This window comes from Mastigoproctus giganteus, chromosome 5 (assembly GCF_048544385.1).
Source record: "Mastigoproctus giganteus isolate SK-2022 chromosome 5, ASM4854438v1, whole genome shotgun sequence".
Lineage (NCBI taxonomy): Eukaryota > Metazoa > Arthropoda > Arachnida > Uropygi > Thelyphonidae > Mastigoproctus > Mastigoproctus giganteus.
Window position 1 is genome coordinate 38,405,393 of NC_143579.1, and position 72,089 is coordinate 38,477,481.

Genomic DNA, 72,089 nt, shown 5'->3' on the forward strand with positions numbered 1-72,089 from the left:
AGTTCCTTACGGCTAATTATACATTTTTTGAAGCAGAATTTAATTTTTGTTATATAAAAGTATTTGCAATTTTTAAACATTAATAATTAAATACGAAAGTCCACCAATTATTACGCAATAAGTAAGGCCTCATAATGTTTAATATAGTAAGGACTCATAATGTTATGACTGTATAATGATACTTCTATTTATTTAAAATATATGTTATTATTCATATACCGATTTCGACCTTTTAATTTAAAGTAGTACAATACCGCGGCAACTCCTGATAGGAGATAATTTTGAAAAACTTTTGTTTAGGATCCTTAAATCGAAGACTCCGTGTCAAACCCGGAGAGGTAGCAATTCTTTCATCTGCCCATCCTATATTGGGGATAAAATAATAATTAAATATGGAAATAGATAAATTAAAACAAATAATAATAATAATTTAAATAAAAAAATACATATGATCCATTATAAATTGCCATGTGCAACATACATAAATGGAGTTTTACATAACAGACCGAATATGTTTGAAATATCGTTTATAAAATAATTTGAAAAACGTAATTTTTATTTATATTCTTAAATTTATTGCTAAGATTTTAAATAACTTTAGTTGATAACTATAAAAAAATTATACACCGATTATTTTCGAAGATTCACATGCTGGCCAAAAAATTAGAAGCTTGTTGCAATTAACTATAATTATAAGGCGATCTTTTCGATTTTCAGAAAGGTGTTATTGTTGGAACACCTAGCTAAGGATCAGTTGTTTAACGCCTTGATCATAGAAGTGTGCACTTTTTGCCTGATACCACCATTCCACTTCATTTATGAATTCCTGAGATGAATCGAAGCGGAGCCCACGCAATGGTTTCTTCATTTCTCGAAACAACAAGCATGATGATGCTTTGTCAGAAGAATAAGGTGGGTGCTATTAGCAGTTCGAATCCGCACTGGGCAAAAAATTTGGTGGTGGAAACGGCCGTGTGACCCGGTTCTTTGTTTGACAGAAGACGGACATTTCACTTGTTAGTTATTGAATAAGTAGACAACCTATATTAAAAACGGCACCTTCCTACTGATGTTTTATCTAGGCCAGGGTACGAACTTTTTGGTACTCATTCGTACATGTTTCTACTGTTTTGCCACGTTCACTGATTTGCCCAATTATAAAAAATAATCTGTTTTCCACTGCTTAAAAGAAGTGCGTATTCGAGTGGCGCAAATTGTGGCGAACAGGGACCTCAAGGTGAGAGCAAGCATGATGTAGAATAAAAAAATAAAAATAAAATAATTATCGATCAGTCACATGACCTGTAACCAGAAGTCTAAACATCACAACTATAGAATTTTAAGGAAAGCTATTACGCGGATCAGAAATAACCATTTCGATCCAAAAAACTATGCAAATTAGCAATTTGGTATTTGCTAGATCAACTTTTAATTAATCGGAATAATAATATTGAATATTCAAGGAATTTCGATATTCAAATAAAGTCATCGTAACAAGCAATTCCCCAAATTTGATTACTAATGCAAGAGCGATAAATGCCCATCAGAGAACCATGCATTAGGAAAGTAAATAATTCCTTTTAAAAAGCTGTTAAAATTCCAGTAATTACTACAGCTTAGTGAGGCTACATACAAATTTTGTACAGTGGCGGACAAAACAAATGCATCACCTTAAAAACAGTAACAGTTCTAGTGAAACGTATAAGATATTGTTTGATTACAGTCATTTTTTTGTTGCAAAGCAAAGGTATTGCGTCAGTAATTCTTCTATTGCATCAGACCGTAATTACAAGGTATTGCATCAGCCGTTTCTATAAATATGGCGGTGGAAGGGTATACACGCTCATTAGTATCCTGTTTTGGGGAGGTGTAAGTATGGCTCCATATGTTCAGTTGACACCAAGAAAAAAAAGTGTAGCTGTTGCTCTCAGGAAGGGCTTTCTACGCGTGCTATCGCTGATTAAATAGGCTACCACCAGTCAACAGGATCCCAGGTGCTGATATTAAAGCGTGAAACTGGTGATGTGAAGAGAAGACCTGGATCAGGCCGTAAGAGTGTGACTACGCCTTCCCAAGATATATATGCCTTCGTGCTAGTGCTCCTGATCTAAATGGTGTCTTGTCAATGATATACAGGAATTTTTATAGCAGAGATAAGGAGGTGGTTATCCCCTTGTATAAGGCAATGGTCAGGCCACACCTTGAGTACTGTATACAGGTCTGGAGGCCTCATTTTAAGAAGGATGTAGAGCTGTTGGAACGAGTACAGAGAAGGGCAACAAGATCAGTGAATGGAACAAAGGGGTGCTCTTACGAAGAGAGGCTTAAGTTTTGCAATTTACAGTGTCTGGAGACTAGTCACCTGCCAGGTGATCTGACTGAGGTGTATAAAGCCTTGAATGGTTTGAGCATGCTCAATGCGGATGGGATTCTTCCTCTTGCTCAGAATAATCGCCTGAGAGGGCACAAATTCAAATTGAGGAAAGACGGTTGTAGGATAGGTGTGCGGAAGTTTGCCTTTAGCCTGCGGGTGGTTCATTGTTGGAACAAACTTCCATCTGTCGCTGTAGAAGTTGATATATTAAATAGATTCAAGGCAGAACTTGACAAACATTTGGAGCAAGTGGATGGGTGAAATAAGAGGTTTTTTTTTTTGGCTAATGCTATATAAGCTTGCTTTCTTGCATTCTTGCATCATGTGCCTTTGCTAATGCTAATGCTAAAACTGGACTTTGAGATGGCCTCTGGTATTGAAACAAGTGCGCGAACTGTCCAAAGACGGCTTTCGGAATGTGGTCTGCTTGCCTATCGGCCCATTTTTTGCTCCAACAAAAGAGGAAAAAGCGCTTGGGCTAAAACATATATTTCATGGACAAAAGAGCAATGGGACACCGTCATCTTTTCTGACGAATCAAAATTCAACCTGCATGGCTCGAATGGGAAGCTATAAGTGAGAAGACGAAAATCGGAGCCATAACATCCTGACTGCATAACACCGACTGTAAAGTTCCCCGCCGGTCAAATTGTCTTGGCATGCATAACAAGCAAATGGGTGGGGTGGCGAATTAAGCTATCTTGGGGGAGTGCCTGGAAGCTGTTATTAGGGGTCAACCACACAGACGTCCAAAACTGCATTTTTCAACAGGACTCAGCCTTGCCACACAGCAAAATTGATACGTTTTATGCTATTTAGATTTAATAATGAGTTTGTCTTGTCTCACAAGGCTTAAAACATGCTTACACCAATGTTTTCCCTCGATATTATCCTTTAAGGTGCAGTCATATCTCAGAAATCTTGGCATTACAGTGTTGGATTGGCCTGCATTTGAACCCTATTGAAAATTGCTGGTACATAATGTCGTCCTGATCTAACACTGGACTTTGAGATGGCCTCTGGTATTGAAACAAGTGCACGAACTATCCAAAGACGGCTTTCGGAAGAAGCCAACAAATTAAGATTCAGCTGCAACAGATCATTGTAAGGGTGAGGTACCACGAAATTGGGCAACCGTATATCCAGAAGTTGATTAGCTCTATGCTAGATCGTTGCAAGGCTGTAATTGCAGCACGAGGAGCAAGAACAAAATATTTAGGCCTTATTTTGCTGATTTACATAATACTATTACGTTACCTTGTGATTTCAGTTTGTACACGTGTGTAAATGCAATGAAATGTATGTTTGGTTGTGATTATTACCATTTGCATGATTTCTCATTTTTCCATTAATTACGCATTTTACCCTTTGGGAAGCGAAGTCTTTTTATTGAATTTCATTAACAGAAATCACAGGTAACAAATGCATTTCGAGAAATCACTGGTAACAAATTCATTGCTGCAACCCACAATGCAGCGCAAAACACATTATAAATAAAGGATTTTAGACTAACGTTAACCATTTTATTATGAGAGAATATCTTATACTAAATTATATGGTGTTTTAAGTAGTTTGTATTTGTTAACTGAATATTTAAAATCAATAGCGTACATTTTAAAATTTTAAACATGATTTGATTAAATAAATCATTCTATAAACATTATGAAAATTTAATTGTAAAAAACCTGCTTCCGAATACAAACCAGACGTGCATATTCCAGTGGTGGATGGCGAACAAGCGCGCCACCTGAAGGCGAAAGTAAAAATGATGTAGAATAAAAATAAAATAAAATAATTACGGATGAGCCACGTGATCTGTTACTAGAAGTGTAAACTTCACCACTACAGAATTTTACGGATAGCTATTACGCGGATCAGAAAGTTATTTGAGTGAAACAAACTATGCAAATTAGTAATTTGGTATTTTCTAAATCAACTATTAATTAATCTGAATAATAATATTGAATATTCAAGGAATTCCGATGTTAAAATAAAGCCATCGAAACATGCAATTCCCTCCAGTTGATTACTGATTCAAGGGCGATGAATGCCCAGCAGGGAAACATGCATTAGGAAGATAAATAATTCCTTTTTAAAAAGCTGTGAAAATTCTAGTCATTACTACAGTTTAGTGAGGCTACATATGTAGTGTGATGGATCTGGTGTGTTGGCTACATATGTAGCCAACACACCAGATCCATAACGGATTATCACAGAACTTATTACTCCACTATCACCAGCGTTCGCTCTACTTTGTGAGGAAAATTTCTCCGCTTGTAATGATAACTAAGAAATGCATCCAACCCATTGCTAACAATCACTACTCCAGATAACTGAATGTTCAACATTCGTTATAAAGGTCCTTCATTTATAATGGAACGATATTTTTGAAGCTTTTTACGATGGAGGCGGGCTATAAGAGGGTCTACACTGCTCGACAAAAATTAACACAATAATGAGGAGATAGCGAGAAAATTCGAACAGATATAAGGGACATTTATAGGGGTTGTGTAAGAATTACCAATCGCCGTCATCTCTACAGTGGGTGGAAAAACCCAGAGTTCGAGTTCCGTTGATCAGGTGAGGAATTTTTTTGTACCCTTTTCAGAACCTGGCTTTGTTAGCCAGTTTCAGGTGAGTGTGCCATGGTTGTTTCTCCCAGAAACATGGGTTGTTCACGACAACAGAACGCACGCAAAGTTGTTGTTGATGCAATAGAGTTTTGTCGCTGATGCTTCTAAAACCCTATCACATTAAGAACAGGTACACTTTTTCATGGTTACTGTCTTTCTGGATGGCAGAGGTGTGTTTAAACAGGATAATGCACCCTGCCACGTTTCCGAAATTGTTCGAATGTGGTTCACCCAACAAGAAAGTGATCCCTGGCTGCTGAATTCGCCGGATATGAGTCCCATAAAATAGAGGCGCGTCCAACATTTTTTTTTTGTTAGGAGTAAAAAAGGAAATAAAATGCTGGAAGTCGCTTCATGTGGGATGCAGGCCCCAAGACCAGTTCCTTACCACTAATTATGCAGTTATTATTATTATTATTATTATTAATAGCCATATGGTGCAAGGAAGCCTGAGGCTTATGCTGCACCTGGCAAAAAAAAAAAAAAAAATTCCCGAGTTACCCTGAGAGAGAGAGAGAGAGAGAGAGAGAGAGAGAGAGAGAGAGAGAGAGAGAGAGAGAGATAAAAGTAGAAAGGAATCACCAAGAAAGAGAAGAATGATGACATCCAGCTCAGGATATGCATAAGTCATCTGGTCTTCCTCCCCTCCTTCATACCAAAAACGCTTCTTCGAATGTGAATATTGGCTGATGAGGTGGATTAACCGGAAATCTAATAACCTCATTACAATATCCAGATATCGTCTTTATACCACTTTGCATGTAAATCTGTGGAACCTCATCATTATATCAATGAACATCAAAATCCTTGATGTTGTGCCAACTCCTTTCATATAGAATCGATGCCCCTTCGATCGCCACAAATATCTCCTTAGATTCTAATGAAAGCTTACTTCAAAAGGATCTAGTATTAACACGTTTCCATATAATACCATAAATAAATAATAAATAAATTTTCTGTTTATACTCCGGGACGACCAAACGGTCAGAGGAGTTTACAAGATACACAGAATACAAGAAACAGCACCGTATTCAGTAGTCACGGGCTTGAACCCCGGTCACTCAAGGCACGTGTACTTATGCACCCGCGCGCCTGACCACTAGGCTACGGCGACCATAAATATATTTAATATCCTGCAAATCGACCCACTCGCTGCACTAAAATAAACGCGTTTTCAGATTTCAAACAAAAAACGTGACCATTTCTGTGGTGAGACAGGAGTCTAACCTCCACATGATATGCCAGAGCAGCGATAGATAGTTCTACCTTTCTTTCTCTTTCTCTCTCTCTCTCTCTCTCTCTCTCTCTCTCTCTCTCTCTCTATCTATCTATTATCGCAAAACCTCTGAAATGTGAAACAAGGGTAAATTGGTGCTTTTTAAATTGTCAAGAGCAAAAATAAATTTAAAGAAACATTTTATAATAAATGTTATTTTTTATTTACATAAAATACAGCAAATTTTCGTTTATAGCTCCACTCAATTTCGTTAACAAAAGTACTGCAAGCACCATATACACTGCACGTAAGTAAAAAGTGAATAACCTGGTATTTACAAATAAAACTACAAAACAGATTGCAAAGATTTACAAAAATAGTTTTTGAAGCAGAATTTAATTTTTGTTATATAAAGGTATTTACAATTTTTAATAATGATAATTTTTGATATCTCTTTTCTAAACTAATTTGCTGATGATGGAAAGTTCCTTAACACAACCCTTTCCTTTTTTTAAATCAATTACCGCTTATCACCTTACTCCAGTAGTACTTATTACAAATCATCTTTTTCTATCAAATCACCCATCAAATCAATTACTATTTATCACTTTACATCAGCAATCCACCCACATGCATCTTTGTTGTTTCCCTTTTCTGATACACTTTCCTTTTCTCTCAAGGTTCTCAATAAAATTATTTTTTCCCACACATTACCTAGCATCTTATGTGTTATATTATCATCTGTTAACACATTGTCTAGAATAATCATACAGATTACCACATTCTCTTCCTACTATACTTACGATTAATTCTATTATTAATTCCCTTATATACTTTTCTTTCTCTTTTTTAACCCTTTAGTTCCCTTACATCATTTCATGGTCATTAACTTAATCTATAATGTAACGCAACTTAATTGTACATTACAAAAAAGAAATCCTTTGAAAGAAACTATCAAACAATTTCTCTCAGACTTTAGCTTGTGAGTCTATGAACTCGGGGTTCAATAAAACTGGAACACACGTTCCGAAATGGGCTTCTACTTCAATTCCTTTTCAATCTGGTTTTCCTCTGTGGTAGACAGGCTTCTCACATCTGATGTTGTAAATCTTTCTGGCTATCTATCACTCCTTCGGCGCACTTGGACTGGATTCTCTCTTTCCACCTAGATTTTTCTCAATTCACACATCTGCATGCCTGGCTCTTTTTCGATGGGATCCTACACGATTTAAATTCAGACAAACAGCATGCGATTTCGTTCTAGACACGCCGATCAACCGACTAATGGCCAACTCCGCTTTGACTTTATACTTTACAACACGTTTCCCACTCATCCTCACTTAACCAAAGAAAAAAACACTGTGGTTTACTGTGGCCAGGCGACTCCACAAAGGTGGACTGTTTGCCCGACGGCCAGTACGCTGTGTCCCTTTAACACCTGTTCATCGGAGACACCGTTTACAGTGGTGCATCAAACACAAGGACTGGACAGCAGCGCAATGGGGTAAGGTACTCTTTACTGATGAGAGTAGATTCAATCTCAGCAGCGATTCTGGACGTCAGCTAATCTGGCGAGAGGTTGGCACACGGTATTACCCCACAAATATCACTTAAAGGGATCGATATGGCGGTCGAGGTTTTCTCGTCTGGGGAGGCGCTATCATGGATGGACGTACACAACTCCAGATACTGGAAGGCGGTACTGTAACCGGTGCACGCTAATGTACTGAGGTAATTCTTCCCCATGTGCGTCTGTTCCGAGGTGCCATTGGCTCCGAGTTCGTGTTTATGGATGATAACGCCACAACCCATCGCACTGCAGCTGTTGATATGCTTTGGGAAAGGGAGGACACTGTTCGTATGAATTGGCCTGCCCGTTCTGTCGATCTAAATCCCATCGAACACATATGGGACGCTCTGGGGAGACGCTTAGAGGCACGTCCACACCCACCAGAAAATGTTCACCAGCTCAGCTGAAGATGGCGCTGACAGAGGAATGGACGATGTTACCGCAAGAACTTATCAACAACATTGTTCTAAGTATGGACAGGCGGTGCAAAGCCTACATCGACATTAGGGGTGGCCATATCTCCTACTGAAGACCACCTCTTTCTTTTGTTCCATCTTTGGCAGTGATGCATCTGTATCATGGCAGCCAGTGCTAGGTTGCCATTTTTGAATAAAGTCCGTCTGTACCGTTTTGTTTCCGTTGTTCTGTCGGTGTTGTTTCCTTCATCATTTCTGTACCTCACGAGATTCCTTTGGTATGCTTTTCCCATATCCAGGCCACTCCTATGAGAAGCTACAGGTTAAAACCTGACTGGTCCTTAAATTTTGCACACCAGTGTAATTATTAATACTGTTTCAGCCTCCAATGAAAGGTATGTCCTCGGCGTCCTTGCGGACTTCAAAGTGGCCTTTGACACTGTTTGGTGGCAAAGTGTTCCGAGAGGACAGGGTCTCCGTGCCTATTTATTGTCTCATCACGGATTTTTTCCAGAATCGCTCACTTGTGGTCTCCAGTGGATCCTGCTCTATTGCGAGACCTGTGACTCGCGGTTGCCCTCAACCGCGATCAGTTCTCGGACCAGTATGCTGGAATGTGGTCCTTGATGAATGGCTGGCTACCGAACATCATTGCACTACTAAGATCGCTTACACAAAGAAAATTATCCTTTTTTCCTGGAAACTCCAGACTACAACTTAAAACCCGTGCTAATGAAGTCCTATCAGACCTAGATGAGTGGTGTACACATAAATTAACTATTTCTGTTCCCAAAACAAAATAAATTCTTCTCAAAGGAAAATGAGACCCAATTAGACCTCCAAATATTAAGATTAAAGAACAATCAATAAAATTAGTGAACTTGTACAAATACCTAGGAATTATTTTAGATAACAAACTTCAATTCAATACCCATGATAAATATGTACTAAGCAAAATCAAGACTTTGACAGGCAAAATAATCAGAATTACCACAGGTTCTTGGGGACTGAAATCCTCCACTCTCAAGCTGTACTACAAATGCATATTTATTTCTACTGTCTGCTATGCTAGGGGCTCTTGTGGCCCCAGTATACGCAGAGACATGGTGGAAAAAATCTTGACTTATGCCCTGCGCTTCTTCCTGTTGTAACTCAGGAGGTATTTCGAAAATGTTTGTTTAGAATTCTTAAATTCGAACACTCCATGTCAAATCCAGAGAGGTGGCAATTTTTTTCTCTGCCCATTCTATATTATCTAGGCCTGACGTAGCCGAGTGGTCAGGAGCGAGAATGCATAGCACGCGTTCCTTGAGTGGATCGGTGTTCAAGTCCGTGACTACTGAATACGACAAATATTTGTATTGACGATTTATTGTAAACTCTACTGACTTGGTTGTCGTGCCGGAGTATAAACATAAAATTTATTTATTGGGTGAAAAATAATAAATAGATAAGTAAACACATAAATTGAAACAAAATAAACATAAAAAATTATTTAAATAAAAAACACAGTACATGCGATCCATTATAATTTACCATGTACCACATACATAAATGAGTTCTACATAACAAAACGATAATTTTTATATTTGTTTTATAAAATAATTTGAAAAATGTAAGTTTTATTTATTATATGAAACTCATAGATATATTCTTAAATAATTTTAGTAGTTAATTATAAATTTATTATACACCAATTCGTTTTGGAAGGTTGAAAGCTGAGTATAGTAGTAGTGGCACGTGATACAAGAAAGCAAGCGTATCAGCCAAAAAAAAAAAAAAAAAAATTACAAAACAATCCCCTCTAAATATTTATCCAGTTCCTCCTTAAATTTATTTAACCTATCAACTTCCACAACGACAGATGGAAGTTTGTTCCAGAAATTAACCACCCGCTGGCTAAAGGCAAATTTCCGCACATCTATTCTACATCTGTCTTTTCTTAATTTGAATTTATGCCCCCGCTGGTTCGTATTCTGAACAAGTGGAAGGATCCCATCAGAATTCAGCGTGCTCAACCCATTCAAGGCCTTGTACACCTCAATCAGATCACCTCGCAGGTGCCTAGTCTCCAGCTGCTGCAATTTGCAGAACTTAAGCCTCTCTTGGTAAGAGGATCCCTTCATTCCCCTCACCAATCTTGTTGCCCTTCTCTGTCCACGCTCAAGCAAATCTACATCCTTCCTGAAATGGGGCCTCCAGATCTGTACGTACGGAGCAATATGGCCTTAGTTGCTAATGCTCCTAAAAACCAAATAACAAACAAACAAACCTGTACGCAGTACTCAAGGCGTGGCCTGACCATTGCCTTATTACAGAGGGATAATCACCTCCTTTTCCCTGGTAGCAAAATTCCTATATATCATTGACAAAACCCCATGACCTGCTCTGGCAGCCTGTCTGCATTGCTCAGAAAACTTCATATCTGACTGCACAATTACTCCCAGGTCTTTTTCATTTTCTACCACCTTAAGTGTGGTACCACACAGTTGGTACGTTTCTCTGGGGTTACTTTTACCCATATGCAGTACTTTGCATTTGTCAAGGTTAAACTTCAGTTGCCATTTCTCAGCCCATCTGCCCAAATTTTCTAGATCCTGTTGCAGTAACACACTGCCATTACTGTCATTAACAAACCTTCCAACCTTTGTATCATCTGCAAACTTCGACATTAAGCCTGATATACCTTCATCAATATCATTGATAAATACACAAAACAACAGTGGACCCAACACCGAACCCTGTGGGACTCCACTAATAACATTAGTCCAAGAAGAGCAGCACCCATTGATTACCACCCTCTGTCTTCTCGCACTTAACCATCCTTTTATCCATTGTAGCAACTTACCCTTAATACCATTCTGCTCCAATTTGTACAATAGTCTTCCATGCGCAACAGTGTCAAAAGCTTTTTGACACTGTTGCGCATTTTTCCAGTTCCTTTGTAACCACATCATAATATCCTATCAAATTTGTCAGAGAAGACTTTCCCTTAACAAACCCATGCTGTGTCTGAATTATTGCTGCAGTCTTGTCTAGATGATTCTGCAATGCATCTTTAACCAGTGACTCCATTATTTTACCTGGAACAGAAGTTAAACTAACTGGTCTGTAATTACTCGTGTCACCCTTCGATCCCCCTTTGTGAATTGGGGATACATTTGCACATCTCCAGTCCGTGGGAACCTCCCCTGAGTCCAAGGATGCTCTCATAATTATGGCTAAGGGTTTGCTTAGTTGCTCTGCTCCCTCCTTTAATATAACTGGATAGATCCCATCCACCCAAGGCGCCTTTCTTATGTTTAGCTTCAACAATTTCTCCTCCACTTTGTTCTAAGTTATTACAAAATAATTAAGCACCCTGTTACAATTTGATAATCTTGTGGCATTTTCAAGCCTTAATAACTCCTCATGTGTGAATGAAGATGCAAAATACTCATTCAGTTTGTTTGCTATCTCAGCAGGATCATCAACAGTCGAACCATCGAAGTCAAGTGGATCAATCAGATTCATCCCCTTCCTTTTAGAGTTTATATAAGTAAAGAAATCTTTGTTCTTTTTCTTTCCATCCTTTGCTAAGGATTTCTCATAATCTGCCTTTGCCTGCCGAACCTCCTTTGTGACCTGATTACAGACCAGCTTATATCTGCCATAGGCTTCTGTGTCACGTGTTAATTTATATGCATCCCATGCATTTTTCTTCTCTGCCACGAGTCTCATTAGTTCATTTGACAACCATTTAGGCCTAAACCTTGAACAATATTTCTTAATAGGTATGAAACGTTTAGTAGCTTCCACTATTAATTCCTTGAATGCTTCCCACTTAGAATTTGCTGTTGGTAACATCATCAGTTGATCCCACTGTACAGAATTTAAAAACGTCTGAGACCATTGTACTCACCTTTACGGAGGCAAAAAACCCTTTCCTTTATCCCTGATGGTAATTATATCTTTAAGTAAATCCCACATCAGTACACTGTGATCACTGCCACCTAATGGTTCCATTAGGAACCATTAGGTGGCAGTGATCACAGTGTACGGCAGTGATAAATATTTAAATATACAGAAAGCATTCTTAATTTACTAATATACTCACTCACTGGACAAAAAAAACAAAAAAACAAAATAGAATCCTTTTGATTTGCGCCAACAGTTAAAATTACACGTAAAATAAATTGAGATAATTACACGTAAATAGAAGTTATAATATGGTATGATCACAAGGTCCTTGGTATCAGATAAAAAACAATAACACCCTTCTGGCATTATATAATCTGTATTGTAGCTCCTGCTAATTGTTCTGTTGAAACAATTGGCAGGAGCTACAATTAAGAAAGAGAAGTAAATCACTGGTGTGCTGAAAGCATTCCTGTCAAACATATACAAAATGAGTGCAAGATGACAGGAGAATACAGCTCAAAAATTCTATAGTACTTTAGGAACGAGACTGCAGTAATTTAAGCGAGTTGCAAGTCTGAACAGAAGGTGCAGTGTGCAGCAAATGACTGAAAATTCCAACTTAGGCAAAAGTAATGACAATTTTCAACCGAACTATGCTGTGGGAGTTGCAAAATCTGGGATTCAAATTAATTAGTCTATATTTTAAGAAATTATAGTTAATTTCAGTTTACAAATCATTCTATAATCTGTATAAGGATTTAACTGAAAAAAAAAAAAAAGAATCCGTTTTCAAATGTGAACAAGACGTGCGAATTCCAGTAGCACAACGCGTGTGGTGAAACAAGCAGGCCACATCAAGGTGAGAGCAATTTTGATGTTGAATTAAAAATAAAAATAAAATAAAATAATTACCGAGCAGCCACGTGACCTGTTATCAAAAGTTTAAACATCACCATAATTTTGGGTAAGCCATTACGTGGATCAGAAAGTAACCGTTTCGATTAAACAAATTATGCAAATTAGCAATTTGGTGTTTTCTAGATCAACTTTTAATTAATCGGAATGATAACATTGAATATTCAAGGAATTTTGATATTAAAAATAAAGCCATCGAAAGAAGCAATTCCATCAAGTTGATCGCTAATGCAATAGCCCTGCTGGGAAGAATGCATTAGGGTGGTAGGCAATTCGTTTTGAAAAGCTGTTTGAATCCCAGTCATTACTACAGCTTAGTGAGGCTACGTATGTAGCCAACACACCAGATCCATAACGGATTATCACAGAACTCATTATTCCACTATCACCAGCTTTCGCTCTATTTTGTAAGGAAAATCTCTTCGCTTGTGATGATAACACACACACACACACACACACACACACACACACACAGCAAAGCCACTGAAAAGAATCATCACTCCAGGTAATTGAATGTTCAACATTTGTCATACATTCGTTATAAACACCCTGTATTTATAATGGAACGATATTTTGCAGAACCGGGCTGAGTTAATCAGTTTCTTTAATTAGAAAATGGAATATTATTAAAAACGGATATTTTCAAAAATCAATATGAAACTTTATTTTGTGACCCACTTGTTTTAAACTCGGGAAACGCATAACACTTGAGGGCTACATGGCCAGAGGCGTGGATTGAATAACCCTTCTGTAGACTACCTATGGAATTACATGGATGGACAGATCTGGTGTTAGGATTGTCCACCACTGACTATAGCAGATCTAAGGGACACAATCATGGCAACATTGCACAATATGCCTCCTGCAACGTTCGCGGATCTTACAGCATTTATGGCGAGAGGAGGGTCTACTCCCTGTTGTAAGCCTTTGGCTTGCTAACTTGGGTAATCTATGGAATGCGTTGCAAAGCTTAATTAACGAAGTTCAAGGGTTATCATTGTCCTTGGAAAGGACCATATTAAAATTTAAATTCATATTCCGATTTCGACCCTTTAATTTAAAGTAGTACAATACTGAGGTAACTCCTGACGGGGATAAGTTTGAAAATGTTTGTTTCGAATTCTTAAATTCGCAGACTCCGCGTCAATTCTGGAGAGGTAGAAATTCTTTTCTCTGCGCATCCTATATAGGGAAAAAAATAATAAATAAATACTGTACATAAATTAAAACAAAATAAAAGTAAAAAATAATTTAAATATATATGATCCGTTATAAATTAGTATGTGCCACATATAAGAGAACGATTATTTAGATATTTTTTAAAAAATAATTTGAAAAATGTAATATCTATTTAAGTTCTTAAATTTTTTAATATGTACTAAAATAATTTTAGTTGTTAATTATAAATTTATAATACACAAATTTTGTCAATTATAAATTTATAATACACAAATTATTTTCGAAGATTGCACATTGAGTATATAATGAAATCATTAATAGTTTTTTAATTTACTATACACTGAGTGGACAGAAATAATTGGGTGCCTACCTAGTAAAGGGCCGGAGCACCTTTGGCCGAATTAGGGCAGTCACACGGCGAGGCATTCAGTTCACGAGAGCATTCCACAGGTATTTCCATCCATGCTTCCTGCACTGCTGTCCATAATTCCGTCGCATTCCTGGGTGGAGGATTCAAAGCTCGGACCTTTCGACAGGGTTCGCGAATGGGAGCCATTCCATGGTGGTAAAATCTGCGGACATCTTCGACCATGTTCTAGTCATCACGGCTCTGTGGGAAGGCGCATTGTCCATTGCGCTGTGGGTGCAGGATGACCATGAAGGAGTGCAGGTAGTTGCAAGGACGGACACGTATCCTGGACCTTTCAGCAATGCGTCTAGACGTACCAGAGGTCCCAACGTATGCCAGCTGAACACGCCCCAGACCATTACCAACCGTCCACCTGTCTGAACAGTTCCTTATTGACATGACGGGTGCATAGCTTCGTGCGGTTTCCATCAGTTACGCACCCTCCCGTCCGTTCGAAATAACTGGAAACGGGACTCATGGGACCCATCTCCAATCATCCAAGGTCCAGTGCCGACGTTCTTTCGCCCATTTGAGGCGTAATGCTGTGTCGTGCTGTTAGCATTGCAAATGACGTCAACAGATAATTACACGTAAATGATAGTTATAATATGGTATGATTACAAGTTCCTTGGTAAAAGTAAACTGCAGCCATTATCAACCCACTGCAGGATGGAGGCCTCCTGCTGTAATTTAAAGCAAATTCTAAGTCAGATTAGAAGGTCCGGTGTGCAGCAGATGACTAAAAATTGCAATTTAAGCAAAGAAATACCCATTTCTAAAGGAAATGTGAGGTGGGAGTTGAAAAATCTGCGATTTGGTATACCTGTGCGTATACGAACGCCACTTCCTTCTGTAAAAAATCAAAATATTCGCTGGAAGGGCCCCAATACTGGACTTTGGAACAATGGATAAAGAAAATGTGGCCTGACGAGTCTCGATTTGCATTTTATTGCATCAATGAAATAAAAGTAGAAAGTGGTACAGCTGTCATCAGATATGGGGGGGGGAACCTATTTAGATAATGGTCAAATACAGGTAAGGCAAATGTGCTTGATCTGATGTCACCTGAAACAAATATTGATATATGATGACAGCTGTACCACTTTCTACTTTTATTTTTTATTTCATTGGTATTTTGCTGTACTAATTTTACTTTACAGTTCTCCCATCGGCTTAGTAATTCAGCCCGTAATTTTCTTAATTCACCATAACTTTTAGTATACTAATATTCTTTCATCTTTCACATATCTACTGCACTTCTTTTTCAACTATCCTCTCCCTACTAGTTACTGGCACTTTGCGTAACTTTCACATCCATTTATGCATACTTTATTCAATATGTTAATACAAACTTAGATATACGTATATAAAGGCATGTTGATTAAAATTAGAAGGAAGCCTAAAAAAGAAACAAAACAATTTCACAGTCTTCTATCAAAAAATATGCCCCTGCCGAGAAATTCAGCAGTAAAGACAAAGGGAACGAAAAGTGTTTTACTACTGCTCATTAAGAAAAATGTTATGTTATATAAACATCATTTTAGAATAAATTAGGAGTTTTAATAATTTCATATTTACTAACTTAATATTTAAAATAATTAGACTATAATTTAAAAATTTTTAGATAATTTCATTCTACAAATAATTCTATAAATTTTGTGAGAATTTAATTGTTATAAAATAAAGTAGATTAAATATATATAATGTATAATAAAAAATAATAATGAAAAATAAATTAAATTGCCGATGATCCACGTGACCAGAAGAGTAACATCGTCACCTAAGAGTTTTACGGAAAGCTATTACGCGGAGAAGAAAATAACCATTTCTATCAAACAAGCTATGCAAATTAGCAATTTGTTATTTTATAGATCAACTTTTAATTAATCGAAATAATAATGCTGAATATTCAAAATAAAGCCATCGAAAGAAGCAATTCCCTCAAGTTGATCGCTACAGCAATAGAACTGCAGGGAAGAATTCATTAACTTGGTAGTCAATTCCTTTTAAAATGCTGTTGAATTCCAGTCATTGCTACAGCTTAGTGAGGCTATGTATGTAGCCAACACACCAGATCCATAAAGGATTATCACAGAACTCATTGTTCTATTATCACCAGCGTTCAATCTACTTTGTAAGGAAATTCTCTTCGCTTGTGATGATAACTGAGTAATGCATCCCAGACACAGAGAGACCAGCCACTTGCAAGAATCATCACTGCAGATAATTAAATGTTCAACATTTTTCATACATTCGTTATAAACATCCTCTATTTTTAATGGAACGATATTAGACCCGAGACGTATTAGACGTATTTAGTCCCGGGCAGCTTGCAATGAAGCGGGACAAAATTTGGTATTTTGGTGTACCATAGAATAACGATGAAATGAGTAGAGAGCGGGAAAATTCGAATAAGGGACATTTATAAGTGTGTATAATTATCAGTCTTCGTCCTCTCTACAGTGGGTGGAAAAGCCCTCAGTTCGAGTTCCGTTGATGCCGTGAGGAATTTTTATGGACACTTTGTGCGCTGAGTTAGACGGTTTCAGGCGAGGGTGGCATGGTCTTTCTCCCAGAAACTTGGGTTTTTCATCCAGAAAACAAAAAAAAAAAAAAAAAAAGACCACAGAACGCACACAGTGCTTGTTGTTGACGTAATAGGGTTTTAGGAGCATCAGCGAATAAAACCGTATTACTCAACAGCAACAGGTACACTCTTTAAATGTTTACTGTTTTCCTGGTTGGCAGAGGTGTGTTCCAGAAGGATAATGCGCCAAGGCACATTTCCGGTATTGTTCGAATGTGGTTCGCCGAACAAAAAAGTGACTTCCAGGTGCTTCACTGGCTGCTGAATTCGCCAGATATGAATCCCGTAGAACAGGCGCGCTTACAACCATTTTTGAACTAGGATACAAATGAGATGAAATGGTGAAGATCATATCAAGTGGGTTACAGGCCGCAAGACCATTTCTTTACTGCCAATTATGCATTTTTCGAAGTAGAATTTAATTTTTGTTATATACGTATTTGCAATTTGTTTTACGTTTAATAATTAAAAACGAAAATCCACCAATTATTACTCAATAGTAATGACAATCCTATGACATGGTTAGAATAATATTTCTTAATTTTAAGCAAAATGCATAAAACATGATAAATCAATGTAGAAAATGAAATATTATTAAAAATGGATATTTTGAAAAATCAGTATAAAACTTTAATAGGTGACCCACTAATTTTAAATTCTGGAGACGCATAACACTTGAGGGCTGCCTACATGGCCACAGCCGTTGGTTGAACAACCCTGCTGTAGACTATCTCTAAAATTCCATGGATCTTACAGCATCTATGCCAGCTCTGTGGTGGCGAGAGGAGGGCCTATTAGGTATTTAGAAAGTGCTCATAATGTTTTGACTGGATAATGATGCTCTGAAAATGTAGATGAATCTTCTCCGGCTTCGTTGTTCAACTCCATCGCATGCTGTAATTCCTTGCATTGTCAAAATAGCCCAGATCTCTCCTTTGTACTCAATGGATGTACTTTCGGTGGTCGCATTGCACGTGTACGTGCTCTATACGTCGTACGACACTCATTACACTGAACCCCCGCTATCAAATCACTTTATGATGGACACTCCATAACAAAATACTGTTCACTATACGATATGTAGTTGGGACCGATCATTGTGATCACGTTTACGAATTGAATTTTAATTCTATTAACGGCGATTCTAATAAGCGAAAATAGGAGGAATATATTCCACAGGTTAACAAAAGAAAAAAAAAGGAAGGAAGGAAGGCAAAAAGCTAACTACATCGTGTATTCCTGGGTGGGATATCGATCCATCCTTTTTCATGATAGTGAAGCTGGAGGTCTTGGGCTGGTGAACGTGAAAACACTAATAAATAAAGCCAAGATTGCAGAGAAGGTGCACAGGTGTGATATTCATCCCCCTCGGAAGAAATACCTGCTTCTTTCCATTCTTCAGGCGTTATGGCTCTCATGCAAATAGTGTCCTTAATGGTTTCCTCACCAATAATTTTGGTGTCTAATTCTTCTGCATCCGTTCTTCCGTACGTGTTGTCACATCTGTGTGTCCAGGTTGCGTACATGGTAACAATTATTATCTCAGTTCTTTTCAGCTTTCCATCATTTAACCAAAAGACGATTTTTTCGTTGATCATTGATGTGAAGGGGATTATGGAAGCAACTGCCTTCCAGATTTCTGAAGCGATGCTGCATTATATCACTGAATGGTGAATGGTTTCAGACATTCTGAAGAAGTTACATTTTGCAGGTTCATTTATTGGTATTCCTTTGGCAACAAGGATTATTGTGGTAGGTGGACTTTTTAGAAGAAGGTCTTATATTTTGGATTAATCGGTAGTTTGAATACTTTTTGTAGTATGGGTGATAATGTTATGTTCCCTTTTTGAATTTCCCTGTGTTGTGGTGGAGGGATGGTGCTCTTGATTGGTGGATCTTGGTTTCGTTTCCAATTCTTTTTCTAGTCCTATCCTCTCTTTTACGTATTCGTATCCTTCTACTATTTCACGGAACATTGAAGGTATTCTATTAATCTTTGCTTCTAGGGAATAGACAAATTTATGGTGTAGCAGTTTTCGTAGGAATAATAATACATATGGACTTCACTCTTTTCACACCTGTGGGCCTTCTCTGCAATCTTGGCTTTATTTATTAGTGTTGTCACGTGTATATTCACGAGCCAAAGACCTCCAGCTTCAATATCATGAAAAAGGATGGCTCTTCGCATTGGTTCATAACATGAATATGATAGTTTGCTGCTCCGAGTGCCTGTAATGCCTTTACTTAAGGCTACTGTCGCATTTTCGTTGCTTTTTTTTGTCGATCCACGAACACAAGTTACTCCCATCTGAAAAATCTGTTTTCGAATGCGAATAAGACGTGCGACTTCCAGTGGAGCAACGTGTGTCGCGAACAAGCACGCCAACTCAAGGTGAGATGGCCTGCTTGTTCGCCATTTCACCTTGGTATTTTGGTGTACCATAGAATACCGATGAAACCAGTATAGAGCGAACAGATACAAGGGACATTTATAGGGGTTGTATAAGATTTACCAAGAAACACTTAATTAGTCAAAAAATTAGTCAAGAAACACTTGTCATGATGAACCAAAGACGACAAATGAAGAGCAAGAAAAACACTGACAGGGAGAAAATTGAGTATACTGAGTTATGCAAAGCCATTAGAAAGAGACTCAGAGAGGACATAAGAAGATTTAACACAAGAAAAGTAGAACAAGCATTAAGGGAAAACAAAGGATTTAAATCAGCAGCCATGAGCAGTAATACAGAAAGACAAAAGATACTGAAACTGAAGAATAGCGATGGTGTACTTATAAACAGCCGAGAAGGCATAATTCAAATAGCAGAAGACTACTATAGAGAATTATACAAGGAGCGAGGGAATGATACCAGCAGTGGGGAACATGGATTGCAAAGTAGCAACACATACGACATACCCGATATTCTTCCTGATGAGGTAGAACATGCATTGAAGAAAATGAAGAATCGGAAAGCCCCGGGGGAAGATGAAGTTACTGTAGAGTTGTTAAAATTGGGAGGAAGAGACATAACACAAAAACTGGCAAGGCTCTTCACAAAGTGCATTAGAAAAGGTGTGATGCCTAAGCAGTGGAATAATGCAATCATAGTTTTGCTGCATAAGAAAGGAGATAAATCAGAAATTGGAAATTATAGACCAATTAGCTTGTTATCCCATATCTACAAGTTGTTCACAAGGGTCATTACTAACAGATTAGAAAGAATACTTGATGAGAATCAACCAAAAGAGCAAGCTGGCTTTAGGACAGGATTCTCAACTATGGATCACCTTCATGTAATATCACAGCTAATGGAGAAAGCAAATGAATATAAAACACCATTATGCCTGGCATTTGTGGATTATGAAAAGGCATTTGACTCCATACAGCATAAGGCAATGTTTCGGGCACTGGAAAGACAAGGCATAGATACTCCATATATTATGATTTTGAAGAAAATATATGAGAGTGCTACATCCTTTATTAGACTAGACAAAGACAGTAGCAAATTTAAAATCGAGAAAGGAGTTCGACAAGGAGACACAATATCTCCAAAGCTGTTTACTGCTGCCCTTGAGGAAGCTTTCAGAAGATTAGACTGGTCGCAGAAAGGAGTCAATGTGAACGGAGAGTACCTAAACCATTTACGATTTGCAGATGACATTGTGGTCATAAGCCACGATCCCAAAGAATTAGAGGAAAATCTTAATCAGTTATGCACAGTTAGTAAGGATTTTGGACTAAAGATGAATATGGCTAAAACAAAAGTAATGATGAACAAGTATGCCACGGAAAGGAAAATAATGATTGAAGGAGCAGTAATTGAAAAGGTGGAGTCATATACTTATCTGGGACAAGTTATTAGCTGTAATAATGATAAATGGCTGGAAGTCAAGAGAAGAATAAATTTTGGATGGATAGCATTCAGGAAATATAGTCACATACTGAAGAGCAATATCCCAGTTTGTCTGAAACGTAAAATAATGAACCAATGTATACTCCCCACCATGACTTATGGAAGTGAAACTTGGGCACTCACCAAAAGAATGGAAGAGAAGCTAAGAACTACACAGCGAAGAATGGAACGAATTATATTGGGAATCAGACTGTTAGATAAGAAGAGAAACACATGGATTAGGCAGCAAACTCAAATAAAGGACATTCTTATCAAAACTAAAGAACTAAAATGGTCTTGGGCAGGACACATAGCTCGAAGACATGATGACAGATGGACTAAGAAAATAACAGAATGGTACCCAAGAGGAGCTAGAAGAAATCCTGGAAGACAAAGGCGGAGATGGATAGATGAAATTCATGAGTTTTTGAGTAGTAAATGGATGGCCAGTGCTCAAAACAGAAGGAACTGGAAAGTTGCTGGAGAGGCCTTCATCCTGCAGTGGATTGAAAATGGCTGATGATGATGATGATGATGATGATAAGATTTACCAATCGCCGTGCTCCCTACAGCGGGTGGAAAAGCCCTGAGTTCGAGTCCTGTTGATGACGTGGGAAATTTTTATGGACACGTTGCAGAACGTGAGCTGAGTTAGTCGGTTTCAGCCGAGTGTAGGGTAGGATGGTTTTTCACCAGAAAATTGGGTTTTTCATCTAGAAAACTGAAAAACGACCACAGGACGCACACAATGCTTATCGTTGAACGCACGCAATGTTGTTGTTGATGTAATAGGGTTTTAGTTGCTGATGCACCGAATATAGCAAATCTATGGGACACGATCCTGGCAATATTGCACAATATACCACTTGCAACGTTCAGGGGGTCTTACAGTGTCCATGCCAGCGACAGGAAGGCCCGCTCCCTATTTAGTAATTACTCATAACGTTTTGACTGAATAATGATGTTTCTATTTATTTAAAATATACCCTATTATCTATATTCAGATTTTGACCCTTTAATTTAAAGTAATGTAGTAGCGTACATTAATTTAAAGTAGTATAATAGTGTTGTTTAATTGAAAATAATACTATACCAAGGCAACTCGTGACAGGAGATAATTTTGAAAATGTTTGTTTAGAATTATTAAATTCGAAGACTCTGTGTGTCATCGGAAAGGTGGGAATTCTGCTTTCAGCCCCCACCAAAAATTAATTAAAAGTAAAAATTAAAAGTAAAAATTTTTAAATCGGACTACATTTATATAATCTTACAATAAATTAGAAGGTGTTTTAAAATATTAGTATTTACGAAGTAAAAATTCAAAATAATAATTTTAAAAAAAAAATAATTTATAGATAATTTCAGTTTACAAATTATTCTATAAGAATTAAAATATTTTATTTGAAAAGTAATGTGTTTTCAAATGCGAACAAGACTTGCGAATTCTAGTGTAACAAAGTGTGTGGCGAACAAGCACGCTACCTGATCTGTTACCAGTTTGCGTGTGTAGCAAAATGGCATAGTCACCGTCCTCCCCACACCCGGTGGAAAAAACCCGGGTTCGAATCCCTTCGATGACGTGAGGAACTTTAGTGGGCTTTTTTCATTCCGTGGCTCAGTTACTCGATCGCAGGAGTGGATAGCAAGGTTTCCCCAAGAGTCTCCCCTGGGGTTTTTCGTTCAGCAAAAGAGGCAAATCGAGCAGAGAACACGCCAATTTACAGGCAAATACACATATGGGTAGATGTAATCATTTACGTTAATATAATTAACGTTAATAAAAACCTTAATATAATAATTTTGTGATTTGTTACCAGAACTGTTATCATCACCACTGCAGAATTTTAGTATTTGAAATCAACCAAGCAGAATTGTTGAGCACAATCCACAGTATGAAAAAGGACCTCACACGAGGCCCGGACGGTATCGCTACTGTCTTATGGAAAAAATGTGGAACCACACTTGTAAAGCCATTACTTCACTTAATAAAATTGGCATTTGAGAGTGGAATCTATCCAGCTCAACTGAAAAAGGCCTTTGTTACCCCTCTTTACAAAAAATGAGACCCACCCTCACCCAACAATTACAGACCAGTTTGTCAAATGAATACACTCTCAAAGATAATTGAATCCATTGTAATGAAGCAGCTATTTAACTTTATGAAACTTAATTTGTTAGATTACTTTCACGGATTTATCAAGGGTCGTTCCACCTGAACAGATATGATTTCGTTTGTCTCGATTTTGGTGTACCATAGAATACCGATGAAACCAGTATAGAGCGAACAGATACAAGGGACATTTATAGGGGTTGTATAAGATTTACCAATCGCCGTGCTCCCTACAGCGGGTGGAAAAGCCCTGAGTTCGAGTCCTGTTGATGACGTGGGAAATTTTTATGGACACTTTGCAGAACGTGACGCTTGACGAAGGAAAACAAGTCGACTCCATCTTCCTTGATTTAAGCAAACTACTTAGAAGGTAGAGAAATGTCCGTGACATTTAAAGGTAAAACCTCATATCCTTTCAAGCCTGAAATTGGTGTCCCACAGGGTTCATCTTTAGGCCCGCTATTATTTCTTATCTACATCAACGACCTGCCAAGCACCCTTGGAGACTGCCAAATCAAAATCAACATATTTGCACACGACATAAAAATCTATAAAGCAATTCGCAGTACCAATGACTCCATCATCCTAAACGAAGCTCTTCAACGAGTTATTCAGTGGCTGAAGGAGAACAAAATGACAGTCAATGAAAATAAGTGTGAGCTGATGACCTTTGCTAATGCACACAAGAAAAACAAACTTAATTTTTCTTATTGTATCAACAACAAGGCAATCAAAAAAGTTAGTACAGCCAAAAATTTAGGTATCTTTATTAAAGAATCATTTTCCTTTGATGTCCATGTCTCTAACATTGTGAAGGCAGCTAGAAAAAAACTAGGTTTCCTGAAAAGAATTAACCGAGACTTCAATCAGTTAGCACTTTTCATCTTTCTTTACAAAATCTATGTTAGGCCAGCCCTAGAATTTGCCTCACAGGTCTGGTCCCCACATGTTGCTTACCAAAAATTATAAATTTAAAATATTCAAAAAAGAGCAATCCAATACGTTTGCTTTAAAAGTGGCCTTGAATACAATGAGAAATCCTACCAAGAGTGGTGTGTATTCTTTGGAATCGAAACGCTGGAAAAAAGAAGAGATAAAGCCGACTTACTCCTTAACAAGCTGTTAAATGGTACCCTGAATTGCCCTCATCTGGTCTCACAAATAAATTTCAAGGCTCCGACAAGAGCGTTAAGAAACCATCCACTGCTGAAACCATCCTATGCGAGAACAAATTATGGATACTACAACTTCTACAACAGGACTGCAAGATCAATGAACAAAGCAAATATGGAGATATTTGACACCCCCGGACACTTTAAGAGTCAACTGAAATTGCTAACCTCATCCGTTACCTGACTTAAAATGGACTCTTCTTGCAAGTTCTAAGACTCTGATTGTGAACAGGTATGTGAACTTACCTGTTCACTTAAATAGGACGGATGAGTCCTACTTTTATTTATTTTATCTGTACATTTCAATTCACTATCTTCTTATGTACATTCACTTTTCTCTTTACTTTGGGAAATGTATACTCCAAGCTTCTGCTTTGAAGCTGTGTAATAAAGCTTTGTAGCTGCACCCTCAGGCACGTTTGTTTGCTGTTTTTGCAGCTGTTAAAAATAATAATAATAATTAGGGTAAGCCATAACGCTGATCGGAAAGTAACCATTTCGATCAAACAAACTATGCAGATTAGCAATTTGGTATTTTCTACATCAACTTTTAATTAATCGGAATGATAGTATTGAATATTCAAGGAATTTTGATATTAAAAAAAAAGCCATCGAAAGAAGCAATTCCATCAAGTTGATCGCTAATGTTATAGCCCTTCAGGGAAGAATGCATTAGGGTGGTAGGCAATTCGTTTTAAAAAGCTGTTTGAATCCCAGTCATTACTACAACTTAGTGAGGTTACGTATGTAGCCAACACACCAGATCCATAACGGATTATCACACAACTCATTATTCCACTATCACCAGCGTTTGCTCTACTTTGTAAGGAAAATCTCTTCGCTTGTAATGCATCCCACACAGCCAAGCCAATGATAAGAATCATCACTACAGGTAATCGAATGTTTAAAATTTGCCACACATTCGTTATAAACGCCCTTTATTTATAATGGACCGATATTTTGAAGCTATTTATGATGAAGGTGGGCTATAAGAGGTTCTCCATTACTCGACAAAAATTAACAGAACACGTAGAAAACGTGGTGTAGCTTGCGATGAAGAGGGACAAAATTTGGCATTTTGGTGTACCATGGAAAACGATGAAATGAGTAGCGAGCGAGAAAATTCGAACAGATATAAGGGAAATTTATAGAGGTTGTATAAGAAATCGCCATCTTCCCTACTGCGGGTGGAAAAGCCCTGAGTTCGAGTCCCGTTGATGACGTGAGGAATTTTTATGGACACGTTGCAGAACGTGAGCTGAGTTAGTCGGTTTCAGGCGAGGTTAGAATGGTTTTTCCCCAGAAAATCGGGTTATTCATCCAGCAAAACCGAAAAACGATCACAGGACGCACACAATGCTTATCGTTGAACGCACGCAATGTTGTTGTTGATGTAATAGGGTTTTAGTTGCTGATGCACCGAAAATAGCAAATCTATTGCACACAATCCTGGAAATATTGCACAATATACCACCTGCAATGTTCAGGGGGTCTTACAGTGTCCATTCCAGCGACAGGAAGGCCCGCTCCCTATTTAGTAATTACTCATAACGTTTTGACTGAATAATGATGTTTCTATTTATTAAAAATATACCCTATTATCTATATCCCGATTTTGACCCTTTAATTTAAAGTAATGTAGTAGCGTACATAAATTTAAAGTAGTATAATAGCGTTCTTTAATTGAAAATAGTACTATACCAAGGCAACTCGTGACAGGAGATAATTTTGAAAATGTTTGTTTAGAATTATTAAATTCGAAGACTCTGTGTCAAACTCTGAAAGGTGAGAATTCTGTTTTCAGCTCCCCCCCCCAAATTAATAAGTAAATACATAAATTAAAACAAAATAACATTAAAAAAAATGCACGATCCATTATAAATTGCCATGTTCCACATACATAAATGCAGTTCTACATAAGAGTATGACAAATTTGGTAGTGTCTAAATTATTTTTATAAAATAATTTAGAAACTGTAATTTTTATGTATATTTCCTAAAACTTATATCTATTTTCTTTTTATTATTTTAGTTTTTACTTAAAAATCAATTATACACCAGTTATTTTCGAAGGTTGCACATTGAATATCCACAGAGACCATTAATAGCTTATTGAATATACTCGCTGACCAAAAAATTAGAAACATTTTTCAATTTTGTGATTCCGTCTCTGGGTAGACAGGCGATTTTTAGAAAGGTGTTATTTTTGGAACGCTTAGGAGGATCCACAATTAAGAAAGAGAAGTAAATGAGCGGTGTGTTGAAAGCATCCGTGGCAAACGTATATATAACGAGTTGAAGACGACGGGAGAATACAGTTCAACAATTTAAATGGAATTGCAAGTCAGAAGAGAAGATCCATGTGCAGCAAATGACTGAAAATTCCAACTAAGGCAAAAGAAATACCAATTTCCAACTGAAGTGTGTGGTGGGGGTTGCAAAATATAGGATTTGGTATTCCTGTACGTATTTCTTTATGTAAAAAATAGAAATATTCCTTGGAGTGGTGCTGAAAAACACCAAGACTGTACTGTGGATAAAGATAATATGGTCAAACGAGTATGGATTAAGAATTACCTTCTCTGAATATTTTGCTGTAGTATTCGGCCAACTTCATCCCATTTTTTCTGGATTGTGATGAATCCTTCAAGACGACTATCCACCGTACATAAATTGTATCTGAAAAAATTCCCGAAGGTTTCCAATGTCTACCCTGACCACTTAAACCAAATCTGAACTCAATCCAGGATATTGGGATATTGCGGCTTCTTAGTTCTTGACGGACCACAACACAGCAACTGAAAATTATCGTTTAGGATGGATGATCAAATCTTGTGTTTATGACAGAATCTACAGACACGTATGTGTAATTTGAAAAAAAAAAAAAAAAAAAAATTGGTTCTGACTTGTTGTACAGTAACTTGAAAAAAAATATGGCCCTAATGCGCTTGTTCTAATACTCGGGCCCCTTAAACATGCGACTAAGATCACATTTCACGGTTTTCCTCCTACCGGGAGAGAAAATCCTGTTTTGAAAATAGTATTGGATAAAGATGTCTGTTATCCTCAATATCCCTATTAGACTGAGCAAAGAAAAAAAGAGGTAGGAAAGTGACAGTGAGAGAAGGAGAGGAAAAACATGCCGTCGAAGAATGAAAGGGATTTTTAGTTGTGATTCACCTGAACTCAAAACTCCTTGCCCCGAATGGGCAATGCGTCCACCTGACGGGGATATTTATTACCCAATCGGAGTCCTACAAGTATGGTTAAATTGATCCCCCGGTGCCGTTTCTGGCTATTTGGCCTTCATCAGTGGGTGGGTGGGTAGGCTTGTTGGTTAGACCAGACATGTTTTCCAGTGCCCAACATTCATATGGTATTCACCATCAAGGTAAACTCCACATAAACATCCGGAAACCGGAAAACACTCCTTCTTTGGGAATACCTGGCGGCCTGTATGGCTGGAGAAAAAAAAAAAACTCCCTGTAATGAGCAGACAGGGACAGACACCCTTGTCCGCTCATTTCTTTCCACCTCAACCCGATTGGGCTGCTCAATCTCCCACTGACACACTCCGAGGAAGGCCCAGTCCATGTGACCACCTGGTTGGCGGCCGCCTGGAGTTGGCTTGCCCTACATGGGTTCTTGGGTCATCCCCCTTTTCCACACTCCTGTTACTTCATGCAGCCTTCAGAGCTCGGCTGCCGTTCATCTGGGAGAGAGACCAAATGCCTGCAGCTGACTTGGTCCCTTTCCTCTAATTACTAAACTAATCTGTTTGGCACATACGCTTCCCTAGCCTAGACTGACCATTACCATCTAGTAGTAGTAGTAGTAGTAGTAGTAGTAGTAGTAGTAGTGGCACTTGATGCAAGAAAGCAAGTGTAGGAGCTTATGCAGCATCAGCCAAAAAAAAAAAAAAAAAAAAAAAATCACACCATACCCTCCAATTGCCTGTCCAGTTCCTCCTTAAATTTATTTAACCTATCAACTTCCACAACGACAGATGGAAGTTTGTTCCAGCAATTAACCACCCGCTGGCTAAAGGCAAATTTCCGCACATCTATTCTACATCTATCCTTTCTTAATTTGAACTTATGTCCCCGTAGGTTCGTATTCTGAACAAGTGGGAGGATCCCATCAGAATTCAGCGTGCTCAACCCATTCAAGGCCTTATAGACCTCAATCAGATCACCGCGCAGGTGCCTAGTCTCCAGCCACTGCAATTTGCAGAACTTAAGCCTCTCTTGGTAAGAGGATCCCTTCATTCCCCTCACCAATCGTGTTGCTCTTCTCTGTACACGCTCAAGCAAATCTACATCCTTCCTAAAATGAGGCCTCCAGTCCTGTACGCAGTACTCAAGGCGTGGCCTGACCATTGCCTTATACAGAGGGACAATCACCTCCTTTTCCCTGCTAGCAAAATTCCTATATATCATTGACAAAACCCCATGACCTGCCCTAGCAGCCTGTCTACATTGCTCAGAAAACTTCATATCTGACTGCACAATTACTCCCAGGTCTTTTTCATTTTCTACCACCTTAAGTGTAGTACCACACAGTTGGTACGTTTCTCTGGGGTTACTTCTACCCATATGCAGTACTTTGCATTTGTCAAGGTTAAACTTCAGTTGCCACTTCTTAGCCCATCTGCCCAAATTATCTAGATCCTGTTGCAGTAGCACACTGCTATTACTGTCATTAACAACCCTGCCTACCTTCGTGTCATCTGCAAACTTCGACATTAAGCCTGATATACCTTCATCAATATCATTGATAAATATACAAAACAACAGTGGACCCAACACCGAACCCTGTGGGACTCCACTAATAACATTAGTCCACGAAGAGCAGCACCCATTGATTACCACCCTCTGTCTTCTCCCACTTAACCATCCTTTTATCCATTGTAGCAACTTACCCTTAATACCATTCTGCTCCAATTTGTACAGTAGTCTTCCATGCGCAACAGTGTCAAAAGCTTTCCTGAAATCCAAGTATATGATATCAAAATTATTTTTTGCATCCAGTTCCTTTGTGACCACATCATAATAACCAATCAAATTTGTCAGACAAGACTTTCCCTTAACAAACCCATGCTGTGTCTGAATTATTGCTGCAGTCTTGTCTAGATGATCCTGCACTGCATCTTTAACCAGTGACTCCATTATTTTACCCGGAACAGAAGTTAAACTAACTGGTCTGTAATTATTCGTGTCACCCTTCGAACCTCCTTTGTGAATTGGGGATACATTTGCACATCTCCAGTCCGTGGGAACCTCCCCTGAATCCAAGGATGCTCTCATAATTATGGCTAAGGGTTTGCTTAGTTGCTTTGCCGCCTCCTTTAATATAACTGGATAGATCCCATCCGCCCCAGGTGCCTTTCTTATGTTTAACTTCAACAATTTCTTCTCCACTTTGCTCTCAGTTATTACAAAATCATTAAGCACACTGCTACAATTTGATAACCTTCTTCCATTTTCAAACTGTAATGATTCCTCACGTGTGAATGTAGATGCAAAATACTCATTCAGTTTGTTTGCTATCTGAGCAGGATCATCAACAGTCGAACCATCGATGTCAAGTGGACCAATCATATTTAGCCCCTTCCTTTTAGAGTTTATATAAGTAAAGAAATCCTTGCTGTTTTTCTTAGCATCTTTTGCCAAAGATTTCTCGTAATCCGCCTTTGCCTGCCGAACCTCCTTTGTGACCTGATTACAGACTAGCTTATATCTGCTACAGGCTTCTGCGTCGCCTGATAATTTATATGCATCCCATGCATTTTTCTTCTCTGTCACGAGTCTCATTAGTTCATTTGATAACCATTTAGGCCTAAACCTTGAACAATATTTCTTCATCGGTATGAAAAGTCTAGTAGCTTCCACGATTAATTCCTTGAATGCTTCCCACTTAGAATTTACTCTTTGTAACATCGTCAGTCGATCCCACTGTACAGAATTTAAAAACTGTCTGAGACCACTGTACTCCCCTTTACGGAAGCAAAAACCCTTTCCTTTACCCCTGACGGTAGTTACCTCTTTGAGTAAATCCCACTTCAGCACACTGTGATCACTGCCTCCTAGTGGTTCCTTTATCTGCAAATTCTTAATACACGAATGATCACTGCTGATAACCAGATCAAGAGTATTACTTTCTCTGGTTGCCTCTCGAACATGCTGCTGCAGAAAACAATCATCCAATAAATCCACAAAAGTCTGACTAGTGTGTGAGTGACCAACCCACAAGTTCCAGTCAATATCTGGGAAGTTAAAATCCCCCATTATAAGACATTCTGATTTACTGGCCCACTCTATTTCTCTGTACAATTGTTCATTGTACTCATTCGAGTCATTAGGCCTATAACACACTCCTACTCTTATTTTTGCTTTTGCAGTGCTTATGTCACACCAAACTGACTCAACAGTGCACTGTCCATCTATATCAACTGGATGCACTTCTTTTGATTTTATGTTTTTCTTAATTAACAGCATAACACCTCCTCCCTTTCTGTCCTGTCTATCCTTTCTGTACACATTGTACTCCCCAAATTCCAGTTCTGCATTCCTTATATCTTTGTGACACCACGTCTCTGCTATCCCAACAATATCCGCCTTTGATGTCTTGACCAACACTTCAAATTCATCAAATTTATTTACTATACTTCTAGCATTGGTATACATGCAAGCATACATGCTCCTATGCCTATTCCTTGTTACCCTAACACATCCCATATACCCAACTATTCCAGGATGACTGCCATCCGTCCCTGAAACCCCCAACACCCCTCGCTCCAGGTCGCTACTTATTCTAATAGAAGTTGTGCAAGAATCACCTTCACCTCTGCCTGCGGTTACTGTTAAACTATTAGTCTTTGTATCCCCCCAAGCTAGCAGTTTTCTGACCCACCTAACACTGCCTCGATAGCATCAGCAAATATTCTTGCACCCTTTCTATTTAAGTGTATCCCATCCCTGTAGAAGCAATCTCTCCTGTTAACAAGTACAGTCCAGGCTGAAAAAAATTCTACCCCTTGAGCCTTGCACAATCTTTCCAGGGCCGAATTGATCGACAAGGCTCTCATCATATACTCCCTCCTATCGTGTCTGGGCAGAATTGCAGACACTTTTAAATTCAACCCTAATTCTCGGCTTTTTTTCAACAGTGACCTGTACTTGTTGAGTAATTCTGCCGGTCTCCTACTCTTAATATAATTAGTGCCAACGTGTACAACTATATCACCTTTTGTGCCCTTGAAAGATGATATCCGCTCTACAACGTCATCAACCTTTGCCCCTGGCAGACATACCCTGGTCCTGTTCCACCTATCCTTTTTACATAGCATGTTCCCCGTTTCCCTGACAATAGAGTCACCAACAACTACTAGTTCCTGTGGGACCAGCGCATTCTGCCTTAGGGGTTGCCGCTGTGTTGCGTGATGACCAAGTGCAAGCTCTGGCGTTGATGTGGGCAGCTGAGAGCTTGATGGGCCCCTCAATTTATTTCCTTCGAGGGCATCCACCCTGTCCTTCAAACTCTCATATAGGCCCATAACAACGCTGAGTTGTCGCCTGATTTCCTTAAACTCCTTACATCGCGCACACACAAAGACATCCCCCATGGCAATATCATGTTCCGTTCCAGAGAGTTCGGCAAACATTTCACAAGTTGCACATTTTTTTAGGCTGTGACGCGTTGGAGAATCGCCCCCCCCCCTCAGTTCTCCCCCGAGTCACAACACTCCTGCCACTTTGTGCCCGTTGCTTTGCTGCTCTAGTTCGGGGCATGGTAGTTTAAATTAATAAAATCAATAAATTAAATGTCAGTAGTATTTGAATAGAAACTATGAAATAGAAACAGTGAAGCGTATTACTATATAATTATGCGTTAGAGCTACCTCAATTAAAAAATTTGAATTCCCTACAAAAACTTGGAATTCCCTATATACAAAAACAATGGCTACAAAAATCGAACAAAAATAACGGTTTTACCTATCGTAAGTAAAATCCACAAAAACTCTTTATCTAAATTAAAATAAAAAATAACCAGCGTAACTATAACTATATGACTACGTATTAAGTACAATATAAAACAACAATCATGTAAATAAAAGGCAAACACTTATCGTTTTTGCGGAGCCTGTAACTGTCAGCTGTAACTTTTAAATAGAGTCAGCGCCTTCTCCCTCATCTACTAGCCGACATAAAGGTGTGGGGAAACACCATAATTGTAAGAATTACCAAGTTGTTGTAATTCTAGTAGCAAAAATCTTCTTATTGCACCATTCGAAGGGTGCATTTTGACACCTCCTGCGCAGAACCGCCTTTTTTCCTTTTCCAAGCCTGATATTTACCTTTACCTTCATCAATGATATTGTAGCGATATTGGCCCGATAGTTATAAGAACCAAACACACAAATCTTAGAAATCGGACTACATTTATATAATATTACAATAAATTAGAAGGTGTCTTACAATATTTGTATTTACAAAGTAAAATTTCAAAATAATCAATATTCTTTTTAAAATAATTTATAGATAATTTCAGTTTACAAATTATTCTATAACAATTAAAATGTTTCATTTTAAAAGTAATGTGTTTTCAAATGCGAACAAGATTTGCGAATTCCAGTGGAGTAAAGTGTGTGGCGAAGAAGCACGCCACCTGACCTGTTATCAGTCTGCGCGTGAAGCACAGACGGCATAGTCACCGTCCTCCCCACACCCGGTGGAAAAAACCCGGGTTCGAATCCCTTCGATGATGTGAGGAACTTTAGTGGGCTTTTTTCATTCCGTGGCTCAGTTAGTCTGTCGCAGGCGTAGATAGCGAGGTTTCCCCAAGAGTCTCCCCTGGGGTTTTTCGTCCAGCAAAAGAAGCAAATTGAGCAGAGAACACGCCAATTTACAGGCAAATACATATATGGGTAGATGTAATCATTTACCGGTGACCTTAATATAATAATCTGGTGATTTGTTAAACCAGGCTGCTGAATTCGCCGAATAAGAATCGCATAGAACAGAGATCCTACGGTACGAGCCAAATGAAAAGAAATGCAGAAGGTCGCTTCATGTGGACAAGTTCCTTACAGCAAGACCAGTTCTTAACCGACAACTATGCAGTTTTGAAAGTAGAATTTCATTTTTATTATATACGGATTTGCAATTTTTTTTTTTTTTTTTACATTTCATAATTAAATACGTAATAAATAAATCCACCAATCCTATAGCATGGCTACAACAATATTTCTAAATTCCGAGGGATATAAAAAAAAAAATATATGAGAAAGCAATACAGAAAATGGAATATTATTAAAAGCGGATATGTTCAAAAATCAATATAAAACTTTATTTTGTGACGTACTAGATTTAGGCAACATTTCATAATATATCTCTTGAACTTAACTTAATGCAATCCTCTTTTGCACATATGATTTTAATGTTTGAATCTATATCAATGTTTATCTTCCTGTTGGATCTCTTATTATTGTTATTATGTTTATTGTTCTGATCTCAGATACACTGTTAATGGTTACCTGTTGTGTATCTTGTTATTAATAAAAATAAATAAAAATAAAACGTTCAGGGGTCTTACAGCGTCCATGCCAATTCTGTGGTGGCTAGAGGTTGGCCTACTTCCTATTTAATAAGTGCTCATAATGTTTTAACTGAATAAAGATATTTATGTTTATTTAAAATACATGCTATTAGTCAAATCCCGATTTCGACCCTTAATTTGAAGTAGTACCATAGTGTACATTAATTTAAAGTGGTAAAATGGTATTCTTTAATTTAAAGTAGTACAATATCGAGGCAACTCCCGATAGGATAATAAATAAATAAAGGAATAATAAATAAATAAGTAAATAGATAAATAAAAAAAATACATATGATCAGTTATAAATGTCACTGTGCCACTTACATAAATGGAGTTCTACTTAAGAGAACAATAATATTATTTTTATAAAATAATTTTTATATTTATTTTTTAAGATATATTTGTAGTTTTTTAAATAATTTTTGTTGTTAATTATAAATTTATTATACACCAATTATTTTCAAAGATTGCACATTGAGGTTCACAGAAAGCATTAATGGCTTCTTAATTTACTGTATATACTCACTGGCCAAAAAATTAGAAACATTTTCCAACTGACGTCAACAGGTAATTACACGTAGACAGTTATAATATGGTATGATCACAAGTTCCTTGGTATCAGATAAAAACTTTATTCTTTCGTAAGGCTTTTTTGTCTATCCGGTCTTTGGGAAGGCAAGCAATCATTGATTTTCAGAAAAGTGTCATTGTTGGAACACTTAGCATGAGTCACAATTGAGAAAACGAAGGAAATCACTGGTATCTTGAAAGCAACATTGTCAAATGTATGTACAATAAGGGAAGAGACGACAGGAGCTTAAAAAGGATGGAATTCTGCAAAAATTTGGTGGTACTTCAAGAACAAGACTGTAGCAATTGTAAATCAGAAGAGGAGATCCACTGTGTAGCAAATGAATGAAAATTTCAGTTTAAGCAAAGAAGTACCCATTTCCAACCGAACCGTGTGGTAGGAATCGAAAAATCTATGATTTTGTATACCTGTGCCACTTCTTTCTGTAAAAATCTAAATATTCGCTGAGTGTCGATACAAAATGCCAAGACTGGACCGTGGAACAATGGATAAAGTTCATGTGGTCTGACGAGTCTCTATTTGCATTTTATTGCACTACTGGTAGGGTCAAGGTGTAGCGTTAGCTTCGTGAAGACTATCTCGTGTTTACCACTCAAGAGGCTGTAGATGGTATCGTGGTATGGGATACATTCTGTTGGTACGGACGGAATCTGCTCATACCGTTGGATGGACCAATGAATATTTTTCTGTCGTATTGGACCCACTTCACCCTACAATGCTTTTTGTTTTTATCGGGACTGTGTGCAGATTATTTCAAGATGACAACGGATAAAGATAATATGGTTCGACGAGTATGGATTTACGATTATCTTCACTGAATATTTGTGGTATTGGACGAACTTCATCCTATAGGGTTTCATTTTTACACGGATTGTGATGGATCACAATGAGACGACTATCCACCGTGCAAAAATTATATCTGAATATACATTCCTAAGATTTCCAACATTAGTCGCCTAATTAACCAAATCTTTATCCAATTGAAATATCTGTCATATTCTGGCTGCTCAGTTCCTCAGGCCCAACAAACAGAAAATGAAAAATATAGATATGGCAGAACGATCAAATCAGATTTTATAGCAAAATTGGCCCTAGCCTAACAAATATTGAATAAAGATTCTTAACTTACTGGCCCGTGCACTCAAGTGCCAGATATACTCCAAAACAAGCTCTCAGATCACATAAATATCACCTTAGAATAAACTAGAAAGTGCTTTAACAAAATGGGTGTTTTTTATTAACTTACTATTAAAACGAATTAATCTATAATTTAAACAGTTACTGATAATTCCATTGTACAAATAATTCTATAAATTTTATGAGGATTTAATTGTTAAAAAATGTGTTTTCAAATGCGAACAATTGTGCGAATTCTAGTGGCGCTTGTGTGGTGAACAAGCGCGCCACCTCATGGTAAGAGCAAGTATAATGTAGATTTAACAAAAATAATAATAATAAAATAAATTACCGATGAGCCACGTGACCTGTCACCAGAAGTATAAACATCAGCACTACGGAAAGCTATTACGCGGATCAAAAAATAACCATTTCGATCAAACAAACTATACAAATTAGCAATTTGGTATTTTATAGTTCAACTTTTAACTAATCGAAATAATAATACTGAATATTCAAGGAATTTCGATATTAAAAATAGAGCCATCGAAACAAACAATTCCCTCAAGTTGATCGCAAATGCAATAGCCCTGCAGGGAACCATGGATTAGCGAGTTAGGTAATTCCTTTTAAAAAGCTGTTAAAATTCCAGTCATTACTACAGCTTAGTGAGGTTACGTATGTAGCCAACACACCAGATCCATAACGGATTATCACAGAACTCATTATTTTACTATCACCAGCGTTCTCTCTATTTTGTAAGGAAATTCTCTTCGCTTGTAATGATAACCGAGAAATGCATCCCACACACAGCCAAGCCACTGAAAAGAATCATTAGTCTAGGTAATTGAATGTTCAACATTTGTCATACATTTATTATTAACGCCCTTTATTTCTAATGGAATATTTGAAGCTATTTACGATGGAGGCAGGCTTTAAGAGCTTCTACACTTCTCGACAAAATTAACAAAACACGTAGAAAACGTGGTGTATCTCGTGCAGATTGCGATGAACAAGGACATAATTTGGTATGGTTGCGTACTATAATATAAGGATAAAATGAGGAGTCAGCGAGAAACTTCGGACAGGTATAAGGAACATTTATAGGGATTGTGTAAGAATTGCCAAACAGGTCACATTACAGCAGGCCATACAAAGGCAGAAGTCGATTCTCGGTATGCCTATCAAAAACATGAAGGATTATTATTATTATTATTATTATTATTATTAATCTGTTTATTTGTTTTAAGGATGGTGTGGCCGTTGATCATTATTCCGCCCCACACGAGAACACTGCCTTTTATAGGCTAAAATGGGACTCATAAGAGAACAGAACTGACTGTACCCCATTTGTCAGGGCTCCAAGTCACATGTTCATAGCAGCAGTTTCGACGAGCTCTGGGGTGGTTTGGGATTAATGGAATACAAACCACTGGCCTACTTGAGCAGAATCCACTGAATTAAGCATTCTTAACACATTCCGGTTAGAAATGAGGTGGCCGCAGCAACCTCAAGAAACAGTTGATGACAGGACATAGTAGGGTTTCGTCCTGCTGTTAGATACAGATAGTAGTCTGTTCTGATTGACGTAGACCTCGGAAATCTTGGCCGCTCTTCTTGTAATGGTTTCTGTCTCCTGAAACTGCTTCCATAGTGCCAAGAAGACATTAAGCCAACGTGACACCTTCGGCTGTGACTGCCCGGCTTCAAGGCATCCAACGGCTGCCATCTCAAAGAATCATCTAAACGACGATGACCTGCCATACTTGAATACTGGAGATGTGGCCAATACGCGATTTCCGGAATAACATCTCAACATGGACAGCGGTGTGGGCGTGTGTGTATACTGTGTCGGGGTGGTCCCTAGGCATTCATCCATCTCCACCTTGTTCTCCTTTATTTGACAGATCAACTGTACATTAGGCCTGACGTGATAGAAGGAATTAGAGATTTCAAAAACAAGAAAATTTTGACTAAACAATTTATATTAATTTAATAATCATAATTTGGAATAGGAAAGCATAAAGAATGTGTAAAAGAAGTGTTTGTGAGCGTAGTTAGTGTCAGGTCACTTTGCCACCAGGGAGCAGCTGACACCAGGACAGCTGCTACCTGATGCTCGTCCCCCGCCCGAGGAGCCGGACCTGTTTCTACTATTAAAATCTTTCGTGCAAAAGCACAAATCCTGCACCCACCAGAGGAAGTGCAATACTGGTGGGTGCCTGTAATCCCGTTCCCAGGTTGAAAAAAAAAAAAAAAAAGTTGCAGAATTGTTGTGCTATTGTGTTGACGTCTATCTCGCATTGTTTCAGCCAACCGGAGAGCGACAGTGGCACAAATCACCGCCGACTTCAACGAGGGAGGTACCAGAAACGTCTGCACGAAGACTATCGGGCATCATTAGTTGAATTGGTTATTGGAGCCGCCGACCCACACAGTCCCATTGCTAAAGCAACGACATAGGACTCTACGCCTCAACTGGACGAAAGGAAATCGCACTGGACCTTGGATGATTAGAGGCAGATCTCCTGGTCTGATAAGTCCCGTTTCTAGTTATTTCGAGCGGACAGGAGGGTGCGTATCTAGCTGAAACCGCACGAAGCTATGCACCCGTCATGTCAACAAGGAACTGTTCAGGCAGATGGACAGTCGGTAAAAGTCTGGGTTGTTTTCAACTGGCACACGTTGGGACCTCTGGTACGTCTAGACGCATCTCTGAACGGTTTAGATTACGTGTCCATCCTTGCGGACCATCTGCATCCCTTCATGATCATCGTGCACCCATAGGGCAACTGACTCTTCTAGCAGAACAATGAGCCTCCCCAAATAGCCGTGGTGACCAGAACATAGTTCGAAGAGCATTTCGCAGATTTTACTACCATGAAATGGCCTCTCCGTTCACTGGACATGAACCCTGTGGAGCATCTTTGGGATGCTGTGGAAAGGTCCGTTCGTGCTTTGGATCCTCCACCCAGGAACGCGACGGAATTATGGACAGCGAGCCCACATTTCCTATATCAGCAACAATTGGATGATTTAGTGAGGGACTTGAGTCTAACCAAATCTAGTGCTGACTAGCTGACATTTCGTTTAAAAGAGTGGAACCAATTGGATCTCAGCTGCAAGGTTTCCACATAAGGGGAAAAAAGAAAATAAAAATAGAATAAAAAAAGTTGCAGAATTGTTGTGCTATTGTGTTGAGTTCATTGATCTTTGTGGCCAAGTCCTAAGCATTTGAAATTCATGGTAACCAGGAAGAAATTCTGAAACCTATAACCCATCCACAGGATAAAAACAAGCTGCGTATGAACAGTTTTACTCTTGAAGAGTAAAAGTCACTCTTCAGCTGTGCTCTGTTCAATGTCTTGAAGGAGCGAATCGTTCTACCATTACCGAATAGTCCTAACCGGTAACAGTAACACGAGGAAATTTTTATAGGCATTTTTCTGAGTGAGTTGGTCTCAGGTGAGGACAGTAAGGCTTTTTCTCCCAGAAACTCAGATTTGGCACAACAAAACAAACAATAACAGCGACCAGAAAATACATGCAATTTATGGACATAATACACATGGATGGATGAAGTGTTCTGGGGTAACCTTATTATGACAGTTTTTATTTTTTTTTTACCACTTCCGAATTATATACTTCCCGCTTTAATCCCATTTTTTAAAACATTTTTCTCGTAATGCTATCAAGAAATTCCTCCTTGGTCACTTTTCTGTCTAATAACTTTCGGACTATTCATTTTTAATCCCAAAGATTTGATTGGTTGTTGTAAGCACATCAGCGACTTAGGCCATATTGCACCGTATATAATATGTTTGTAAATTGCGTGTGTTCTGTAGTCGATCTCCTGTTTAAAGGATGTAAAACCAGAGTTTCGGAGAGACCAGATCTTTGAGTTCTGCACTCTTCTCTACCATTTCTGGTCTGCAAGGTACTCCCAATGAGTTCACCTTTCTCACGAATATCGTGAAAGATTCTAATTTGCACTGTTTTCAGGAGGCCACGTAGTTCCTTAACCACATCATCCTTCACCCTTCACAGCATCCTTCACACACTGACCATTGTCTTCTTCATCCGAGAAATTTTATATAAAAATTTCTCCAATGAAAGACAACTCAGGACTACCCGGATCACCCACTTATACCTTCTATTCACACTCCCTCTTTTGCAACAAGATACACTATCTAAGACGTTTCCCCTCCGATTAGCAGTAAGTTCATTTGTGATAACTGTGTCTAAGTATATCCCAGTTTATCTTGAATTATGTGCCTTAATTTCATGATCTGTATATCAAAGACTGGCCAGCTATAAACATATACACAACTGGCCAAAAAAATACGAATCTTTGCATTAGGACAGTAACAGACAGAAGAAATGCAAATAAGTGAATATATGCAGAAAAAATTGTGACGTGGGGTGATAACGTGTTGCCTCGTTGGGTATAAAGACTACACAGGCTGTTCGATTGCGGTAATCGGAAGCCAGGTTGCTATCGGAAAACGTTTCATCTATCAGACTTTGAAAGGTCTTATAGTAGGTGCACGTTTAGCAGGACCCACGATTCAAGAAACGAGAAAGCTAACTGGTTTCTCTAAACCATCCACCTAAAAGGTTTTTAATGACTAGAAAGCAAGCGGTTCTTCCTCATCTACAGGCGCAGATGCGACAGAAAAACAGTACTTCAACAACGAAGCCGCCATACTCTAAGAAGGGTTGTGTGGAAGAATAGGACATCCTGTGTGCAGTAGAACAACTGAAGAACGTCATGTGGTCAGATGAATCACGATGTACTTTGTTTTACACTGATGGTAGGCACAAACTGTGGCGAGAACCTCAGAAGCGATGGACCCTTGCCTTGTTAAGACAATTCAAGCAACTGGAGGTGGAATCATTGCATTAAGAATATTGTATTGGCACCGACTGGGTCCGTTGATATCGGTTGAATGTTGAATTTCAGTTAAGACACAGCTTTGAATTCTCCTAGCAGCATAGCGGCCAGTTACACTGGAATAGCGTAACTGTCAAAATACTCTTGCTGCCTGAAGATCCCAAAATACACGAAACTACTCACCCTAAACGAAATTCGTCTTGCTCATCTTCGCGATGATTTGCACACGACCTCGACGTATCTGCCCATGTTACGAACAAGTGTTGTATTTCATGAAAAGGTAGGTGTACTTAATCAAGTTGCCCCTCGGTGTATAATAATTTCTAAAGAAATCTTCGATATAAGATGGAGGTTAGTTAAGAAAAACCACTGCTTGTACACTGGTGATCATCAGTAAAACGGCCCCTTCGTAACTGCGGCTGTTTAGAGAGCAATAAAGTCTAGAAATTTCCAGTCACGTAAGACGTCTTGGAAGGAATCGATCTTTATAGAGTACGTACAGATCTGACGTTGTATAATAGGCGCTGGATGTGTGTGTGTGTGTATCTAAACTATCGTGCCCTGGTTAGTTAATCACGCTATTACTTCTTTTGTGATAGATGCATTGCAAGGACTTTGGCTCAATTTGTTGCTGCTTCTTTTGTCAAATTGCCTTAAAATGTTTCTCCGAAATTTGCTGGATTTGGCAGCATGCCAGGATTGCGTTGAAGCAGCGTGACTCGAATGCCTTGCAAAGTGGATAAATGGTGCGCTCTTGGGAATTCTAACTGTCCTGCTTTAAGGAAATTTCCTTACTCTTGTTTCTTTCTGGTTTCTCAAATTTCCGCTTTGGTTTATCTTTTTCTCTCCCTCCCCTGCTCTTTCTTCCTTTCCATCTTTTCTCTTCCTTCCTCTCTTTTTCTCTTTCCTCTTTCTCTCTCTTTCCTCCTTTCTCTCTCTCTCCTCCCTCTTTCTCTCGCTCATATTTTCTCTCTCCCATCTTTCTCCCCCTCCTTCCTCCTTTACCCTCTCTCTCCCTCCTATCTCTTTTTCCCTTTTATCTTTATCTTTCTACTTCCTCTTTTCTCTCTCTTCCCTTCTTTCTTCCCTCCTTTTTTCTCTGTTTTCCCTTCTTTCTCTCCCTCCTCTTTCTCATTTTCCCTCTTCTCTCATTCCCTTCTATTTTTCTCTTTCTCTTTCTGCGTCATCTTGTCTCTCTCTCTCTCTTAGCTCGTTTCTTCCTCTCTTCCTTCATTCTCTCTCTCTTTTTCCTTCTTTCTTTCTCTCCTCTTTCTTCCTTTTCCCCACTTCTTCACCACCCTTCTTTTTCCCTTCTATCTTTTTCTTTTCTCTTTTTCACTTTCCTCTATTTTCTCTCTCTCTTTCTTCTTCCTCTGTTCTTTCTCTCTTGTCTTCTTCCTCTCTCTCTCTCTCTCTCTCTCTCTCTCTCCATTTTCCCCATTTCCCCCTTTCATTTTATTTTTTCTTTATCCCTTATTTATCTGTTCCTCGTGTTCTCTTCCTGATCTTCATCTTTTTCTGTTTATATTTTTAGTCTTCTCTTTCTTTCTCTATATTTACGTTTTCTGTTTGTTTCCCTTTCTGTTTATCTCTTTCCTCTTCTGTTTCAACCATTTTCATTGGTTTTCTTTCCTTTCATTCATTTCATTCCTTCTTCACTCAGTATCAATGTTTCTCATTTGATCATTTTTCTTTCTCACATATTTTTTATATTTTATCTATTTGTTTCTTTTCTTTATTTCTCCGATTTTTTGATATTTATTTTAACATCTTATTTTTCATTTCGTTTTCTTTCTTCCCTCAAAATCAGTTTTATCACATTATCTCTCTCTCTCTCTCTCTCTCTCTCTCTCTCTCTCTCTTTCCTCCTTTCTCTCTCTCTCCTCCCTCTTTCTCTCGCTCATATTTTCTCTCTCCCATCTTTCTCCCCCTCCTTCCTCCTTTACCCTCTCTCTCCCTCCTATCTCTTTTTCCCTTTTATCTTTATCTTTCTACTTCCTCTTTTCTCTCTCTTCCCTTCTTTCTTCCCTCCTTTTTTCTCTGTTTTCCCTTCTTTCTCTCCCTCCTCTTTCTCATTTTCCCTCTTCTCTCATTCCCTTCTATTTTTCTCTTTCTCTTTCTGCGTCATCTTGTCTCTCTCTCTCTCTTAGCTCGTTTCTTCCTCTCTTCCTTCATTCTCTCTCTCTTTTTCCTTCTTTCTTTCTCTCCTCTTTCTTCCTTTTCCCCACTTCTTCACCACCCTTCTTTTTCCCTTCTATCTTTTTCTTTTCTCTTTTTCACTTTCCTCTATTTTCTCTCTCTCTTTCTTCTTCCTCTGTTCTTTCTCTCTTGTCTTCTTCCTCTCTCTCTCTCTCTCTCTCTCTCTCTCCATTTTCCCCATTTCCCCCTTTCATTTTATTTTTTCTTTATCCCTTATTTATCTGTTCCTCGTGTTCTCTTCCTGATCTTCATCTTTTTCTGTTTATATTTTTAGTCTTCTCTTTCTTTCTCTATATTTACGTTTTCTGTTTGTTTCCCTTTCTGTTTATCTCTTTCCTCTTCTGTTTCAACCATTTTCATTGGTTTTCTTTCCTTTCATTCATTTCATTCCTTCTTCACTCAGTATCAATGTTTCTCATTTGATCATTTTTCTTTCTCACATATTTTTTATATTTTATCTATTTGTTTCTTTTCTTTATTTCTCCGATTTTTTGATATTTATTTTAACATCTTATTTTTCATTTCGTTTTCTTTCTTCCCTCAAAATCAGTTTTATCACATTATCTCTCTCTCTCTCTCTCTCTCTCTCTCTCTCTCTCTCTCTCTCTCTCTCTCTCTCTCTCTCTCTCTTTCTTTCTTGCCGTTTAAATAAGGAAATAATTAATTCCCTAAAAATTTCCTTAATAAATTAAGGATATTTTATTTTTCTTTTGTCATTTCTGTCTTATTCTCATTTTCTTTTCCATTTCTCGGTTTTTTTTATATATATATTTTCATCCTCCTTCTACTGGTTGTTTTTTCAGTCAACATTAGGTTTCCTGCATTCTGTGCATTTCTCTTTCTGATATTTTTCATGTTTTCTCATCTAGTATCTTTATTTCTCTTTTTCTTTCGTTCTATCTTGTATATTTCCAACATTCATTTGTGTATTGGCAGACCCCAGGGTTTCATCAGGAAAACATCAAAATTACAAATAATCATTTAAAATTCCATGTCTAAAACAAAATAAAACAGCCAATAACAAGAGGGAAGGGGCGACGCTCTTTTACTATTTGTAATTCAAGCAGCTCTTAAATTAAAAAAATATATAAATAATAATAATAAAAAAACTAAATGGGAAAATTCTGCACTTTTCGGTTGGAAGAATAAGCGTGTGTCGTTGACAACTATAAGGGCAGCTGACCACTCTCGTCCTCATTAGAAATATCGGTTCCACTGGGTCACCCGGGATCGATCGGTCTTTGTTAAAGGTTCTAGTAAGACTCCAATTTGATTGCCTCGTAAGAGAATGATGATTATCCAGAGAGTCGATGCGATACCTTAGTCGATAAAAAGACTGTAAGAGGGTGGTTATCATTGGCACTTGTGCCTCGAGAATGCCGAGAGAAAGAGGATGACAAGAACAGATGTTTAATACATGGCACTAATTTGCTCCTATACTTAGCAGAAGCTTTCTCGCAAGTCTTCCTGCACTGTAGAAGAGAGAAAGGCGAAACTCTTCAATAAAACTTTGCTGTTTTATCTCTCTCTCTTTCTCTGACAATTCTAAGAATCGGTTGTTGAAAATTATAGGAGATCCCCTGATGAAAGAAAATTACGTTTCCAATAATTATCCTACTAATGCGGGTTTGAATATTAGAATTCGCTAACCCCCGTCTGTTTATCTGACAGCCATATGACGACTTAATTCAGTCGTGTAGGCCATTTCTATCTATTATCACATAGAAAACCAAAACATTTCTTTGTAATACCAGAATCTTATCACATAACCAATTAAATACTGATTTCAGTACAGGAGGACGTGAGTGAGAGCTTTACTGCTCAGTAATATACTGTAGGTTTGAGAGTACATAAAAGAGAGCTATATTGTTCCTCAATCATCGAGCGTGGACATCAGAGTTTCATTGGCTGTTCCTTTCTTTCATTAAACTGAACTGTCTATAGCAAAAACAATACATTTATTTATTTTCATTTAATTTTTAATATTTTAAAATTTCATAATATCTTAATTTTTTCCGTATGTACACCGCAAAGAGACTTATCATTCTTCTAATCTTAATAATATTTATATAAAAAAATCTCCCATTGGTCACCACTTGAATTAACGTAGCTGTCAGACACTGTTCATTATGACTGCAACTATTGCCATAGTGCTTGACATAGCTCACTTGGAATCTTTTAATAAAAATTGACTTGCTGTAATAACGTCACAGTACCGGATACAGAATTTTTTCATATAATATCCGTTTTTATTTATTTATTTTTATTTTATATTTTTTCATGTTACAACGGTTATTTTTAGCAACTCTTTTGGCTTTACTGTAATCTCCCTATTATTGCTTCACGTCAATCTGCCCAGTGCGCCGACTCGGCCACATGGTGCCTAAGACGAAATGCGCACGCGCAATGTTTCCTCTCCCCCCCCCCCCCTTCATACTACCGCCTTTACTGTATTGTTAACAAAAATGTACCGAAGCCAATATTGTTCCTATTATGTTATGCTCACTCCAGGAAGTAAGAGAAACGAATTTGAAATTTAAATAGTATGTTTTTTTTTTTTTTTTGCCATCTGAAATAGAGTTAGGTAATTACAAACCTAAAAAAAACCTTCCTGTTTACTCACACGCAAGCCCAGTGCTATTTATCTGATACGCTCGGATATTGTGCCAAGCTGAAATTCTAGATGGAATTCATTACAGAACTAACTGCAAGTTTATGAATGCCAAATGTGGGGAGGCTCAACGATCCCAGTTGTTTGAAGCCTGGATTTCTTTCTGTGTCTTGAAATGGAAATTTTGATGACTTCTTTCGCATTATTACCTCTCCAGTGGTGTTTATGAAGTGTCAATAAAGGAGTTCATAAGATTTTAAATGTCTTTTTTTTTTATGGAAGTCTTTTTTTTTCTTTTTTTCGTTATGCATTAATAAAAAATAGCTAATTTTTAATTCCCAATTTTTGTTAATGTTTATTCACCTATTTTTTAATTTTTGAATGTACTGGAACTGATTATTTCTTATAATAGATAATGCTATCTTTGTGTTTTCGAGTCTGTCAAGCAGCGCCCTCTCATGATATGCAAAATTATATAAAAATTACTAAAATTTAATTATGTAATTTTAATAATTTATTTCTGTGTATTTCTATCAGTTTTGAGTGGAGGCAAAACAGCGCCCTCTCGCAACATAAAAATTACAGTAGAATTACAAAAAATTGACGACGCAATTTTCATATTTTTTAATAATAATATTAATAATAAAATGGCGTATGTAACTGTTTTCGAGTACGAAAAGAAGCGCCCTCTCATAACATATAAAATTACATAAAAATTGCTAAAATTTTATTATGTAATTTAAAAATATATATTTCTGAGTACACTATCATAGCATGCGTTTTAGAGTGGTGGAACACAGCGCCCTCTTGCAACATAAAAATTACAAAAAAATTATTAAAATTTTATTTATCTTTTTTGTATGATATAATAATAATAAAATGGCGTATGTTTTGGAGTGTCTGCAAAACAGCGCCCTCTCATGACATAAAATTACATGGAAATTTTTAAAAACTATTTAAATATGATTCGCAATTTTAATCATTGTTATCTTTATATTACCGAATACATTATTTTTGTAAAAATTATTTTATTATGAAATTCAAGAGGCCTACGCGTAAAATAAAATTCTTAGAAGAAAATGAAGTAATTATTTTGAAATTAATTAAAATTCGCTAACAATTTTTGTTACTCATGGGGAATTTAGGTTAAAAGTACCCGTGGAATTTTGTATTTTCTGCTGGAAAGGCGATACCATTTAAATAAAGGGGTGCTGAAGATTTTTCTAACAGGGAAAAGAAACTGAAAACTTAAAAAAAAAGATTTAAAAAAGTATTTCCTGTAACAGGACGGACAATAACAGTTTTCTATTGGTTAATCTCCTTACCATTTTTTTTCTAATTTTAAATTTTTGCCACGTCATTTTATAAAAAAAAAACTGCGATGTGTGTGTGGCTGTTAGAAGACATTGTGCAGGTAACGGAAGAGATAGTGAAGGCGAAAATCAAGCCACTGCTGTGATAATATTAAAGTGACAAAGCAATTACCACTTGACAATCTGCACACAGTCTGTCTCGCGCTGACAGAGACCACCAGTCTGACGCCTTCTGTTGAATTAAAGCAACGTGTCTCTAAGATGACAAAGAAGCGATTCTTAGGCGTACAGATAGTGTTGAGTAGTCGATCTTGCGAATCCCGTCACTCGCTGACGGGCTACGACAAAAGCCAACGCTTCTAATATCGCTCCGACACCTCAACAGATTGCGGGTGGTGGCCATTGAAAAGTACAGCTGTTGGGCTGTGCCTTCCCCACCTTCTTCTATCTCCCGCACCCAACTGTTTAAGTGAATGTCACGTTCGCTCGGTAATAAATTCCTCGGTAGCGTTTTCGTGACCTCTCGTCCGCCTCCCCCTTCTCCACCCCCTACTGCCGGTCGTTACCGTAATAATGGTGGCAGTGTTGTCGTTATTACGTCTTTATGACTGAGGGAAGAGATTAGGCGGCAGCCAGTTCCGGACTTTTGTGTGCAAAGAAGAGTGGGAGGAGTTTACGGGGAAGAAATATGGGTTGCTGCACTCTCCCTGTGTTTAAGGGTAGGAAATTAGAAAATTTTCATGGCCTGATGGAGGAACGGACACCAACTATAAAATACCTGCAGTGTGGGTGTGACTAGAATAGCTACCGGAAGTTCCGGTTGATTGCGTGTTTCGCCGGAAGGAACATGTTGATTTGAGTGCACGCGCCAGCTAGGAGGAGCTCTTAAAATTATGTCAATGAGTGTGATGGGTTTCCCCACTGGCGCACTCTTTTAGTTTCACCGAACAGCCAAACGGACTTTCAGAACACATGAAATTTTAACGAGGGATGAACTAATATTTTTAAAGGCAGCGTTATTTTTTTTTAATTTCGTAGATCTTCAGCTTACAATACTGGCTGCCCACTGTACACTTTTAAGAAACATTTGCTGTTTCTAAAAAGAATAATTGACACTTTCTATTATCAATCTTTATAAGCATCTCTATTTACACAAGGAACAGAGAAGAAAATATGATTAATTAAAACCCTCCTATGAGTTAGCTGACGTATAAATCGATAGTCTTGAATTTATTTCTCTCCGTACTTTATTGTGGTACCCTCCATCTACAGTCCACACGACGGATCTGTCGATCCACATAATCCCAAAGATATTCTATATTCTTACCTAACGAAGTTTGCGGCCAATCTGGAAGCCACTTTTGCGTTCTGCGAACCAATCTCGTACAATACCAGCAACGTGGTAGGGTGCATTGTCCTGCTGGAACATCTGTCATCCGAGATTTCCAAGTGATTCCCAGGAAAACACCCCAAACCAAGACACTGCAGCCACCTGCTTGTTTTTGTTGGATCATGCTATCAGAGTGATTTCTCTCCATAGTTTATTGCTGTACCGTCCATCTACAGTCCACACGGCATAGCAGGAAACGTTGTTCATCGAAAAAGGCAAATTCCATCGTCAATGGTCCAGTGACGCCATTCAGATGCGAACTTTAGTTATCGGCGATATGTTTGAACAGGAACAAAGGAACATATTCTTGTGGATTTGTGATATCAGAGATCTTCTTCTTATTTCCCTGTTTACTCTGAGGTGACGCTAGAGCACTGCTAAGACAATTATGTGTGTAATGTGGGGGTATGGCAGAGTAGTGTTATGATGTGTTGTTGTTGAGTTATTAAAATGGCCACTTTACAATCAGGGAGGAGTAACGCAAAGAAGGTATGGGCACCTTGGTCTTGCATATACTCTAGTGGTCCAAATGGAGAAGGGTTCGTTGGATAGTGCTCTTTGAAACACCGTTGGTAGTCCCCTGGTTAAAATCCGTGGTAAAAAAAAAACCTGTCATATTAGGGTCACCCAACTTCCTTATATACCCATGTGTATTAGGTCCATAAATTGCATGTGTTCTGTGGGCGTTTGCCTCTTTTGCTTGATGAAAAACCCGAGATTCATGGAAGAAAACCTTGTTCTCCCCCTCCTGAACCGACTAATGGAGTATAAAAGGGCTTTTCTACTCCGTTGCTGAGTTCGAACCAGGGCCTTTTCCACCCGGTGTTAGGAGGGCAGTGATTATAACCACTGTAGTACCCGTTCAGACTGAAGCCGTTCCACCATTTTCGTTTATCGGCTAGCACAAAGCGGGATTGCGTTCGTTTACCATGGCAATCGATGAGGCAGGGAGTTCGCCATTGGCCCGGCGATTGCTGCTTTGTCCATTATCCGTCCAGCCTTGGAACACTTTAACTGCAGCACTCCGAGAACATCCCACAAGATTCGCAATTTCCACAATATTGATACTCTTCAAAGGGTGCCCGACAACCATCCCTTTTTTCGAAGTCCTTCAGATCACGTTCCTTGCCCGTGTCGATCAAGAGCTTCCTATTGATCGTATGCCACGAAACTGCAGTTACACATTTACTGGTTCTCACCGCGATACGTGTGTGCAACCAGGCGGGGAGGAAGAGCCGATTGCTAAAACACAGGGGTGGTCAGACAGTGTGTACTGGGTTAGTTCACATTTTCTGCTTTGAAACGATCTTTTCCCGAGAAATTTCGATTGGTGCATGCGCATTGCCTTCATAAAGCGCTGAACTAGAAATCTGTTAGTATAAAATGGAAGAAAAGTTCTGTTAGAGGATTTTTATCCTAGCAACCAGACAAACACTGCTATGATAGCTTAATTTTCTGTTCAACTAAATATCAGTTTGACTCTTTCTTTCATCCTTTTCATAGAATTGCTTAGGTAACATCAAGAACAAAACTATAAAGTGAAACTGCATGCAGAAAGGAGATTTTACAATCCGTATCTTGCCACATTACCTCCAATTTAGTGAACGTAGTAAAACATTTTGTGTTGCTCAGAAAACCAGTTGTGTATGAAATAAAAGTAAACGCTTCACTAGACAGAATAAATTAAAAAGAACACGTATCATTGAAAAATTTTGAAAAAAAGAAATCTTCCTGGAGGGGTTTGTTGCATTTGTTCGTGAGTACAAAGTTAGTAGAGAGGGAGAAAGAGATTTTTATAGCAGAATACTACTGAATGCTATCTTAAGTGATTTCTTTTAAAGGAAGTGAAGCAGAACTCAATCGAAAACAGGATTTCCGGCCAAAGAGAGGTAGTTGGAAAAGGTCACCATTAAAAATAGACAGAAAACAGTTCGAAAGTTTTCGAATTGCCACAAATTTATCCGAAGTCTAAAAATATGCGTAGACTTCGGATATAGTCCTGGTTTGCCTCGGTGTGATCCGGGTTCGAATCTCGCCAATGCTAAGAACCATATGGAGGTCTTTTCAAGATGGGCACAGTTACCATTTGCGTCGATGTGAACAAACCCATCACGAACACCGTCGCGTGGTTTTGTTACGAATTTCTCGCATTCTTATTTGCACGCTGCGCCAAGATCTACATCTCTAGCACTGCTAAGAATGAGTCTGAGTAGTCTAAAGTTGTTTCCCCACCCCCATTTCGATATAAATGGGCAACTCCTTCAGATTGGTTATTATTTTCTTCTTTTATATTATAGATGTATTTATATTTTCCTAAAGACACCCCGTTACAAAATCAGTCCATAGAATGATGATGTATTGCTCAGATATCTTTTGGTTGCTATAGCAACTGGACAAAGCGAGCAATGATAAGTGATCCCGGTCTCCTCTATCATTTTTCGACTTCTTTTCGTTGCTGGTTTTGTTCTCACCTATCGAATACCCACAGACACTATCTGCGTCGATATATGGGTCAACTCCCTTTACCTCCTGTTGGATAATTCTGCTGCACGTACATCTATGGTCATGCCACTCGTAGATCCTCTGATATCATCTGCGTTTTTCATGGTGCACCTTTATTGACTGATGAATCACTGCAGCTTTTCTTATAGGCGTTTTCTACTATATTGGTGGGGCAGTGTATGATTTTCTGTTCATCTATGGTTTGTAATAAACCTGCAGCCCATATCCTATTTGTTTCACGTCTTCTTATGAGAGACTTTTGGGCCACGAGATTGGAAGTTATAAAATTGCACTTCCTAAGCAGAGTCGAGCAAGTTTTCCAAGTTGTGGGATGAAAGAGATGAACAATGGACCAAACGTTTTCATCTGCGTTCATTTCCATGACAAAGAAACAGATTTTTGCTCGAAATATTTCGTGTCTGAGTGACACATCTATTTCGGACTTACGTGGGATCAATACTACGTCAGCCAAATCGTGTCAAAAATTCTGCGTTCCACGACAAAATCAATCGTAAAGCTTTGCTGCCGAATGCTACACGGAGGTCTCCTGGAGCATGACCTTCAGTTAAAATGCTGTCGGCAAGTAAACATCAGATCACCAAATCAGCGGGCATAAATAGTGAGAAGTGCGGATGTCAGGAAATAGTTCGCACGTATGCGGATTTCGGAATCATGAATACCCCTTCTTCCGTGGAAGGGAAGATAGGAAAAAACTGAAAGAGAATAGAATCGAAATGATGACTTCAGCGCGATAACTTCTTGCTTTCAACTTTTCGCTCCGAATGTCACATATAAAAATAAATAAAAAGAAAAACTCGCTTCTATTTGAATAGACTCTGACAGCGTCTAACCGCTACCAATATTTCATTTACAACAACTGGAGCGATTCACTTTTTTCAGTACTGGTTATGGTAGCTTTGCATCCCAACAGAAGTACTTGAATAAGTGATGATTCAGAGCCCTTGACAATTTGACCTCTATTGTATACTATATTGCCAAAAGTAAAGTATAATATCCGGTGATTGCTAGAATTTGGTCAAAAGTACACTGTATTGCCAAAAGTATCCGAACTGCTACTTTTAAAATGCTGGGATTTGACTTGAAGTACACTATGCTGCCAAAATTATCCAGCATTGCTGAGATTTCATCAAAAGGTAAACAAAATATTGCCAAAAGTATCCGGACATTCTAGAATTTCACCTAAAGTACACTATCTTGCTTGAAAAAGTATCGTAAAAAGAAAAAAAAAGTAAAATCGTAAAAAAAGTATTGTAAAATACACTATATTGCCAAAAGTATTCTAACTGTTGTATTTGCCTTGCTGGGATTTTCGACTTTAAGTACACTATATTACCAGAAGTATCCTGTCATTGCTGGGATTTGGTCTAGATTGATTGCACTATGTATTGCCAAAAGTATCCCGACATTGCTATACTGACCTAAAGTACCTATATTCCCAAAAGTATCCGAACTGCTAAATTGGTATTTGCTGGGATTTGACCTGAATGCCAAGGTATCCCAATTGCTGCATTTATATTGCTCGGATTTGGCCTAAAGTACATTATATTGTCAAAAGTATCCGAACTGCTGCATTAACATTGCTGGGATTCTACCTGAAGTACACTAGATTACCAAAAGTGTCCTGTCATTGCTGAGATTAGTCTAAATGACACTATGTATTGCCAAAAGTATCCTGGAATTGCTATATCTCACCTAAAGTACACTAAAAATATGCCTAAAATTATCTGACTATTGTTAGAATTGACCTAAAGTACACTATATTCCCAAAAGTATACGAATTGTTGAATTGATATTTGCTGGGATTTGACGTTTGGTCCAACGTACACTATATATTGCCAAAAAAGTATCCGAACATTGCTGGATTTGACCTAAAGTGCATAATATTGTTAAAAGTTCAAAAAGTATTTGAACTGCTTCATTGACATTGCTGAGATTTGACGTATGCTCTATTGGCAAAAGTATCCGGACATTTATTCTAGGATTTGGAGAAATGAACTTATACAGTCATCCAAATGTCAGGAATAGGTATAAGAGCAACTGCGTTGACGTTGGAAGTAAAAGCAGATCAAAGAAATACAGCAGAAAGTGGAAGCGTCGACCTTTGACACTTCCAATGGATAATCATCGTTGATGTCATATTAGCAATCAATCTGTTTGTGTCATTGGAGCAAAACTTCAACTCCCTAGATCGACTTTGGCTGACGTAATCCCAAAGTGAAAACATGTAGGTAAAAGGACCAGGGAAGAATACGCATCATTTTTACAGACATTGTACATTGACACCTCATAGCCTTAGTTACCTCGAAGCAGAAAACGACACAGAAGCAAACCTCGATTAAACAGCAAAGGAGTTATAACTTTGAATTTTTATTTGTGCAGCTCAATTGGGATTACTGGAACAATTCGACAGGAGACAAAAACAGATAGAGAGAGAGAGAAAGCGGAGAGAAAGAATGATTGAGAGAAAGAAAGAATTTCATTAAAAATAACGATTGAAAAGTAAGAAGGAATTGTATCCATAGAGAGGAACGATATTTGGACACATCTCTATTATTCATAATGCTCTGGCAATCGTCTTGGGGTACATTAGGTGCATCGAGCTTCACCCCAATATCTCGGTGCCATGCAGTGAAGCACCACATTTCACCTAACCTCTTCCTAAAATATCTGTCTTCGCTGCATTTATTTAATGGGTTGCTATTACTGCCTCAACTAAATGAATGGCTTTTTCTAACTTATGTACGTGGAGCATGAAAGGCTCACGTGTCTTTAATGGCCCCATCTGTAGGAGATTACGATTACAGAGGAGCATTTTCGCTAATACATCTCGCAAAAGGAGAGGGAAGAATTAATCGGTGTGCAAAGTATAAAAATATAAAGCTCGTTTGCAGTGTGCACTACTGAGCTGTGGTGGCTTAGCAGCCTCTTATCGCTTTCCATGTGTAAAGAAGAGCATTTCTTTAAATAGCAGTTACACAATCGGCTTGAGATAACTGATCTCTATATGTGGCCCATTCAATAAATCGGAAACAAACTTTTTACTCTATTTTATCTGGCTTTGTTTTTCATCCAAAGAATACTTATCGTTTTCCTCTAAATATTGTAATGAAGAAAAACATTAAAATTTCTTTATTTTTAGTAATTTCTTTTCTGCTACTTAATATATTCTATGATTTTGTTTTGTATTGAATTTTATAACGAGGACTCAGTTTGCTGTTTCTGTATTTAATCCATCTCTCTCTTATGCAGAAAGAGCAAATGTTTATATATCCACTTCGATCTGTCTCTCAATTTCTCTCTTCTTATCTTCCTTAAGGAGGTCGAAGAAAAAGATAACATCTCCTTGAGGGCGCACAGAAAATAGAGAGAGACAGAACAGAGACAGAGAGAGGAGGCAACAACAAAAGATAGAATGTAGATGATGAAGAGAAATGGACAGACAGACAGAGAGAAGGCAGAAAGAGGAAGAGAGAGATCGAAACAGTAAAGATAGCGTGAAGAAAACGATATCCCCTTAAAGAGATATCTTTCACCTACCCTCTCTTTTCCTCCTCATCCTTCTCCATCCTTCCCTTTTACTGTTTTGACCTCTTTGTCTCTGTTCGGTCTCTATCTGTCCATTCCTCTCTTCGTCCTTCTGTCTTTTTTATTTCTACAATCTCTTTTCTCTTTCTTTTTCGTTTTCCCGAAATTATTCCTTCTTTCATTTTTATTCTTAAGCCTCTCTTTTTCTCTTTTCTCTTTTCTCTCTTTGTGTTTTCACTTTGTCCATCTCTTACTTTCTCACTCCTTCGCTTTTCTCTCTTTCTGTCTTTACTCTTTCCATATTTCTATCTTTTGTCATTCATCTTTCTCTCTCCCCATCTCTACATTCTCTTTATTCTAAAATCTTCTTTCTCTCACATTTATTCTTCAATCTCTCTTATTCTCTTTTCTTTCTTTCTTTCTATCTCTCATTTTATCTCTGTCTATCATTTGCGTTTCGATCTTTCTACCTTTTTCTCTTTCCATACCCTATCTTTTAGTCATCTCTCTCTCTCTCTCTCTCTCTCTCTCTCTCTCTCTCTCTCTCTCTGTTCTGAGTTCTCTATAAACAAGGGGAGTCCTCTCTGTCCTCGCTGTCTCTTCCATTCTCTCATCATACCCTTTTATGATTTAAATAATTCCTCTCTCTTCTGTCTGTCCGCAAACAAATAGGTCGCGTTATTTTCGAATATTAAGTTAGAAATATTTCATGAAGTTCGTTCTGTATACTCCAGATTAGTTGGGGCGCACATATTTCACCCTAACTGGTCATAAAAACGTCCAATTTTCCTGGGAATTCTAAAAATTAAGGTCAGTCACCAGACCACGCAAACCGGTGACAACTCATCACATACCAGTACTAGAAATTCACTTCATGCAGTTCGCTTGGAAGGACAATAAAATTATTTAAACAACAGTGAACTCAATTCGTGTCAAAATATGAAATTATAAATAAAGAAAAACATAATACATTCTGTTAAAAAAGTAAAAGTACATTCTGTTGAAAAATGAAAAAAGTATAAAAATTGAATAAATTTTAAAAATTTATTCAATTTTGTAAATTGAATAAATTTACAATTCACTGACACAGCTGCAATTTCTGACGTGTTGTCTAGTAACTTCCAACTGAATCGGCGTATTCTTTGACATCCATTTTCCTGCCATCTACCGGCAGTTTACCAAAATCTGAGTGGTTGTATAGTGGCGCTACCATTCCGAGAATTAAATGACTAGTCTGTGTAGCTTTACCGAAAAGGAGTCCTGAAATGTATGATGGCATGTTTCACAGATAACCATGGTGAATCACCGTTTAAATTCCCTCCTCCAGATTTATTTCTATACAATTTCTGGTTATTCCCAAAAATATGAGAGACCCAACAAATTCAGTAATATCGAAAAAGTTCATCACTGGTGGCAATAGTTTAGCATCTTCCAAATAGAGCATCTTCAGCATTTCATCTTCCAAATAGAGCATCTTCAGCATTTCATCTTCCAAATAGAGCATCTTCAGCATTTCATCTTCCAAATAGATAATCTTCAGCATTTCATCTTCCAAATAGAGCATTTCTGCATTTCATCTTCCAAATAGAGCACTTCAGCATTTCATCTTCCGAATAGATCATTCTAAACAGATCATCTTCCAAATAGAGAATCTTCAACACAACATCTTCCAAATAGATCATCTTCAACGGTGCATCTTCCAAATATTGTGTTTACATCTCTGTAATATAAATATAACTTAGAATTCGAGTCACCTCGTGCTATAACATTTCAATTTAAATCCAGACAGCTTTAAATGGAGGAAATCCCTCCTGGAAACCTGTTTATAATCTTCTCGCCATCTCGTGGCAGGTCTGTAATAGTAAAATAGTATTTGGAAAGAAGTGTGAAAAAAAAATGTCGGTGTAATATTGAACACCCCACATTGGAACGAGGTTTCTTACGACTAAGTGAAACTATGAATTGGCCAAGTACAAGATCATCCACTAGTTGAAGCTGGGGATGAATCCATCCTCTGTCAACTATCTGTGTTATTGGAAAAGTCACATCGATCCGCGCTTCGGGCATTTTCTGCGTCCCCTGTCTGTCAATTCGATCAGCTATAACACGTACGTGGGGCCATGTGATTTGGAGAAGATATCGCAAATGTGGTCGTTAGGGAGAGGGTCATTGTAAACCTCGTACAGATGGAGGGGAAGGTAGCCTTTCGCGCTACCTATTTCTCCCGCTGCTCATAGCAGATTTCTGCTGCCAGTCTATTTTATTCGACAGCGCTGAAAAATTGCTCGCTCATTTTGTCGAGCTCCGATGCTGTTCGTCTTTATTGAACCAACAGAAGATGCTAAGCAGAAAAACGAAAAGAAATTTCGCGATTGGACGTAAAATAATGATGATAGATGGTGCGATAAAGATGTATGTAACTGTAGCTTTGTTGGGAAAGAAACTCTATTTTTAAACTCAATGATTTACATATTGTAGAGAAGAGAGAGAGAGCGAGAGAGAGAGATAAAAAGAAGAAATTCAAGAAAACAGGAAAAGTCGTAACAGTACAGATACAGAATGAGAGAAGAGAATGGGAGATATTTGACAGTATTGTGAATGAGGAATGTCATACTTCCAGTGATGGGTACGATTGTTGGGCTCAGTCCATTGAGTTTCAAGATGGACATGCTGAAAGATTATGTAAGTTAAAAATATCATTTTTTAAAGCGCATTCTCATAACTTTAGACATAACCTGGTATTTGTGCTCGTTTTTGTTTTGAGGTATGAAAAACCTGAGTGGCAGAAGAATAAAGAAGGCAGTCTCGCTGGAGATCAACTATCTAGGTCATGATGTGGATAATGTCCTCGCCCTAATTATGGGAAGTATTTTTCTACTGACATCGAACCTTTTTCCAGCTCTTGGAGAGAAGGTATTGGAGTGATCTCCAATAATTTATCGCGATCTCTGAAGAAAAAAAATGGGGAAAATAAAGAGGAAATAATAAAAAGGAAGAAAAAGAATTATAACGAATATGAAATAATGGAAGAAAGTGAACAGACAAAAAAGGAGAAAAAAGAAAAGGGAGGGAAAGAGGAAAAGGAAAAAGAAAGGAGAATAAAGAAGAAAAGGAAAAGAAAGCAGAAAAAGGGGAAAGGAAAAAGAAAGGACAACAAGAGGGAAAGGAGGAAAAAGAAGGAAAATTTAGGAAAACAGGAAATATAATAACGAAAAATAAATAAATAAGGATGAAAAGAGAAAAATATTACCTTAGCAGCAGAATGCAATGAGAAAAAGAAGAGAAAAATGATAGTGGCTAGAGGAAAAGAATCGGAAAGGAGGAAGAAAAATAATAAAAATAAAAGAATAAAATTAACAGTAGATGGAAATGTAAAGAAGGAAGGAAAAAGAAGAAGAAAATACGAGTAAGAAAATGAAGGAATAAACACAGAAGAAAAATAATAGAGGGGAAAAAAAGAAGAAAGTTGGAAAAGAGAAGAAAAGAAAAAGAAACGAAATGAAACAGGAAGAAACAATAAAGAAAGGAAGAAAAGAAAGAAACGAGACGGAAAATGACAGAAAAATAAAGAAATTGTATAATGAGGGAAAAAAGAACGAGCAGTATCCTGGGGCAGAAACGAGTGAGAGAAAAAAATAAGAGGAAATAATAGATAGAAAAGGAAGAAGAAAAAGAATTAATGAAATTGCAAAGTATAGGAGGAAAAAGTAGAAAAGAAAATTAAGAGATAGAAAATAAAAGTAGAGAAAATGAGAAAAGAAACGGGAAGAAAGATAAGAGAGAGAAAAAATAAATACTATACAAGAGAATACAAATAAAAATAGGATAAGAGAAGAAAAAAAAAACACAATCCTAAGGACAAAAGAACAAAAAAAAACGAGAAAGAAACAGAAAAAAAAAATAAAGAGATGGGAAGAGGAAATTAACAGAAAAAGAGAAGCTAATGAAATAAAAGAAAGTAGAAAATAATAAATAGAAATAGAAGAGTGGAAAAAAGAAAGAAAAAATAACTAAGGATAAAGAAAAAGAAGAAAAGAAAATATAAGAAATGTTTCTTGTCAATAGAGTGGGCGCCTGTGTGCCCCTCACATCTAAAGTTTATCCAGGTAGTTCCAGTATTTAAAACAGCTCTTGAAAATCTCTTTACAAATATTCTTTAAAGAAACTTTGCTTAATTGTCTTTCATAAGTGTACTTAAAAAAATAAGACTCTTTCGAGAAAATAAAGCCTTCCTCCTTTCCCTGCCATATTTCACTTCAACACCAAAGATCTGTCACTTATAAAGTCGAGGTTGAAAGCGATCTCTGAGTGAGAAACAGTCCAAATAACTGTGGAAATGGAGGACACTTTCAAAATAAATTATAGATGAAATTGAAACTTCAACAGCCCAAATAACCCTAAAATATTCACTAATACTCGTCGATTAGCTGACGTTGTCAAGACAACACACAGGAATAATGTAAAACGATTTTATGGAGTCCAATCCGTTATTAAATATTGACTCGGGAAATAATGCGTGTCTGGCAGAGACGATTCTTTAATCGAAACCAAATAAATGGCTGCTATCACTGCTTTTCCAATGTTTCACCACCGATAAATACTACATGAAGCGGTTCAACCGTTGTCTTTCGATCACCATAAAAATATTTATGAGTTTTAGGAAGCCCTAAAAGAAAAAAAATACATTTATTCATTCCAATGCATTTCTCTTTGGCCAAAGTGATATATTTGCAATTCAAAAACCCATTGCGAACTTGGGTACACGAGGAGAGGGACAAGCAGCCAGTATCTTCTATTAAAATGGCTTAAAGAGATAGAAAGATTAAATGAATGGCATTTCACCAAAAAGTTCTCATATGATCTTTAATGTCGCTCTCAGACTTAATTTCATGTTAGAATTGGATTATTCGCGTGGACAAACGTAGACAGTTTCTATATTTCTCATTCGGCTCATCTTAAATGTTAATTAGAAAGTTCACTAGACTGGCCATCATTTCTAATGGATTATTTAAATCACGAAAACAATTTGCTCCATCAATTAATCGGGCCCAGACCTTTTCCCGGCTATAATGCTGAAATTAATTAAGGGCCCAAAGGTAGTACGAGGTTGGATGGATGGGTTTAAACTTATTAATTTCTTTCTCGATGGTCTTCGTATCAAGAACCCAGTGCAGAACTCGATTCGCATCTTTTACGTAATCAGACAGTGGAGGATGTACGAGAAGATGATGAGATTTGATTAGGACATACTGTTAAGGGTTGCTTAGTGGCTGGCTCCAATTTCACGCTCCTGTGGTATCGGTGATGAGTATTCCCACGTGATACAACACATGCGGCCAGAGGTAAGTTAGGGAAGAACAGAGTCGTCCTGATAAAATTCGTCAAAGAATTTGAAATGGTTGGCACGTGAATGAAGAGATACATAGAGAAACCATTCTTATTTATTTACAATAAATAAAATTACTCTTTCCTTGCTGTCTTTAGATTCTATGATGACTTTGCATATCCTATGGATTGAAAAACCAGAACTCCTTTGTACTACAAACAGGTTTTCTTCAAGGTTCCTCCTTGGGTCCCCTCATTTTTCAATATACTCATTGCGATCTGCACTTACCATGGTCAGAGTGGAGATCCTTGAGGAGCTTCTAAGAATTTTCTAGTTGTAAATTAGCCAATAACTACTTTAGGTGGTTATTAACTAATTTGCATATATGTTTCTCATTAGCGTAATCGATCCATACGTAGAACATCCAGTTGCAGAGATCTGTCTATCAAATTTGAAATTTCTCTCTGGATTAACAATCTGGTGTAGCTAAAACATTGTTTTCATTAACCAGGGATGTACACGGGCTAAATAAAGTTTATTTAATCAAAGATACTGTTATTTAATATGATTTTCTCTACGTTAGCCGATTTTTTTTCGTTTAGCACGTCATATTTTTTGAAAGGGACGCAGCAGTTTCTCTCCTATCTGGTCTCATCTGTCATAATGACTGATGGTCGATGACAACCACACGTGGTCACTCCATATCTGCAGCATTATCGGGAGTGCAAGTTTCCCAAAGCCTCCATTGACTCTTATACAGAATCTGATATTTTTCATCAGTCTCTCTATAAGTGCCAGTGGACGTGAGTTCTAAAGGTTAAGTTGAGCGATTTAGAATTTACCCCGAGGGCACAATACCTGAGCATAAATTCTAAAAAACCCAACTAGTATAACGTGTCAAGTTACAGTAACTCTACAGCCGATTTGTTGCTTACCTGGATGAAAAACCCGACCTTCCAGGATTAAAAGCATGCAACTTCTTTCAATCGCCTGACGACACTTTTTGTGTATTTTTCCTAATCATAGAGAGCACTTTATATAACATGGACTTGTTCCTAATTCTAAAGAATCGACTCACAATCGTAAGGAACTGTTTCTTCCCAATCATTAAGATTCTGTTCTTAATCATAGAGAACACTCCTTCATTAGCCAGTTTCTATTCCTGAAGAACCAATTCTTAATCACATGAAGCACATTCATAAATAACCTAATCCTGTTTTTTTCTATTTTATTCCCATTTCTTTTCTCTCTCTCTCTATCATCTCTTCATTCTTGTCCGTTTCATATCTGTCTCTATATTGTCTTTCTTCCTCACACATTTCTGCTTCATTCGTTTTCCATTCTTCCCTCTTGCTGCCTCCATCTTCCGGATGATGCACTTGGCGCTCGTAATTTCCCAGCTGAAGCTTCTCCCCCCTCAGCACGCTGCTTGCGTCAAACAATCCATGAAATTGAAAAAGTAAGACACAAGGCGCGATGGTGAATGACCTCACATAAAAAAGAAGAAACGAAAAAATAAAAGTAAAACAAGAAAAAAGCAAAAGAAATCGAATCTCAAGGAGTACCACACCGCTGCTGCCAATAATTGTGAACTTAAGAGCGCGTGCTTAGAGCCTTCTAACTTTGAGAGAAGGTTCGAATGATCATTTTGTGCATCGTTGGCTTGCAGTCTGTGTGAGTGAGTCTAAAGTGTCCTATCACTAAAACACTGTAAAGTACTCTGGACTACAATAAGGAAGGTAAGCTACTGCAGTAAGCGATGGAAGGTTGGTTATTGCACTCAACCATCGCGAAGACGAGTATTGAAAACAAGAAAAACACGAATAGTTTTGTCTTTAAAGATTTCCAGAAAATGCGACCTGTTCACTGACTGATTGATGCTAATGGCCCACTCTTTATTGCATTTAAAAATCGTTCAGGTTGAAAAGTCTCCTATTTTGCTCTTTGTTATGGTTGTTTGTGTGAAAGTGGTCGCATGTCCAAAAGAAAACGCTGTATATTTAAACGTTTGGTTAGTGTCCAAATGCTTTTGGTAAAGTAGTCAAAAGACAAGTCTAATTACATTGAGTTAAACATTAGTTTTCCTTATAAAATGTTGAGTACAAAAATAAAAAGAAATAGAGTAATTAAAGCACCTCGTGGAACGATTCTATTGATTCTCTTCACGTGAGTTTATTACAGCAAGCACTACCTAAACAATCCCACTTCTTTTCTACAGCCTTATTTATCTAGAAAATAGAATCTTTCTTTTGCTATTAAATCTTCACCCGACACGCATTTCATAACTACTTCCAATAGACTTCTTTCTGGAGACACCCGTTTCCATTGAATGGGTAATTTTATGTTTCCTTCTTTCTTTCTGCCTTCCGTTGTCGCTTGTCTTATCTCCCAGTTGCCTCGCGTGCCGCAATGATCAGATCCTCCCTCCTGCCATCTGATGGCTGATGTGACAAAGAAGGGAGAGTAGTTAGAAAATGGAAAAAACCCATAAATGTTCGCGCATACTGTACTCAATAAAAACTGTGCACAGCTCTGCTCTCTCTCTCTCTCTGTTTCCTTGGCGTGCGTAAGTGCTCCAAGAAGATGCAGGCGGCATCCCAACGAACGTCTGTATTGCCATTTTAAAGATGCGTAGCCTCGGTTCCAGGGATTGTAGGCGGGCAGATAACCATGAAAGACAGATGGTTTGAATGAATGAGCCGAGCTACTGGAAGCATTTCTAGATGTAGTTAATGAGTGCATGGGTGAAAAAAGAAAAAGAAGTTCGAGGCAGATAGAGGATGTCTGGGATTTTTTAAAGTGCCAACTTCCTTAATTTTAAATAATTTTTTCGCGCATCGATGTTTAGGTCAGAGACAGTCTGATTATTGTAGGATTAATATACGTGTTGCTGAAAATGTACACACGCCAGCTTGTTCCCATAGAAACAGTTCAAACAAAAGAGGAGAGCATGCGCGGTTATTCCCAGGCTCTCTGCTTGAGAAGACATCTTTTCACCTGTGTGAAATAGGGGTAGTCCGGGCAGTGAATCATCAAGTTGCGAGTACCTGAATTGATGGCTTTTCGCAAGGTTAACTCGGTAAGTTTGTTAATATCCTCCATAGATCACGTGACTCTTTTAAGTCCGAGCTTTAAGCCTCCTCTTTGCTGATAAGTTGCGTATAAGAGATTTCATGGATTTGTCTTCTTCTTCTAGCACAGTCTCAGATTATCTTTATATTGACTTTTATTTCATGAAAATTCTTTGAGCAAAAGTAAAGAATGAAAGAGGAGTAATTATTTTTTTAAATTGAAAATGGATCCCTGAGAAGAGTTTAGATTCAATCGATAATGCACACTGAATAGTAAAAAAAAATCATGAATTAATAAACAGCTATCAAACAGAAGACTGCAACCTGTAACTACTTAAAAAGCAAAGTTTTAAATCTGAACTCTTTAATTCAAAACCATCACGTACTTGAGACTATCTTATCCAGTCAATATTCTGCATTTTAATCCCTAGTAGTTAATCCAGTTTAATCCCTATTTTTAAATATATTTTAATCCCGAATTTTAAATGTCCTTTAATCCCCAATTTTTAAATCTCCTTTAATCTGTAATTTTAATGCCCACTTTTTAATCCGTTTGAATCTGAAGATTTTCAAAACCAACTTTTCCGTCAATTTTAACCCATTTTAAGGTGTAAATTTTAAATCAATAATCCGTAAATTTTAAATACACAATTAATCCATTTTAATCTGTAAAATTTAATCTACTTTAATCTGTAATTTTAAGTCCATAACAAGAATTTGTTATAACTCATTTTAACAAGAATTTTAATCCGGAATTCTTTAATTCAAAATCATCACGTACTTGAGATTATCTTTCTCAGTCAATATTCTGCATTTTAATCCATAAATTTAGATATATTTTAATGCCTAATTCTAAATCTCTACTTTTTAATCCGTTTAATTCTGCAGATTTAAATCCCACTTTTTAATGAATTTTAATCTATTCTTTTAATTCCTTTTAATCTGTAAATTTTAAATCAATAATATAATCAAATTTAATCCGTAAATTTTAAATACATGATATAATCTGAAATCTGTAATTTTAAGTCCATAATATAATACATTTTAACAAGAATTTTAATCCAAATTATTAATCCGTTCTTCATATGTTGTTCCAAGTAGATTTAAACCTGAATTCTTAAATTCAAAATCATCATGTACTTGAGACTATCTTTCCCAGTCACAATATTTAATATCGGCTGGGATTTAATATAAAATGGATCACAATAATCCACTTTAATCCCTGATTTTTAATCTATTTTAATCTGTAATCTTAATCTCTACTTTTTAATCCGTTTCAGTTTTCAGATTTTAAATCACATTTTTAATCCATTTAATTCCTTTTAATCTGTAAATTTTAATCCACTTTAAATAAAATTAAATCTACTTTAAATATAATCTTAATCTACTTTAATCTGTAATACACTTTAACAGAACTTTAATCCATTTTAACCTGAATTTTAATCCCTCCTTCATATGTAATCCTAATTTTCTTTTCCTGTCATAAGCTTTTAAAATAATCACAGTAATCCATTTTTGTGATTAACTTAACTTTTTCTGTGTGTTTATACCCCGGAACCACCATAAGAGTCAGAGGAGTTGTTAAGCTTTGATAAAGAAGTCTGTTTATTTTTTTTATCCTTTCTTATGATCCTCCTATCTGTCCATGCACCCCTACGCATATAATGAGCACGTTCTGCTCGGTTGGCGAATGGATTTAAGCGAAAATTGGGCGTCTGTGTTTTCACTAAAATTGAAAAAGGGAATAAACTTCCTTTAGCACACATATATACTCCACGAACAGACAAATATTAGTAAATAAATAATCTTATCGTTGTGTTATTGGCATGTGTCTGTCTTTATGTACAGTAGGCGCCAAATTAAATTATAGTGAAATTTGGCGAGTTGCTACTAGCGAGGTCGTGTGCTCCTGAATACATTACACTACCATGATTATTTTGTATTTGATGTGACAGCAGTGATGCTTACATCTGAAGAAAACGTTTTTATTTTAGAGCAGTTATGCGTAACTCCAGGTCTGAAAGATTTCAGGTGCATCCCGAAGTACAGGGTGATTTTTTCTGAGACTGAAGATGATTTTTTTTTTATAGTGGAAGACTAAAGTCAGTTTCACACATCTTTAAACAGATGCATGCTTTAGTTCGAGTCCTGTCGATGACGTGAGGAATTTTTATGGACCTTTTTCACAACGTGGTTGAGTTAATCGATCTGAGGAGAGGGTAACATGGTTTTCTCCAGGAAATTCTGGTTTTTCATCCATTAAACAGAAAATCGACCAGAGAACACACGCAATTTACAGACGTATATATGGAGCAATATGGTCTTAGTCGGAAGAGAAGGTTCCAGTCTAATTTTCCACATACTAAATGCGCAATATAACGTCCACAAACATCGATGGTCACTCAGATGCACTTCTCCAATACCTTGATGAATTCTGCAAATGTCTTCATAAACAGCATAAAGATAATTCTTCCTCAAGGTTGACCTGTCTGGAATTTTTATATTTGAGCAATATCTCTTCAAAAATCGTTTGACAACTGGGTCAATTATCTGATTGAAATGGATATGGCTGCATACCAAGACGAGACACACACGTCATTTATAATTTTTCCTCGTCTTTTCCTCTTCTTGGTTACAATGCGCGATATTGCTTTCACATATTGCTCGATCTGGAATTTTTTTTCTGCATGGATCTTTTCAAAATGATAGACAACCTTTTCGGTGATTGACAATTCTACGATCTTCTATGATTGACCATTCCATGTTTAATGGAAAATATATTTTCCATTAAACATGGATCGCACTAACAAAGGATGTACTTCCATCTTTCTAAGCACAATCTTTAGCCCTCGCGGGCTCAAAGACCATTCTCTTGAAAGAGGATGCACTTCTCCAATACCTTGATGAATTTAGCGAATGCCTTCATAAACAGTATAAAGACAATTCTTCCCCAAGGTAGAACTGTCTAGAACGTTTTGATTTGTGCAATTTCAAAGGCCATCTTCTTGAAGAATGGATGGTCTTTGAGATTTTGAAGATTTCCTGAATGAAATTTCCTTGTAAAGAAAAAAATTCCTTCTTTTGATAGCGAAATTTAAGGAGATATTTTCAACCATTTGAAGGCACAGTCAAAAATCAACCTAGGCTGACGAAATCCCACCTCCAAGGTGGGATTTCGTCAGCCTGGGTTGAACAACTTAAACATAACTACATCAAATATTTCTCCTGACGTAGGTAGATATTCCTATAAAGAAACTGTCTCTAACAATTTCATCATTTCTTAGTGGACAGTATTTACAAATGATGCAATTACCCATTCTGTTCAGTAAACAGTCTTCAAGATTGCGTCATTCACTGTAAAGATTGCGTCATTCACTATAAAGATTGCGTCATTATCTGTAAAGATTGCATGCTTTCTTCGAAGTCCGATTTTTCATAGCCATTTCGAACTCCAGTTTCGAAATGGAACTGAAAAAAAAAAAAATAATAAAAAAAAAGAACTCAAGCTGAAAAAAAAATCTAACAGTTTTAAATTGGAAGCATTCATCGTTTATTGCTTTGGACAGTTATGGAGGCTGCTTATCGCAGATCAGGTCATGAATACGTATTTCAAACATCGATAAAACGAAGCAATTCTTTGTTACTATCATCTTTTTTTACATTTTTATAACACCTAAATCCCTCTATTTACGTATTCTAAAAAAAGTCTAAGATGGATGGGATTAATCTTTCTTTATCAAGGAACTTGTTTTCAGAATTCGAAAATTTATTCTAACAGCAAAAAGTCTGAAGAATTTTGGTCCCTTGCCAAGCGGCTTCTTTTTCAAGTTTCCCTTTCTTTCAAAGCGTATGGCAGTCATCTGCTATCCTTTCTTCTCTTTTCCCCAATATTTCCTGACGGGTGTAGTGGCGCAACGAACAATACTGACACTTTACAATCGTAGAATATCGAAATAGTCAATAAATACCTTTCCGATGGGAGCGATCTTTTTTCCATAATCCGAAACACGGAGGAAAAAGGAGCAGGCTGAAGAAATCCATAAGAAAAATCAAAGATTTAACACATTTTCCAAAAGGAAAACAAAACAGAGAAACTTTACAACATTATTTGGAATGCTGAAGCAGAAAAATTGGCCTAAGACTCTAAAATAGACTTAATATATAAATTAAACCAAAAAACTTTTAAAAGGGCATAATTATGAAAAATAGGCTTAAGTATGAAAAATTGGTCTAATTATAAAAAAAAAAGCGTGATTGTTAAAAATAGGCCTGAGTATGCAAAATAAGTCTAATTATAAAAAATAGCCCTAATTATTAGAAGAGGCCTATTTATAATAAATAGGCCTAATTATTAGAAAGAGGCCTATTTATAAAAAAATAGACCTAATTTTTAAAACTAAGCCTAAGTATGAAAAAGAGGCTAAAACATTAAATCAAGAGCAAATTTTTTTTTCCTATTTAAGTATTTCAAATACATTTCGGCATAAGGCAGAAAAATTAAACAAAGAAAAATCAAATATTTAACATGATTTCCAAAAGGAAAACGAAACAGAGAAACTTTTCAACATCATTTGGAATGCTGAAGCAGAAAAATTGGCCTAATACACTAAAATAGACTTAATATATAAATTAGACCAAAACCTTTTTAATGGGCATAATTATGAAAAATATGCCTAATTGTTAAAAATAGGCCTAAGTTTGAAAAAGAGGCTTAAACATAATAAATGAAGAGTAATTTTTTTTCTTATTAAGTATTTCAAATACATTATGGCCTAAGGCAGAAATCCATAAGAAAAATTAATGCTTTAACACGTTTTCCAAAAGGAAAACAAACAGAGAAACTTTTCCACATTATTTGGAATGCTGAAGCAGAAAAATAGGCCTAAGACACTAAAATAGACTTAATATATAAATTAGACCAAACACTTCTAAAAGGGCATAATTATAAAAGTATGCCTAATGTTAAAAATAGGCCTAATCATAAAAGTATGCCTAATTTTTAAAAATAGGCCTAATTATTAAAACCTACGTATGAAAAGTAGGTCTAATTATAAAAATAGCCTAATTATTAAAAATAAGCCTAAGTGTGAAAAAGAGGCTTAAACATATTAAATTAAGAGTAATTTTTTTTCTATTTAAATACTTCAAATACATTTCGGCATAAGGCAGAAATCGATAAGAAAAATCAACGATTTAACACATTTTCCAAAAGGGAAACAAAATAGAGAAACTTTTCAATTTATTTGACTGAAGCGGAAAAATAGGCCTAATGTATAAATTAGGCCTAAGAAACTAAAATAGACTTAATATATAAATTAAACCGAAAACTTTTAAAAAGGCCTAATTATGAAAAATAGGCATAGGCATGAAAAATAGGCCTAATTCTGAAAAATAGGCCCAAGTATGAAAAATAGGCTTAAGCATATTAAATGAAGAGGAATTATTTTTCTATTTAGGTATTCCAAATACAATCCTGCACAAGGCAGGAAATTCATTAACTAGCTCTCTACGTTTCGTAAGCTGGATGCTCTTGACTGCCTTTGTAAATATTAAGCGACTAGTTGATGCCACTATAACTATTCGATCGTATTTATCTGGAGCGGTAAAGTATCGCACCTGTACGCGTACTGATTCTCTTCATTGCTTCCACTTAGTGATGAACTGTAACGAGAGTTTTGGGGCAATAAGCCGGGCGTTTCGTAAATGGCAAAGTGATTTCTTTTTCACTTTTTTTAGCGTTAAGAATTTTGCGAAAAATGCGCTCGCGCAGCCATCTAGCCCTAATGCGCAGTTATGAGATATTGAACATTACCGGAAATGGTGTGTTATCGAATGGGGTACGATGTAAACAGACGATCAATATTTTAAGCAATATTACAATAAAGTTAAATTTGCATGCGGAACATTAAAGAGGCGGCCATAAAATGGCAGAAATGAGAACGACGTAATAAAACGTACGCGAGGAAGAAGTTTATATTAGTTATAAAACGTTTTTATTGCATTTTAGGAGATAAGTGCAAATGAAACAAATTCGACTAATTGAATGCCAATTCCTATAAAAGTCTCTCTCTCTTTCTCTGTCACTTTTTCGTTCTCTGCTTGCTTTTACTTTTCTCCCGAATTTCTCTATTTCGCTCTCTATTTTAACTGTCTTTTAATTTCTATCTCATCCTCTTGGGAGTAAAAAGCAAACTCTTTTTTCTCTTTTTCTCTGCTTTTTTTTTTCTTTTATTTCCCCCTGTATGTATGGATGGATATGTGTTTAGTACTACCTTTCTCTCACATCTTTTCTCTTTCTCTTTTCCATTTTTGTGCGGCTTTTTCCTTCTTATCTTCTCTCTCTCTCTCTCTCTCTTTCCACTTTGTCTTACTTTCCTTTTTAACTCTGTTTTCTTTCTCTCTCCTTTGTTTTCTGTTTTCCTCTCTTTTTTCCCATTTCTTTTCTCCTTTTTTTATGCATTTCTATCTCTCTATCACTTTTTTCCGCTCTGTGTGACTTTTCTCTCTTAAGTTTCTCTTTACTTCTAAGTCTGTTTGTTTCTCTTCTTTCTCCTCTTTTTTAACTCTGGTTTCTTTTTCTATCTTCCTCTTTCTTTAGTTATATATCTCCCTTTATCAATATTTTTCCCCTTCTCCTGCAGCTTAAAACATTCCGAAACACAACCAACTTTTTATCTTTCCTCGTGCTTTCCTTTTCCTGCTTTGTTTTTCTTTCTTTCTTTCTATCTATCTCTTCTTGTCCGTCCGTCTTCCTTATTGCCTCTTCTGTCCCTCTTTCGATTTTGTCTTACTTCCTGTTCGTTTCTCTTCCCTCATTTTTCAACTTCTTTTTTTCTCTTTCTGCTTCTTGAACTATCTTTTTCCATCTCCTTCTTTAGCTACCTTTTTATTTCTATCTCCTTCTTTGTTTTCTCTCTCTTTTTCTCACTTCTTTTCTCCTGTTTTTCCTTTTTACCTTGTCTATTTCTCTCTTTCGATTTGTCTCACTTTCTGATCGTTTCTCTTCTCTCAATTTTCAACTCTGTTTTCTTTTTGTCTCTACTGCTCGAATTATCTTTTTCTATCTCCTTCTTTGGCTACCTTTTTCTTTCTATCTTCTTCTTCTTCAGCTATCTTTTCTTTTCTGTCTCATTGTTTAGCTATCTTTTTCTTTTCATCAACTTCTTCCTTTTCTGGTTTTCTCTCTCTTTCCCCCCATTTCTTTTCTCCTCTTTCACTTTTTCTTTCTTACCTTCTCTATTTCTCTCTCTCTCGATTTTAACTTTTTGTTCGTTTCGCTTTCCTTCTTTTTTCAACTTTCCGTCTCCTTCTGCACTTTGCCTTTTTCTGTCTCTCACTGTTTCTGTTTATTTTCTTCCTCCGATTTTCTGTTTATCTATCACTTTTCTCTCTTTTTACTCTCTCGTTTCCTCTAGTTTTCGATTACTCACTTTTCCATGTTTCTCTGTGTTTATCCTTCCCCATTTTTCCATGCCTTTCCCGTCTTTCTTGCTTCTTCTGTCTCTTCCGTTTCCGATCTTTCTATCACCCTTTCTTATTTCCATCTGTGTCTCTCTCTGTGTTTAATAAGCATCATTAATAAAAACTACATTTCCCTGACGTTTCCTTGGAAAATGCATCAGTAAGGAACCAGAAATTAAGAAACTACTTTAACATCCCCCCTTTTCTAATTTTTGTCAATATTAAATTTCAGAGAAAGATTAAAGATTAAAGCATCAAAGAATGATCGACCAGACAGAAGCTGGAAGTCGCAGGCGATATTCGATAATTATTTCTTTAAGTGCGGCTTCACATCGGGGGGGGGGGGGTTCAGATACTTTCGGCGATATAATAACACTTCACGTACGGCGAGTACGCTTTAATATCCGCTGTGCCGGCGTCTCTCCAACCTGCTCCCTGGTACTCGGACACAAATTTATACTTCTGATAGATTCTCGAGGAAACCACGAGAGGGAAAAAAACCGAAGCGCGTCTGCTTTCGCCGATATTACTCCGCCCGACACGTGCCAACATCCTTACATCGTTTACCAATCATCTCGGAAAATAAGAATTTAATATCTTAGTGGATAAGGAAGTTGTGAAAAGTGACACAGCCGCCCTGTAGCTTCTTGTCTGTCACCACTGAAGCGGCTTTTATTTTTTTTTATTTAATGTCGAACGAGATGATATTGATGAGGAGGGGAAAGGGGGAACGGAATTTTATTTGAAATGAATTTCAAATTTATTTCGGTTCTCTCCTGTCCACTTTGGTGACGAAATATTAAAGGGAGATGACGAAATATTAGCAAGTATTACATCACGCGTTTGATGACGTAATTGCAAATATTTGCACCGCTCCCTGTTAGATGGTGATGATTTCCCCTCGCTGTGTATAAACTGCAAGTTCAAAAGTATTCGGACACCGCTATTTTGAAGGAAATCTTTATAAATTACCGTTTTTTTTGTAGGCTAGTGTATAAAGAATTCAATAAAAACATTTGCGGGGGCATTTATACTGGGAATGGAGGCAACGTACCCGGGTATTTCAAGAGGAGAAGTGTGTGTGCCCAGTACAGGAACCATAATGTGTTGCTGCAGTTCAATAACTCGTGCGAAGTGGCAGCGCAAATAGGAAGTGTCGTGATTGATGAGGTAACGGAAACAGTATCCAGTCACGTGTTCTTTCTGCTCGTTATTCTCTCGTTTCCGGTGGCTTTCCGGTTGGTCTGGTGTCCTCAGAGAGAGATATTGGGCGCAGTGGCGCGCTGTTCACCTTCGATGGCCACGGGGATTACGAGCCAAAACGTCGGCCGATGCGCTAACATCGAAGGTGAAAGGTGGCTTCACAGCAACTTCGTTTGGCAATGCCGGACATGCCAAGATCAGAAATAGTGGGAAATACTTACAAATGCATAATTCCCATTACACAGGTGGCGCAACCTGTTGGTACAAATTATCAATTATCAGAATTGTTTTTTCAGCCTTATCTCCCTCTCTCCATTTGTCTTTGCATTTCTTTTTCTTTCTTTTCTATCCTCTGTCCATTTGTCTTTGAATCGCCATTTCTTTCTTTTCTATTTGTTTTCTCTCTCTCTCTCTCTCTCTCTCTCTCTCTCTCTTTTGTCTTTGTATCTCTTTCGTTTTTCTCTCTCTCTCTTTCTTTCCATTTGTCTTTATATCTCTTTCTTTTTCCATCTTCTGTCTCTCTCTTTCTTTGCGTTTGTCTCTCTCTCTCAGTCTTTCTTGCTGTCTCTCTCTCCTATTATCTTTACATCTCTTATTTCCTTTTTCCCACCTTTTCACTCTTTCATTAAATCTTTCTCTCTTCCTCTCCTCCTCTTCTTGACCTTTTTCTCTTCATCTTTTTATCTCGCTATTTCTATCTTTCGGTCTTTCTGTCTCTCTTTCCCTCTTTCGGTCTTTCTGTCTCTCTTTCCCTCTTTTGGTCTTTCTGACGCCCTTTTCCTCTTCTTGTTCTTCTCTTTATCGCATTCTTAACGTCGTCCTCTTGAATTTTCTCACTCTATTCCTTTCTATCTTCCCAATCTCTCTCTCTCTCTCTCTCTCTCTCTCTCTCTCT